The sequence below is a fragment of the Triticum aestivum genome, chromosome 3A (assembly GCF_018294505.1).
Source record: "Triticum aestivum cultivar Chinese Spring chromosome 3A, IWGSC CS RefSeq v2.1, whole genome shotgun sequence".
NCBI classification, from domain to species: domain Eukaryota; kingdom Viridiplantae; phylum Streptophyta; class Magnoliopsida; order Poales; family Poaceae; genus Triticum; species Triticum aestivum.
The window spans coordinates 552,868,877-552,940,408 of record NC_057800.1 but is presented as its reverse complement, the minus strand read 5'-3'; the positions used below and the strand labels follow the sequence as shown (position 1 = coordinate 552,940,408).

The following is a 71,532-nucleotide window of genomic DNA, read 5'->3' as shown; positions in this document are numbered from 1 at the left end:
GCGCTAGATTATGGATCTAGTTGGGATGATAACTTGCCCTACGCAAAGTTCTCATACAACAACAACTACCAAGCCAGTTTGAAGATGGCACCTTTCAAAGCATTGTATGGAAGAAGGTGCAGGACACCGTTAATGTGGGATGAAGTTGGAGACCGTTAGTTGTTTGGACTAGATTTGATCAAAGAGTCCGAAGAGAAGGTTAAGTTGATTCGAGATAGACTAAAGGTAGCTCAGTCCAGATAGAAGAGTTATGCAGACTCAAAACGAAAGGAGGTAGTCTATCTTCGAGTGTCACCTCTGCGAGGAGTTAAACGTTTTGGAGTTAAGGGAAAGTTAGCCCCGAGATTTGTAGGACCATACCGAGTTTTGGAACGTATGGGAGAAGTGGCCTACAAGTTGGAGTTACCCGAAGGACTGTCAGGAGTTCATGACGTGTTTCATGTTTCCCTGTTGAAGAAGTGCCATGCTGATATGGCCGATATACCTCTAAGAGATACAGTGCCACTGGAAGCAATTCGGTTGGAAAGTGATTTGACCTACGAGGAGAAACCAGTCAAGATTCTCGAGTTTACCAGCCGAGTCACCCGCAACAAGGTTATTAAGTTTTGCAAAGTTCAGTGGAGCCACCATACCGAGGATGAAGCCACCTCGGAACGAGAGGATGGTCTACGGAAAGACCACCCACACCTATTTTCTAGCCAAACCGAATCTCGAGGGCGAGATTCATCTTAAGGGGGGTAGGTTTGTAACATCCCAAATTTTCAATTTGGAATGTTATACATAGGTCATCATATGTATATCATATTTTATTTGCATTTTGGTTTTGGACCCTAAAAATCCTAAGCAACTCAAGGACCCACAGAGAGAGTTGGGCACTTTATTATTTTCATATTTGAATTTTCCTCAAATATTCAAAAGAGGATCATTTTGGTTTTAATTATTTTTCCCTCTGAAATATTTCAATATAAAATTGAATGAGAGGAGATAATATGACTTCTCCAAAATAAAAAACATTGGAGGAAAAACGTTAAAATCAAATAAATAATTTTATTTGGATTTTATTGCTATTTTATTTGAATTGGAAGAATATGCATTTTTTCACAAATTGCATTTTTAGGCCAAGAAAATGTTCACCATGTTCTAAGTATTTTATTTAGACGGTGAAAATTGTTTTTGGCATTTTTAGATTTTTTTATATTTCTTTAGGATTTTTCTTCAGCAGAATCTTTTTAAAAAAATCTTCACAGCGACTGGGCTGAAGCCTAGCCAGCCCAGCGCCGCTCGCCCCCGACCCGGAGCCGGTCTCCCAGTGCCGCACGTCGCCGCGCCGTCGCCACCTCAGACTCCCGCTGCCGCCTTGCCCCCTCCTCCAAGCCGCCCCCACCCCCTCATCCTTATAAGTCGCCGCCCCCGCCCCACTTCGCCGCCCCGAGCCGCCACAGCAAGCAGCAGCACCGCCCGCAGCCCCGCCGCCAAGCCGTCGCGTTGCTGTCTGCCCCCGCCGCTGCCCCACGCCGCCCTGCCTCGCCGGATTCTCGCCGCCACCATCGGATTCCGCCACTGCCAGTTTTTTTGGTTTTCAGGTAAAACCGTCGGCTTTTTTATAAAACCCTAGTTAGGTTTTTTATTTAGATCGGTTCGGTTTTTCTCGGTTTAATTCGTTTGCGACCGTTCGCTCATTCAATCGTTTTAGCGAACGAATTCGCCCGTCTATCTCTGTTAGCAGACGTTCGTCCGATAGATTTTTCTTTTTATTTTCTTTTCTGCCAGGGACCTAATCGCGATTACTTTTATCACAAATTAGCCCCTGATCTTCAAACCCTTGCAACTTTTTAACCGTTCGTCCAAATCCAGTGAAACCAACGCCAAAATCTTCATATCGAGCCCCTATTTCTGTTTAATCAACTTCAACAAGGTTTTGACAATTTAAAATTTGGTTTCAAGCATATTTGAATTCGAAGTTCTTCTGATCGTAGTTTCAGTTCCGTAGCTCCGATTCGATTGATTCTTTTTGCAAACCAAATCTCTTCAGTTGAACTTTTAGATTGGATCTTCTTATTTGAAGTTTTACCCTTGCATCTATGCTTCAGTGCTTATGTATGCTATTGTTTGTTTGCGATAGAATACCCAGAGTGCGCAGCGTGCTACTACAAGTCTCTAGGGTTTGCGGATCATCAGCAAGGAAAGTAACACATTGATCATGCCCCTGTATTACCCAGTTTTTATGCATTAGTTCAACCCTCAAACATTGCATGAGTAGGATTTGATAACATGTGGGTATTGGGAAGTAGTTGATGAGGTAGAACCTATTGCCCTTTTATTATCAAACCCTTGGGAGTTACTACGTTATGCTTATACTGCCATGCTATGCTCGTAGACGTGGATTGGGTTTGAGTGTATCCATGACAGATGTGAGATTGTTGATTAAGGGTTAACTTAAGGTGGCTACTTAAATACACATCTGGATGGATTGGTTGCGGGCACCTGGAGAATCCAGTGTTGTCCTAGGATATCCCGGAGTACCCGTGTGATCATCCTATGGTTCGCCACCCAGGCTCAAAGGGATCATAAGATTATTCATGCTAGAAACTTTTGTGTGCAGCCACAAGATATTATGGGCTCTAGCGTAGTTGGGTAAGTTGCATGACCTCTTCCAGTGGTAGGCTAGCAGATGTAGGGGCTGTAGGTTGGTACTGTCTACCCAGGGTTAGAGTTAATGCTTCTGAAATACTGTGTCTCGGTCATCCGTTTCTGAAACACGATGTAGTGCGAGAAATCCAATGGAGGAGATCGAGTCTTGTGGGGAAAAGTGCGCAAACACACCTCTGCAGAGTGTACAAACTAATCATGGTTAGCCGTGTCCCCGGTTATGGACATCTTGAGTATCTGGTTCTTGGATTATCATGTTGATTTCATCACTCTAAATTAATTTGTTGGGTTTAATACTGCTTAATTGGGATTGAGTTGGAGGAACCTTCTCAATGTTTAACAACTACCATGATATTTAAACAAAATATATTCCTTTGTTGTAGGGAAAATTGGCTTTTCGCAAAACAGTATAACCATAGAGCCTCCACCAGCCTCATGTGCATGTAGTGATAGTTTTTTACTGGTTCATTGCTCTATTGTGTTATCTTGCCAGCATATTCCATGTGCTGACCCGTTTCGGGCTCCAACCTATCATGTTGCAGACTTTTCAGATGAAGAGTAAGGTGCGCTAGGTCGTTGTCATGCACTCAGCTATGCCGTTGGAGTTGATGGACTCGCTTTATCTTCCAAGCCTTCTGTTGTTATCTTATTTAGATGGCCTTAAGCCATATTTAATGTAATAAGTTCTCTTTGAGACATTAGATGTAATAAGTGTGTGATTGCTACTCTGTTATAAATCCTTCGAGTATTGTGTGTGTCAGCATTACCGATCTAGGGATGACACTTATGCACAGAGATTTGACCGCCTGAGGTCGGATCACTATAGTAACGGTAAGTATTTCCCTCGGTTATGAAACCAAGGTTATCAATCTAGTAGGAGAACCAAGTGTTGGGAAACGTTGCATGGAAAACAAAAAAATTCTATGCACATGCAATGATCTATCCATGGAGATGCATAGCAATGAGGGGGGAGTGTGTCTATGTACCCTCATAGACCGAAAGCGGAAGCATTTGACAACGCGGTTGATGTAGTCGAACTTCTTCTAGCTCCGACCGATCAAGTACCAAACGTACGACACCTCCGAGTTCTGCACACGTTCAGCTGGTGACGTCCCTCGTCTTCTTGATCCGGCAAGACGTCGAGGAAGTAGATGAGTTCTGTCAGCACGACGACTTGGTGATGGTGTAGTGATTCTTGCAGGGCTTCGCCTAAGCACCGAGAAAATATGACCGGGGGTGTAAACTGTGGAGGGGGGCGCCGCACACGGCTAATAATTGATGTTGTGTGTTCTAGGCGCCTCCCTCCCCACATATATATAGGTGGGAGGGGAGGAGAGCCAGCTAGGAGCGCCCCAAGTAGGATCTGAATCCTACTTGTGTTTCCCCAAGTGGCGCCCCTCTTTCTTTTTTCCACCGGAAAAGACAGGAAGGGGAAGAAGAGAAGGAAGGGGGCGGACCCCTTCTTCTCCTTCTCCTATTCGGCTACCTGCCATAGGGGGTGTGCCACCCCTTTTGGGCTGGTGTGCTCCCCTCTCATGGCCCATATATCCCCCGGGGGTTTCGGTAACCCCCCCCCCCCCCCCCCCCGCTACTCCGATAAATACCCGATACATTCCGGAACACTTCCAGTGTCTGAATACTATCGTACTATATATCAATCTTTACCTCTCCGCCATTTCGAGACTCATCATCATGTCCGTGATCTCATCCGGGACTCCGAACAACATATGGTCACCAAATCACATAACTCATATAATATAATATCGTCATCAAATGTTAAGCGTGCGGACCCTACGGGTTCGAGAACTATGTAAACATGACTGAGACACCTCTCCGGTCAATAACCAATAGTGGAACCTGGATGCCCATATTGGCTCCTACATATTCTACGAACATCTTTATCAATCGAACTGTTATGACAACATACGTTATTCCCTTTGTCCATTGGTGTGTTACTTGCCCGAGATTTGATCATCGGTATCTCTATACCTAGTTCAATCTCGTTACTGGCAAGTCTCTTTACTCGTTCTGTAATACATTACCTCGTGACCAACTCCTTAATCGTTTGCTTGCAAGCTTATGATGTGTATTGCCGAGAGGGTCCAGAGATACCTCTCCGATACTCGGAGTGACAAATCCTAATCTCGATCTATGCCAACACAACAAACACCTTCGGAGATACCTGTTGTGACGCCCCTGATTTGACTGTACACTAATGATACACGCAAATGTGTACGATCAAGATCAAGAACTCACGGGAAGATATCACAACACAACTCTAGACACAAATTAAAATAATACAAGCTTTATATTACAAGCCAGGGGCTTCGAGGGCTCGAATACACAAGAGTCAGCGGAAGCAACAATATCTGAGTACAGACATAAGTTTAAACAAGTTTGCCTTAAGAAGGCTAGCACAAACTGGGATACAGATCGAAAGAGGCACATGCCTCCTGCCTGGGATCCTCCTAAACTACTCCTGGTTGTCGTCAGCAGCCTGCACGTAGTAGTAGGCACGTCCCGAGTAGTAGAAGTCGTCATCGATAGTGGCGTCTGGCTCCTGGACTCCAACGTCTGGTCGCAGCAATCGGGTATAGAAAGGGGGGAAAGGGGGAGCAAAGCAACCGTGAGTACTCATCCAAAGTACTCGCAAGCAAGGAGCTACACTACATATGTATGCACTAGTATCAAATGGAAAAGGGTAGCATATGTGGACTGAACTACAGAATGCCAGAATAAGAGGGGGATAGCTAGTCCTATCGAAGACTACGCTTCTGGTAACCCCCATCTTGCAGCATGTAGAAGAGAGTAGATGGTAAGTTCACCAAGTATCATTGCATAGCATAATCCTACCCGGTGATCCTCCCCTCGTCGCCCTGCGAGAGAGCGATCACCGGTTGTATGTGGCACTTGGAAGGGTGTGTTTTATTAAGTATCCGATTCTAGTTGTCATAAGGTCAAGGTACAACTCTGGGTCGTCCTTTTACCGAGGGACACGGCTATTCGAATAGATAAACTTCCCTGCAGAGGTGCACCACATTTCCCAACACGCTCGATCCCCTTTGGCCGGACACACTTTTCTGGGTCATGCCCGGCCTCGGAAGATCAACACGTCGCAGCCCCACCTATGCACAACAGAGAGGTCAGCACGCCGGTCTAAATCCTATGGCGCAGGGGTCTGGGCCCATCGCCCATTGCACACCTGCATGTTGTGAACGCGGCCGGCGAGCAGACCTAGCCTCCCTTATACAAGAGCAGGCGTTCTAGTCCAACCCGGCGCGCGCCGCTCAGTCGCTGACGTCAAGAAAGCTTCGGCTAATACCGTGACGTCGAGTGCCCATAATTGTTCCCGCGTAGTTGGTTAGTGCGTATAGGCCAATGGCCAGACTCAGATCAAATACCCAGATCTCGTTAAGTGTGTTATTTGGAAATAACCACAGACGCCGACCAGGGCCAGGCCCACCTCTCCTAGGTGGTCTCAACCTACCCTGTCGCTCCGCCACAAAGATCCACTCAGAGGGCCGTCGGGACAAACGTCCTTTTGGACCTAATCCGTGAATCACTTGCGGGTACTATACGAGCCGACCCGACTTCAATCACCACAGGTATCATATAATATGTATATAAGTATATAGTCGTGATCACCTCCCGAGTGATCACCACCCGATAGTATAGCATTCGCAGACGAACAAGAATGTAGGGCCACTGATGATAAACTAGCATCCTATACTAAGCATTTAGGATTGCAGGTAAGGTATCAATAACTGTAGCAACAATGATAGGCTATGCATCAGGATAGGATTAACGGAAAGCAGTAACATGCTACACTACTCTAATGCAAGCAGTAGAGAGAAGAATAGGCGATATCTGGTGATCAAGGGGGGGGCTTGCCTGGTTGCTCTAGCAAGTATGGGTCGTCAACAACGTAGTCGATCGGGGCACCAGCAGCGGCATCAGTCTTGTAGTCTACCGGAGATAAGAGGGAAGAAACAATGAATACAATGCAAACAGATGCATATCGATGCATGACATGACAAGTAAATGTGACATGTGTGCCCTAACGCAGTAAGAGGTGATACCGGCAAAGGGGGAAACATCCAGGAAAGTATCCCTGGTGTTTTCGCATTTTCGGACAGATAAATCGGAGGGGGAAAGTTGAGTGCTCGCTATGCTATGGATGTGTGGCGGACGAATGGGCTGCGTACTCGGATCCGTCTCGTCATTCTGAGCAACTTTCATGTACAAAGTTTTTTCATCCGAGTTATGGTTTATTTTATATTAATTTTTAAATTTTTAATTCATTGTCTAGAATTACTGAGATTCTGCTAAGTCCTCAGTTTTAAATATCATTTAGTTATTGTCTAGAGGCTATAACTAGTGTTCTATTCATCCTATGAATTGGTGCCTTATACCAATATTGATCACTTTCCCATGGTCTACAAGATGGTAACAATTGCATCATTGTTAGATCCATGTAACTTGTTTATTTTCTGCTCCAAAGTTGCTATGGCAGTATATCTGTTTTTAGTTCTGCCGGTTAACAGAACATAGACTTTTGTCATTTTCATAGGAATTAATCCAGGCAACTTTTGCATTTGGTCCAATGGAAAGAATTGAACCTTGTCAAGTGTACTACCCGCACATATTTATTTTATGTATGTTGAGCTTTGTTTAGACCCTGTTTCGAGGCTGTTTAGCGGGCTAACCAATGCAGTTTTAGAAAAGCTAGCTGCTGCTACAGTAACAGAATGTTACTGTAGCAGCGCTGCACTAGTAGCAGCAACATTACAGCAAGCAGCGGCGCTCGGGGCAGCGATGCAGCAGGAGCAGTGGGCTGTGGCTACGCATGCGGGCGAGCGAGGCGCCGACGCGAGGAGCGGGCGTGCGACCTGGGGCGCGGAGAGCACGCCCACGACGCAGCGACCGCGAGCTCGTGGGAGATCAGGCATGAGGTGATGGGGCGGTCTACGGTACAAGGTAAAAAGAAGGGGGAGGGGTTTGGTCGTGTTGCTCACAACGAGGCCGAAGAAGAACTCGAGGAGGTTGGGGCTGCCCCGTAGCGGCTAAATCGGGCAAGCGAAGCACGACGACTGTGGGTGAAGACGACGGGCGATGGTGAGAGTGCAGGGCCTTCTATGTCCAGTCCAGTCGGCGTAGGCGTCGGGCTCGGCGAGGTGGTGCTCCAAGACACACTAGAGCGGCGAGGGGCAACAAGGGCCATGGTTGTGCCGAGGAGGCGGTGATGGCGAAGCTCGGCAGTGTGCGAGGAAGGAGAAAGCGGCGCGAGAGGGAGGGGGTTATGAAGCTAGGGTTCGTCGGGCGTCGAGGGGGGCATCTTGTAGGCAGACAGGGGGCGGATCGCCGGCACGTGGCCACGGCCGGCCATGGTGCCGTGGATGCGGGGCCACGATCCCCTGTGAACAAGAAGAGCAAGAAAACAAGGGGGATTTGGGCTGGGCTGCCACTGTAAACTTACGAACCAAATAGCATAGTAGGTTTCAACTGTTTACCCCTTTTTTAATTTCTTTTATAATGCTTCAACTCTGTTTTCTATTTTTTTTTCTAGCATTGCTTAGTATGAAACTTTGCACATAAATTCTAGTCAACACTACAGGGTTTCACAAAAAGTTTGAGGTAAATTTGAGCTATTCAAATTTACTTTCGAATTTAAATATGTTTGTTTAATGTTGGCTATTGTTTTAAATAGGCTAAGGTTACTTCATTATTCCAAAAGATGTTGATTCCTACATGACAATTACCTAATGAATATTTGCAACTCATCGAATATTTTTGTTTTATTTGTTTGCAAAAATAAAATTTTGACATGCAATTTAATTATGAATTCGAACTGGGTTTTGATCAAGTGAGGTTTAGCCAAATAATTGTGATGACATGGCATCATTAGTGTGTGGTTACTATAGCTTAATCATCCGGGCATCACAATTCTCCTCCACTACAAGAAATCTCGTCCCGAGACTTAAGAGGTAGAGTTAAGCGGAAGGAATTGGTTATGAAATTCTAACGAGTCTTCTTAGTCTTGGTTGCTCTTCTCGAAAAGGTCAATCCATTATGTTGATGTCTTCATTTCTCTGCTTTAGGTCATCATGATGAAGTCGACATCCTTTCTTCGGGAACTCCATCGTACTTACGGAATAAGGCATGGTTATTCTGGGAGAAAGGACCTCTGCAAGGTTGACTATCGGGTAGCTAACATCGGGGAAGGTGGCAGAAAGTAACTCTCCAACTGAAACTTAAGAAAATATCAAGAGCAAAGTAAGAAGGTACCATGAGAAGTTTCAAGTGGGTAGGCAATAGTTCGTTGCCTGAAACAGAGTGTGAAAGAGGTTGAGAGCAATGGGAATAAGTATTGCGTCTGATACCAGAATTGATGATCTCTGGAAAGGTGGCTCGTGAATTACAAACAAGGCCATGTGCGAGGAAATAACTTTGAAACAGGGATGTACAAGAGAGTCAGGTTTCGATCCTGTGGAACTATGGGTTATGGGCCCACCATGTGGGTTAAAAGTAAGAGGGGCAGCGACATCTTGCATGGCCATGATAGCAAGACATATCAGAGGAAATTCTATCAACTACGTTGGCAACTACGTTGGTACCAAGGGCGAGGGACGAAGAGAACCATCTTCCTGCTCATTGAGACGAGGTGGACCAATAGGCAAAGTTCTCGTCCATCGGTGGTTACCGGGATGTCATCAACAATAGCAAGAGGGTCTTACTGACAGAGTTGTACAACCGAGGTGTTTACATAAGCAGTGAATTATTACTTCTTAGATCATATAGATCACAAGAAAGGTTAAACAAACCAATGGGAAGGAAAATGTGATCATCGGATTAAACAGAACAATGGAAAGAGAAAAAAATATGTTTAATCACATATTTCAGGGGTATATCCTTCCCAAGGACAAACAGAGCATGATGTCCATGACAGGATAAAATGTAGAAAACCCTTTAGATAAGGGGAGAGAATTTCATGGCATTACCCATACAACGGTGTTTGGATAATTGAGCAAGAAACAATTATCATTGGGCTGCGAGTGTTCTTGTTGAAAATCGGAGTACCACAGACATGCTTCGAGATAGCATTGACGTGATCTTCAAGAAAAGGTTGGACTTGGATACACAAAGGATTCATCAAGAACAACATATAGAATAAGTCTTTCAATTTCCTCATGGAAGAATGGTTCACCTTGCTAAAAAGGAAACTATAACAACAGGTCCTCCGGTCAGGTGTGCTAGGTATGACATCACCTTACCAGGTCAAATAAGGACCAATGTTATGACTCTTGGAAAATGTTCCAACCATCATATCTGACCGAGTTTCAGATCTGATTGGGGTCAGGATACCTCAGACTCAGGATCCATGAGAAGAAAATGTGCAACACAAATTGATGAGATGACATAGCAAGATTCTCAGAAAATAAAACTATTGAAGCGAGTTCCGAAACAAGAGTTCATCATTAAACCAAGGAGAGGATGAGGAGGTGGCTGATGGACTTGGCCACAACTCATCAAGATTCCCAAAAAGATGGATTTCCACAATTATGTGAACAAGGAGATAACATTTGTCAGATCAAATGATATAGTGATGTATGCTCGAGGAGAACATCCACAAGTAACATTGGTTGAAAGGTGCACCCGAAATATGGGCTTAGGTAGCATGATCAATGTTAGAATGGTGATTCGATAACCAATAGTCTAAGAATGAACGGTCCACCATTAACTTCAAGTAATAGGGTTGCTAGAAGTTTTGGAATTACACCGCACATTTCATTTGTTGGTATTCTGGTTAGCAACAATACAAGGACCAAGAATTGAACGGAGATTGCGAGAAGTATCACTTGAATCAAGAATTCTTAAGAGGTGGTGAAATTCTCACCACATTCTTGACATAAAAGATGGTAATACTCTAAGGTAAAGAAGAACAAATGCTGGATAGCAAGGAGCTCAAGGTACAACACAAAACAAAAACAAGTTTGTGTTGGAAAGAAGGCAAGAATGTTGTGAATGGTAACACAAATCATCGAGGGAAAGGATGGTCTTTCTCATCATGAATTCAATTGATATCTTGGAAGGGGTCAAAAATATTGATGATGATCATGACAAATTTTGTCGAGAGGCTCCATGAAGAAGCAATCGAACAGCGACTGCATCAAGCAAAAGGACTGATGTAGCAAAAGATTATTGGAACCAAAGATACAACACAAACTCGGAATCAAGTTTGTTGTTCAAGGCAATATGATATGACGAGGGAGATCGACGTAAGCTTAGCTCATCATCGAAATTTGTGCTCCGGAAAGAAGGACCAAGTAGCACAGTTAAAATTTAGCACGATAATGATATAGCCGATCAGGCTTGGAATGACTTGAAGGATTATTAAACTCATAAGTAACGAAAACTACTTAGAGTTATTGAATCGAAATGAGGAATCGATTCACGCATCGGTGTTCTCGAGTGACTAATAACTCAGAACCCGGGGAAATCTGAAATCTGTGAGAAGCAATACTAGATGTAGACTCATAGGAAGCAACACAGTTCTTTGATATTCTCCATATACCGAAGGGTAATACTCGAAGGTAGATCAAAGTAAAGGTTGGACTGGTGTATTGATCCACAGAAGACAAATGCTTAAACTTGTCCGAGAAATGGGATCAAAGAAGAACATATGGTCAGAACCATGATTGCAAAGGATCAATCCACCGATACCAAAGGATATTATATCAAGGAAATAGTTATTATTACAAGAAGCTTCATGATAGGATCCACATCGTGTCCATGGGAATGAACACAAAGGTTCAAGGTCGACTCCCATTTCTCCAATGCATGACCATTCATTTACTGCTCTGTTAAAAAATGATTTGAGTGTGAAAACCCCACCCGATGAATTACCAGAGGAGTATGACTCGTGAAAACTTTTCGGGTTCACACAGATTAAGGAAGGCATAGGTTCAACCCATTGGGGTATCTTTGAAACATATACCACACGCTTCAAGAGTAAATATCACCAGCTCGAAAGCAGAGCATGGTTGGCCAAATCAGAGAATAGGATTTACCAAATGGCATTATGTATCATGGAAAGAACTTCACAAGGTTTTTGAATACAAAGGACACTTTCAGATGATAATTCAACAAAGGATCTGACAGTCCATAATGGAGGTGACGTGAGCATCGTCACACAACGAGAGGAAGAAACAATGCAAAGGCAATGGATTATGGAAACAACTTACTAATTCAAAGCTCAAAGGCAAAGGAATTAATATTTCCAAATCAAGGAATCAGGAGCAAGGGCTTTGATTAAGGATGGATAGGTTGAGTAGGCTTAGGGGAATAATCGATGGCAATTTGATTGGTCGAGATCCAGCTCATGTTTAAAATGATGTCTGAGACGAAAGGATGAATTCTAGGATCTGATTGGGGATTGCGAGCATTCGCAACATATTGAATCAACGGACTCAAAATGATAATGACAAAGAATGTCAATTAGATTACCAGACTTATGGGATTAATCATATTGCAAGCAAGCAAGAATTTCGAGAGCAATAGGTTGCTCAAGATTTTCGGAAAACCAAATGGTATTTCGAAGACTTATGTGAAACACATGAACAACTAGGAATGAGCGGATACTCGATAAGTGCGAGGAATTATCCATAGGGGTATTCATGTGGCTAAGAATTGTAAGGCAGTAGGCACAAAGTATTCTCGGAACAATAGAGAGAATTTCAAGGTATCTTGTAATAACAAGATCAACGGGGAATGATTGTATGAATGGCAAGTGTACGTGGTTATCCATAGGGTTTATCAATGGAAGGGAATTGCAAGAGCAATGGCACAGAGTCTCGGGAGAACATCGGAGAGTATTGTCAGAATCTTCTGTTGAAGCAGTCGATCATCTGGAATGAAGGGGCTCTCTGGTAGGAAGTAGTTACGAGAACCTAGAGTCAGAGTTAGTAAATTCATTTTAACCTGAATAGAAGAGAGATCAGAGTCCCAGAGTATAGGTTGAGAAATAAAAGATTCTAATACCATCCAAATGGCGACGTGAGGCCGTAAGACACACAGCCATGTTAGTAAAAGTTTTGCAACATCTAGACTCGACTTCGACCAAAGAGTGTGGAAGGGGGATTCCTGCAGGCAGTTGGCTCTGATACCAACTTGTGACACCCCTGATTTGACCGTACACTAATCATACACGCAAATGTGTACGGTCAAGATCAAGGACTCACAGGAAGATATCATAACACAACTCTAGACACAAATTCAAATAATACAAGCTTTATATTACAAGACAGGGGCCTCGAGGGCTCGAATACACAAGAGTCAGCTGAAGCAACAATATCTGAGTACAGACATAAGTTTAAACAAGTTTGCATTAAGAAGGCTAGCACAAACTGGGATATAGATCGAAACAGGCACAGGCCTCCTGCCTGGGATCCTCCTAAACTACTCCTGGTCGTCGTCAGCGGCCTGCACGTAGTAGTAGGCACGTCCCGAGTAGTAGGAGTCGTCATCGACAGTGGCGTCTGGCTCCTGGACTCCAACGTCTGGTCGCAGCAATCAGGTATAGAAAGGGGGAAAAGGGGGAGCAAAGCAACCGTGAGTACTCATCCAAAGTACTCGCAAGCAAGGAGCTACACTACATATGTATGCATTGGTATCAAATGGAAAAGGGTAGCATATGTGGACTGAACTACAGAATGCCAGAATAAGAGGGGGATAGCTAGTCCTATCGAAGACTACGCTTCTGGCAACCTCCATCTTGCAGCATGTAGAAGAGAGTAGATGGTAAGTTCACCAAGTATCATCGCATAGCATAATCCTACCCGGTGATCCTCCCCTCGTCGCCCTGTGAGAGAGCGATCACCGGTTGTATGTGGCACTTGGAAGGGTGTGTTTTATTAAGTATCCGGTTCTAGTTGTCATAAGGTCAAGGTACAACTCTGGGTCGTCCTTTTACCGAGGGACACGGCTATTCAAATAGATAAACTTCCTTGCAGGGGTGCACCACATTTTCCAACACGCTCGATCCCCTTTGGCCGGACACACTTTTCTGGGTCATGCCCAACCTCGGAAGATCAACACGACGTAGCCCCACCTAGGCACAACAGAGAGGTCAACACGCCGGTCTAAATCCTATGGCGCAGGGGTCTGGGCCCATCGCCCATTGCACACCTGCATGTTGCGAACGCGGCCGGCGAGCAGACCTAGCCCACCTTATACAAAAGCAGGTGTTCCAGTCCAACCCGGCACGCGCCGCTCAGTCGCTGACGTCAAGAAGGCTTTGACTGATACCGCAACATCGAGTGCCCATAACTGTTCCCACGTAGTTGGTTAGTGCGTACAGGCCAATGGCCAGACTCAGATCAAATACCCAGATCTCATTAAGCGTGTTATTTTGAAATAACCGCGGACGCCAACCAGGGCCAGGCCCACCTCTCCTAGGTGGTCTCAACCTACCCTGTCGCTCCGCCACAAAGATCCACTCAGAGGGCCGTCGGGACAAACGTCCTTTCGGACCCAATTCGTGAATCACTCGCGGGTACTCTACGAGCCAACCTAACTTTAGCCACCACATGTATCATATAATATGTATATAAGTATATACCCATCATCACCTCCCGAGTGATCACGGCCCGATAGTATAGCATTGGCAGACGGACAAGAATGTAGGGCCACTGATGATAAACTAGCATCCTATACTAAGCATTTAGGATTGCAGGTAAGGTATCAATAACTATAGCAACAATGACAGGCTATGCATCAGGATAGGATTAACGGAAAGCAGTAACATGCTACACTACTCCAATGCAAGCAGTAGAGAGAAGAATAGGTGATATCTGGTGATCAAGGGGGGCGGCTTGCCTGGTTGCTCTAGCAAGTATGGGTCGTCAACAACGTAGTCGATCGGGGCACCAGCAGCGGCATCTGTCTCGTAGTCTACCGGAGAGAAGAGGGGGAAGAAACAATGAATACAATGCAAATATATGCATATCGATGCATGACATGACAAGTAAATGTGCCATGTGTACCTCTAACACAGTAAGAGGTGATACCGGCGAAGGGGGAAACATACGGGAAAGTATCCCCGTTGTTTTCGCGTTTTCGGACAGATAAACCGGAGAGGGAAAGTTGTGTGCTCGCTATGCTATGGATGTGTGGCGGACGAATGGGCTGCGTACTCGGATTCGTCTCGTCGTTTTGAGCAACTTTCATGTACAAAGTTTTTTCATTCGAGTTATGGTTTATTTTATATTAATTTTTAAAGTTTTAATTCATTTTCTAGAATTACTAAAATTCTGCTAAGTCCTCAGTTTTAAATATCATTTAGCTATTTTCCAGAGGCTATAACTAGTGTTCTATTCATCCTATGAATTGGTGCCTTATACCAATATTGATCACTTTCCCATGGTCTACAAGATGGTAACAATTGCATCATTGTTAGATCCATGTAACTTGTTTATTTTCTGCTCCAAAGTTGCTATGGCAGTATATCTGTTTTTAGTTCTGCCAGTTAACAGAACATAGACTTTTGTCATTTTCATAGGAATTAATCCAGGCAAATTTTGGATTTGGTCCAATGGAAAGAATTGAACCTTGTCAAGTGTAATACCCGCACATATTTATTTTATCTATGTTGAGCTTTGTTTAGACCCTGTTTTGAGGCTGTTTAGCGGGCTAACCAATGCAGTTTTAGAAAAGCTAGCTGCTGGTACAGTAACTGAATGTTACTGTAGCAGCAACATTACAGCAAGCAGCGGCGCTCGGGGCAGCGATGCAGCAGGAGAGGTGGGCTGCGGCTACGCACGCGGGCGAGCGAGGCGCCGGCGCGAGGAGCGGGCGCGCGCCTGGGCGTGACCCGGGAGCGGCGTGCTCGGTCGCGGAAGTGGCCTGGGGCGCGGAGAGCACGCCCACGACGCAGCGACCGCGAGCTCGTGGGAGATCGGGCGCGAGGTGATGGGGTGGCCTACGGTACAAGGTAAAAAGAAGGGGGGAGGGGTTTGGTCGTGTTGCTCACAGCGAGGCTGAAGAAGAACTCGAGGAGGTTGGGTCTGCCCCGTAGCGGCTGAATCGGGCAAGCGAAGCACGACGACTGTGGGTGAAGACGACGGTCGATGGCGAGCGTGCAGTGCCTTCTATGTCCAGTCCAGTCGGCATAGGCGTCGGGCTCGGCGAGGTGGTGCTCCAAGACACACTGGAGCGGCGAGGGGCAACAAGGGCCACGACTGTGCCGAGGAGGCGGCAATGGCGAAGCTCGGCAGTGTGCGAGGAAGGAGAAAGCGGCGCGAGAGGGAGGGGATTATGAAGCTAGGGTTCGTCGGGCGTCGAGGGGGGGCGTCTTGTAGGCGGACAGGGGGCGGATCGCCGGCATGTGGCCACGGCCGGCCATGGTGCCGTGGATGCGGGGCCACGATCCCCTGTGAACAGGAAGAGGAAGAAAACAAGGGGGATTTGGGCTGGGCTGCCACTGTAAACTTACGACCCAAATAGCATAGTAGGATTCAACTGTTTACCCCTTTTTTAATTTCTTTTATAATGCTTCAACTCTGTTTTCTATTTCTTTTTTCTAGCCTTGCTTCGTATGAAACTTTGCACATAAATTCTAGTCAACACTACAGGGTTTCACAAAAAGTTTGAGGTAAATTGGAGCTGTTCAAATTTACTTTCGAATTTAAATATGTTTATTTAATGTTGGCTATTGTTTTAAATAGGCTGAGGTTATTTCATTATTCCAAAAGATGTTGATTCCTACATGACAATTACCTAATGAATATTTGTAACTCATCGAACATTTTTGTTTTATTGTTTGCAAAAATAAAATTTTGACATGCAATTTAATTACGAATTCGAACTGGGTTTTGATCAAGTGAGGTTTAGCCAAATAATTGTGATGACATGGCATCATTAGTGTGTGGTTACTATAGCTTAATCATTCGGGCGTCACACCTATAGAGCATATTTATGATCACCCAGTTATGTTGTGACGTTTGATAGAACACAAGGTATTCCTCCGGTATCCGGGAGTTGCATAATCTCATAGTCGAAAGAATATGTATTTGACATGAAGAAAGCAATAGCAATAAAACTGAATGATCAATATGCTAAACTAACGGATGAGTCTTGTCCATCACACCATTCTCCTAATGATGTGATCCCGTTATCAAATGATGACTCATGTCTATGACAGGAAACCGTAACCATCTTTGATCAACGAGCTAGTCAAGTAGAGGCTTACTAGGGACACTATGTTTGTTTATGTATTCACACATGTATTTACGTTTCCGGTCAATACAATTCTAGCATGAATAATAAAAATTTATCATGAATAAGGAAATATAAAATAACAACTTTATTATTGCCTCTATGGCATATTTCCTTCACCAAGCAACACTATGTAAATGGTACCAACGCGTAAGAAGGGTTGTCAATCCCTCTTCGGTATTGAGATATATTAAATTGTATGAGATTGGATAAATATATCTAGCGAAATCACAAAATAAAATAAATAAAGAAAAACTGCAGCAAGGTATTTTTGGGTTTTTGGAAAAATGGATATGAAAAAAATATGATAGAAAATAGATCGGGGGCGTAGATTTCAGTAGTGGCTTCTCTCGAGAAAATAGCATACTGTGGGTAAAAAATTACTGTTGGGCAATTGATAGAAGAGCAAATAATTATGACGATATCCAAGGCAATGATCGTGTATATAGGCATCACCTCCAAGATTAGTAGGCCGAGTCCTTCCTGCATCTACTACTATTACTCCACACATCGACCATTATCCAGCATGCATCTAGTGTGTTAAGTTCATGGAGAAACAGAATAATGCAATAAGAATGATGGCATGTGTAGACAAGATCTATTCATGTAGGAATAGACCCGATATTTTTTATCCTTAATAGTAACGATACATGCGTGCCTCGCTACCCCTTATGTCACTAGGTGAGGACACCGCAATATCGAACCCATCACAAAGCACCTCTTCCGATTGCAAGAGAAATCAATCTAGTTAGCCAAACCAGACCAAAGTTTCGGTGAAGAAATATGAGGCTATAATAATCATGCATATAAGAGATCAAAGAAGACTCGAATAATATTCATGGATAGATCTGATCATAAACTCACAATTCATCGGATCCCAACAAACACACCGTAAAAAGTCATTACATCAAATAGATCTCCAAGAACATCGAGGAGAACATTGTATTAAGAATCAAAAAGAGAGAAACCATCTAGCTACTGCCTATGGACCCGTAGGTCTGTGGTAAAGTACTCATGCATCATTGGAGGAGTGATACGTCCATTTTGCATCATGTTTTCTTACTGTTATTTATAATGTTTTTATCCATAATAATGCTTTTTGGAGTAATTCTAATGTCTTTTCTCTCATAATATGCAAGGTATACACAAAGAGGGAGAATTCCGACAGCTGGAAATCTGGACCTGGAAAAGCTACGCCAGGCTACCTATTCTGCACAACTCCAAATGAGATAAAACTTCACGAAGAATTTTTATGGAATATTTGAGAAATATTGTAGCAAATAACTACCAGAGGGGCCCTACCAGGTGGGCACAACCCACCTGGGCGCGCCCTGGTGGGTTGTGCTCACCCAGGCCCACCTCCGGTGCCCATCTTCTGGTATATAAGTCATTTTGACCTAGAAAAAATAAGGAGGGGACTTTTGGGACGGAGCGCCGTCGTCTCGAGACGGAACTTGGGCAGGAGCACTTTTGCCCTCCGGCAGAGCGATTCCGCTGGGGGAACTTCCCTCCCGGAGGGGGAAATCATCGTCATCATCATCACCAACAACTCTCCCATCTTGGGGAGGGAAATCTCCATCAACATCTTCAACAACACCATCTCCTCTCAAACCCTAGTTCATCTCTTGTGTTCAATCTTGTTATCGGAACTATAGATTGATGCTTGTGGGTGACTAGTAGTGTTGATTACATCTTGTAGTTGATTACTATATGGTTTATTTGGTGGAAGATTATATGTTCAGATCCAATATGCTATTTAATACCCCTCCGATCTTGAGCATGATTATCGTTTGTGAGTAGTTACTTTTGTTCTTGAGGTCACGGGAGAAATCATGTTGCAAGTAATCATGTGAACTTGATATGTGTTCGATATTTTGATGGTATGTATGTTGCGATTCCCTTAGTGGTGTCATGTGAACATCGACTACATGACACTTCACCATATTTGGGCCTAAGGGAATGCATTGTGGATTAGCAATTAGATGGTGGGTTGCGAGAGTGACAGAAGCTTAAACCCCTGTTTATGTGCTATTCCGTAAGGGACCGATTGGATCCAAAAGTTTAATATTATGGTTAGAATTTATTCTTAATACTTTTCTCGTAGTTGTGGATGCTTGTGGGAGGGTTAATCATAAGTAGGATGTTTGTTCAAGTAAGAACAACACCTAAGCACCGGTCCACCCACATATCAAATTATCAAAGTATCGAACACAAATTAAGCCAACATGATGAAAGTGACTAGATGAAATTCCCGTGTACCCTCAAGAACGCTTTGCTTATCATAAGAGACCGTTTTGGCCTGTCCTTTGCCTCAAAAGGATTGGTCTACCTTGCTGCACTTTTGTTACTACTATCGGTACTTGCTCGTTACAAATTACCTTGCTATCAAACTACTCTGCTATTTACAATTTCAGCACTTGCAGATATTGCCTTACGGAAAAGCACTTGTCATTTCCTTCTGCTCCTTGTTGGGTTAGACACTCTTACTTATTGAAAAGAGCTACAATTGATCCTCTATACTTGTGGGTCATCAAGGAGCACCAATGAGGAGGATGAACCCCTCCGTGATCATGTTCCCCTCCAGCAAGGTGTCAGAATAGAGGTCTGGATTGGATCTCATTGTTCTGGAACTTGCGGCAGCTGGAATTGTGTTCACTCTCCTAGGCTCTCTGGAATATTTGGGTATTTATAGAGCTGAGAGGCGGTGGAAAGGACCTCTGTGCGCCCCAACACCCATCAGGGCGCGCTAGGGGCCTCTAGCGCGCCCAGGTGGGTGATACGTCCATTTTGCATCATGTTTTCCTACTATTATTTATAATATTTTTATGCATAATAATGCTTTATGGAGTATTTCTATTGCCTTTTCTCTCCTAGTATGCAAGGTTTGCACAAAGAGGGAGAATGCTGGCAGCTGGAATTCTGGACCTGAAAAGGCTATGTCAGAGTTACCTATTCTGCACAACTCCAAATGAGCTAAAAATTTATGAAGAATTATTTTGAAATATATAAAAAATACTGGAGCAAATAACTACCGGAGGGGGGCCACCTGGTGACCACAATACACCAGGGCACGCCAGGCCCCCCAGGCACGCCCTGGTGGGTTGTGGCCAGCCCGGCCCACCTCCGGTGCCTATCTTCTGGTATATAGGTCATTTTGACCTAGAAAAAAATAAGAGGAGGACTTTTGGGACGGAGCGCCGTCGTCTTGAGGTGGAACTTGGGCAGGAGCACTTTTTCTCTCCGGCAGAGCGATTCCGCTGAGGGATCTTCCCTCCCGGAGAGGGAAATCGAAGCCATCATCATCACCAGAAACCCTCTCATCTTTGGGAGGCCAATCTCCATCAACATCTTCAACAGCACCATCTCCTCTCAAACTCTAGTTCATCTCATGTGTTCAATCTTTGTACCGGAACCTCAGATTGGTACATGTGGATGACTGGTAGTGTTGATTACATTTTGTAGTTGAGTACTATATGGTTTATTTGGTGAAAGATTATATGTTCAGATCCATTATGCTATTTAATACCCCTCTTATCTTGAGAATGGTTATCATTTGTGAGTAGTTACTTTTGTTCTTGAGGTCATGGGAGAAATCTTGTTGCAAGTAATCATGTGAACTTGATATGTGTTTGATATTTTGATGATATGTATGTTGTGATTCCTTTAGTGGTGTCATGTGAACGTCAACTACATGGCACTTCACCATCTTTGGGCCTAATGGAATGCATTGTGGAGTAGTTATTAGATGATGGGTTGCTAGAGTGACAGAAGGTTAAACCCTAGTTTATGTGCTACTTCATAAGGGACCGATTTGGATCCAAATGTTTAATGCTATGGTTAGATTTTATCTTAATACTTTTCTCTTAGTTGTGGATCCTTGCGAGGGGGTTAATCATAAGTGGGAGGCTTGTTCAAGTAAGAACAGCACCCAAGCACCGGTACACCCACATATCAAATTATCAAAGTAGCGAACGTGAATCAAACCAACATGATGAAAGTGACTAGATGAAATTCCCGTGTACCCTCAAGAATGCTTTGCTTATTATAAGAGACCTTTTGGCATGTCCTTTGCCACAAAAGGATTGGGCTACCTTGCTGCACTTTATTTATCGTTATCATTACTTGTCTGTTAGAAAATATCTTGCTATCAAACTACTCGTTACCGACTATTTCAGTGCTTGCAGAAAATACCTTTCTGAAAACCACTTGTCATTTCCTTCTGCTCCTCGTTGGGTTCGATACTCTTACTTATCGAAAGGACTACGATTGATCCCCTATACTTGTGGGTCATCAGTGCATGGTGGGCCCCACGGGCCTTCCCTCATGCACTTCCTTGACTCCCAAGTTGTCTTCTGGGCAGAAAAAATCTCCCAAAAATTTCGCTGCATTTGGACTTACTTTGGTACTGATATTCTGCGAAGCAAAAAACAGCAATTGGCATTGGGCACTATGTCAATAGGTTAATCCCAAAAATGATATAAAGTTGCTATAAAATGAATGTAAAACATCCAAGAATGATAATATAATAGGATGGAACGATCAAAAATTATAGATTAGATACGTTGGAGACGTATCAATCACGAACATAGTTCTCAGCCATCAAGCCATACTTTGTAATCATGTATCACATTCGGCATATATTGTAAGAAATATTATCAACCAATCAATCAATCTTCATGATGTGTTCTTCAATGAGTTCTTCATGTGATCCGATCTCCATGTGTGAGTAGTTCAGTAAGGTCATGGGTTCAGGAAAGGCCTTGCAACCTGATGTATTTATTGGATGAATTGAAGGAAGTACTTTAATTAATGTCTCGTATGTGTAGCATAAAATTTCTTTGTAGTTGTCTCTTGTCTCATCCGCATTCTTCATCCCTGCAGGTACCCAGGATCTTGGAGAGAGAACCACAGAGAGGCTAAGAGCAGGGAAACCGTGATGTCTTATTCTGAACACTGGTGACAGAAAGGTTTAGTACGATAACATGGATACTATCTTTGGGGATTCAAGAGGTGTAATCATTAGATACCCGATGCTTTTGTCTAATTACTGCTATCTTAATTATCAAGGGAACCCAGTGCGGCAGATAGGGCCTTCGGTTAGACAATTGTCTCTTGATGCAAGACGTGTGTCGGTCAAGACATAATTTGGACACATCCCCCACTTCGATACATAGCAAGCACATCTCGATGGATAACTTCCAGGGCACAAATTAATATCATGATGATCCCGACACAGATATATGGTTGTAATCATAAGTCCTCAACCCATGCATGTTTTTATTATAATTGTTTCTAGTGTCAACTTGATTCCGATTCGGTCAAAATCTGGAATTTAATTCTCTTGCAAAAGCTTGTTAGAAACCCTTGCTTAAAGGGCACCATCCTCTCGTGGGTTCGATAACTCAGGGTCACCTCTCGGGAAAAGGTAAGAATCATTTTTGCTCCTTTACCAGATCACTAAAGGGACTAATCTCGTGGCTAATCCTCATGTCGGTTGGGGATCTATAGCCACAAGAAAGCTTTTATGCGAAAAAAATCTCCTTGAAATTTCAGCCTGATCAGAGTTACGGATCTCTGGCAATAAAAGAAATGCTCGGGCTCAGAAAAGTAGTGAAAGCAGAGAGAAACAGAGGGAGATTAGATTCAATCTTGGAGGGGCTCTCACCCTCCGGGGGCCATGGAGGCCAAGGACCAGAGGGGAAAACTCCCACCATCTAGGGGAGAGGTTAATGAAGAAGAATAAGAGGGGGTCTCTCTCCCCCTCTCTCCCGATGGCGCCAGAGTGCCGCCAAGGGAACCATCATGCATCATCGCGATCATCTTCATCAACTTCGTCGTCTACATCAACTCACCTTCCTCCCTCTCTATTCAGTGATCCACTCTCCCGCAACCAGCTGTAATCCCCTACATGGACATGTTTTTTAATGCTATGCATTATTATCATATGATTTGTGTCATCGCTATTATGTCTGAGTAAATTATTTTTGTCATATGGGTTAATTGGTGAATTGCTATGATTGTTTTGATTTGCATGTGGTTATGTTATTGTCCTATGGTGGCCATCATATGATTGCACACGTGGATCACACCTTAGGGTTAGTAGTAGGTTGATAGGGCTATGCATAGGCCGGCCGGAGTGGCAGCTATTACCGAGGCCGAGTCTAGAAATTGATGCATATGGGATTGAAGGGAGAAAAGTATACCTTAATGCTACAATTGAGTTTACCTTAATGAATGTGTTACCATTCGCGGATGCTTGCTAATAGTTCCAACCAAAAGTACATATGTTTCCAGTATGGATAATATGATAGCAGTGGTCCCTCCCTCATATAAAACTACAATGATAATAATCGGTCTAGTAACTAAGCTAATTGCCTAGGGCCAATTCCGCACATCCTACCACCGCTTTTCCCACTCGCTATCTTTATTTTATTGCATTTTTATTTAAACAGCACCTAACTTTTATTTATAAGTTCTTTATTATCTTGCAAACCTATCTTTTCATACCTGCAAAGTACTTCTAGTTTTATTTAATAGTAAAGCAAAGGTTTGGCGTACGTAAGTTGTATCAGCGGCAGATAGGACCTGAGATAATACCAATCCTATCTTTAGCTCCTTGTGGGTTTGACACTCCATACTTATCACCTCCATCATTGGAAAGAGCTACGACAGTTCCTTGCACTTGGGGATTACCAGCCATCAAGGCATAGAGGATATTCGGCATGTTATCTGTCAATGTACTCATGCTCAGGAATTATGGAACCGCCTAGGTATTTCAGGCCTCATTGATTCGGCGATCCCGGTATGTAGGTCCGATTCGGTAATTTTTGAACATATTCTTCATTTGATGATGAACAACTGAGTTTATAACCACGTCTGAATGTCAAGCAAGTTCTATCTGTTAAGAGTTGATATCTATGTTGGATTCCATGCCAAGTTACACACAATGACCCCCCCCCCCTATTGGCTATGGCCAATTTCAATGTTTTCTATTGCGAGCAACTTCCAAAAGACACTTTCCCAGGTCTCTTGAGCATAATTTGAAATGGTGTAAGCCTGATCCAAGGTTCATTGAACTGAATGTGGATGTTGCATTCTTTCTAGATGAAGGAGTGGGCGTAACTGCTACTATCTTACAAGATGATAGAGGTAATTTCTTGGATACTCAACGCAAGTTTATGCCATATGATGCTGACATAATTACCACAAAAGCAATTAATGGCTATGAGCGATGGTCTGGAACTTGCTCCCTTGGCTTCAACCGGATAGAGGCGAAATCTGACTCTCTTCAAGTGATTAATTTTTGCACTGTGCAAACAAGATGGTGGGATGCGGCAATGGCAATTTTCACAGAGTGTGTGGATGCAACTACAATGATTGGGAAGATCATATTTAACCACTGTTTTCGTACAACTAATGAAGTGGCTCATGTGCTAGCAAACTATAGTTTCTTTTTCTGAAAGTTGCTAGGAAACTATAGTTATTGTAAGAAATCTTTTTTTACTTAGTTGGATGAGCCTCCTGACTTTGTTGTCAGCAGACTCACAGACGGTGTAATATTATATTGATATTAATAAAGCTAGCCATGAAGACATTCCGTAAAAATATAGACACTCCCTTCATTCCAATGAATAAGGCGTGCACGTTTCCTAAAATTCAACTTTGACCATAAATTACGTCAATAATATGTATTTTTGTGACTTAAAAATATACTATTGAAAACTTTGTTTCAATACGAATTAAATGGTATACTTTTTACTACATATAACCCACATTTGATTGGTCAATTTATGATCAAAGTTGAATTTCGGGATGGGTTTGCATCTTATTCATTGGAATGGAGGTAGTAGAAGATAGATAGTACTCCTAGTAGATAGATGTTTAAATGAACGTAATAGGTTAAAGCGAACGTCCTCAAGCAAAACTAGCATGCTTGCCCAATAAATGGCGTCAAGACTGCACCCTGTATGCACACAAGAATAAATGTTGTTGGTGGCCGGCCCGTGACAGGTTGAAAGACCTTTTTTTTTAAATGCAGGTTGAAAGGCCTTGACCGCGCGCGGAATGCCAGTAACCATCCGTACAGTTCACCACAAACACCAGCTAACCGCATATAGATATGAGAGAGACGTGCACGTAGCTAGTAGCTGAATTCAGAGTCTTGCAAGCTGAGCACTAGTTTGAGAGAATCAAAGAGTATTTAATACTACCTCCTACCCAAAATAAGTGTCTCAAATTTGTATTAAACTTAATGTAAAGTTATACACTAAACTTGAAACATTTATTTTAGGATGGAGGGAGTATTTTAACAAAGCGATCAAATTTGACCAAGCTACTAGCTAGTGCCAAAGTCAGTGTCATCTTCCCTATCCCTTTCCAGTGTACAATCGACGTTAATACCATATCTTTCATGGTGTAAACATGCAGGTACCATGGCATAACGATCGTCAACAGATCATCAACGATCCAGCACAGTCTCTCCTCTGGGCCGGATTAGCGCGCATTAACACTTTTAGTTGGCAGTTAGCAGAAGAGACGTGAAGCACAGACAAGGATGTGGTTCTTCTTCAAATTAAAATCGGAGCTGACTATTATAGCACACTCGGCGCACCCCTGGAGTGACTGGACAAACAAATTAAGCAGCAAAAATGGAGGCCACCACCCTGCGGAAGCGGCCGCTCTCGATCAAGACGGCCGCCGGACGCGAAGGGCGGACGGCGGCGGAAGCAGAGCTGGGGGAGCCGGTCAGCCCCTCCGCGAGGCTCGTGGAGGACTTCTACATCATCGTCCTCATGGGCGCCTCCACGCCCCTCAACCTCCCCGCCCTCCGCGCCGGCATCGAGGCCCAGCTCGCACGCTACCCGCACTTCCGCAGCATCCAGGTACGTAGCCTTCCATCGCAGCATCGCCATGCATGCATATGCATGCCTCTCCAATCTCCATCCACGTACGCCAGGACACAAGTTTCTTTTTTTCTAAGTGATTCGATATGGTCGCCGGTGCAGGTAACGGACAAGGACGGCGAGCTGCGGTGGGCGCCGACGACGGTGAACGTGGAAAACCACCTGATCCGCCCGACGCTGGACCCGGCCGCCGTGCCGGCCAACCCGGACAAGGCCGTGGAGGACTACGTGGCGTCCCTGTCGACGCTGCCCATGGACCGGTCCCAGCCGCTGTGGGAGTTCCACCTCTTCGACTTCCCGACCTCCGAGGCGACCTCCACCGCCGCGATCCGCGTGCACCACTCCCTCGGGGACGGCATGTCTCTGCTCACGCTCCTCATGGCCTGCACGCGCAGCGCCGCCGACCCGACCAGGCTGCCGGCCATGCCGCCGCTGCCATCGCGTACGGGCGCCATCTACCAGCGACCGCGCCCTTCGGCGGGCGTCCTGGCGTACCTCCTTTGGGTCTGGTCCTTCGTCGTGCTCGCCTGGCACACCGTGGTGGACGTCGTCGGCTTCTTCGCGACCATACTGTTCTTGAAGGATCCGCACACGCTGTTCAAGCGGGTGAACCACGCGGAGACGCAGCGCAAGCGCATCGTGCACCAGAGGCTTAGCCTCAACGACGTCAAGTTCGTCAAGAACGCCATGAAATGCGTAAGAGCCTTTGTTTTCTCATTTTCCTTGAGATGCTCTATGCAATATTCTGAGTGGCATGTTGAAATGTTCAGTATTCTTTAACATGCATGGCCTTAGACCTCACGACTGTTAGCTAAAACTATTTTGTAAAAATATGGTATGAATTTTGCGTACTCTCTTGAAAAATAAAGGCAATTTCCAATGAATAGTAGCACCAGCATTTTAAGATACATCAACCCCTGGATTTAAGAACTAAACTACACCGTGCGTATGTTCTTCATTTGTTGTAGCTAAACTTCTTTCATCTCCTATATCCAAATAGTTAGCCTCATTACTAGATTTTTCTACATATGTGAGCTTTCACGTCACCTCAATTATTCATAGATGTCCGGTCCAAATTGTCTCCATGCGTGCTTCATTTCCATGTGGTCATAAGTTACTTCTTTTGCATTAAACTATCGATGAACCATGTCACCATCCAAATCATGCATGTATTCTTTTTAAGCCATGTATGTATTCATTTACATTTTTGCATTAATCTATAAATTCAAACCATGACACCTCGTCAAGTCAATCACGTCTTCTTTTCGGGATAAGTTTTCCTTTTATATATATATATATATCATGTTGTCACATACTACTTAGGTTTTGTTGTTTCTAAAATGCAAAATAAGTAGACCTTTAATTTCTTTTCATTAGTTTTAGTTGGCTTTAAAGAACCTATTTATGCATTTGTTTAACACGGTTCCCACGGCAACACGCCGCACTATATGAAAATATACATAGAAACTTGTGTTTGACATCGCTTCTTTAGAGCAAGTATAACATGGATGTAGTAGATGGGTTATAAGAGATATCACATCGGATTTTATTTTCTTTTAGTTAAAGGAGAGAGAAAAGAAGTGGGTTGTAGATTTTTAGTCAGTTGTAGCACGGGCTCCAACACCGTTTAAAAGAATAAAGTGTGCCACATATGAATGACATAGCATGCCAGCATGGCTCACTCTTGTATGAGTGAGCCATTAGATTAGCTATAAGTGACTTGGGAACCATATATAGCCGGTTGTTACATGTACTATTAACCTTATGAAGAAATCCAACCCATCTCTATCTGGTTAGTTGTCAAGCCGCATCAATGTTTGCGTATGCGCATGGCTTAGCACCAGTACAATGAGAAATCGTGTGCTCTAGGATCAAGCACCTTTTAGGAATACTTAACCTTCTATTGGTCCATTATATATTTGGCCCTTGAACTCCAATACAAGGCAATACTTAACCTTCAAATTTTAATACCCAGCAAAGTTGGTCCCTAATATTAGTCGAAACGGTGGGACCAATGATGGTGGTAGTCTCGCACGCGTTTAGTACAATTAGAATGATCGTGCGCAAGATATTTCATATTGAACTTTTTGGAGCAAATTTTAGAAATGGTCAATAGTTGAAAGATCACAAATAAGCATTTTGCTTTCCACTACTTGTTTAGGGCATGTACAATGGTGCTATCTTAGGAGTGCCATGTAGAATAAATGATGAGGTGGAGGAGAGAGAACCCATAAAAAAGGCTTGTCTTCTTTTATTTAAGATAAGACAAGAGATGATATCTTAGCACAATATGTGTCACCATATTTTTAGGAATAACTAGTTATGAAGATAAGGCTAAAAAATGACCCATTGTATACAGCTTTTTTTGTCATCTCTTAATTAGATGCAAGACCTAAGATAAGACTATCTTATCAACCATTGTACATGCCCTTAGTTCAGTTTGAAGCGAAACAAAACAACATTGCTTTGTTTTTTCTTCCTGTTATTTTATCTCATTTTTTGCGAATGTGTTATTTATCTATTCAATGCGTGGTTGACCTGTTGCTTGCAAGGAGCAGAACTAACATAAAAAGGAGTACTACATTTTTGTCCTTGTTTGGTGCAGACAGTTAACGATGTGTTGATTGGAGTCACATACGCTGCCCTGTCGCGCTATCACTTCCGAAAGTCAGGTGGTACAAGCTGATTTATTGCTGGTTCCTGCCAGAATAGCTACGGCCCAGCTAACTGTGGCGTTGCTTGTCCCATCCTTTTTATCAGGTGAAACCGACACTCGCAAAGAGATACGCGTGCGCTCAATGCTTCTCGTCAACTTAAGGCCGACCACAAGCCTACACGTAAGACAACAATCTGTCGGTGCATGCTTTTTGAGCATTAACCATGGTCAACATTTCGTTCAACAATTACACAGTTAATGCAGTTTGAAAGTGCTTTCATATACCAATTCGGTGGAGTAGCAAAACTTAATGTAAATGGCATCAATTTTCCATCATGGAGTTTATTTTTCTGACGAACATTTGGTGAAAATGTATCTTGAAAGTTAAAGGCACTGGGGTCGTAAGGATCGCCAAAGATCGAATACACATGAAATCTGTATTTCTTTTTTTGGGGACAAAATGAATTCGGTACTTCCGTAATAAAGCTGAAGGATAGTATGGTTTCTTGCTACCCGTGAGCAGGCATGTGTTGATATGATAAAGTCGGGCAAAGAAAGCCACGTGAAATGGGGAAATGAACTTGGGTTCATCATCCTTCCGTTCTTCATCGGCATGCACAGCGACCCGCTCGACTACGTTCGCAAGGGGAAGAAGGTTGTGGACAGGAAGAAGAGCTCACTGGAGGTGGTATTCACACATGTCGCCGCAGAAGTGATCTTCAAAGTGTTTGGACTGAAGGTAACATTTTGGTCCTTTGTATCACAGTGCTAAGTGCTAAACATTTAGCTATCCAAGAGAAATGCTGGGCGGCTAATTCTCAGAGTACAAGACCAGTGCCTCTTAACTATCCTGTTTTCTAAAGGGGCCGCTGGCCGCTGCACTCATATTTTGAGCCATTTTGAGTTCTTGTTTCTAACGGCGTTGCCACATCTGTCGCGAACAGGCAGCTTCGGCTATCTTCCATCGTATGATCTCCCATACCACCATATCGTTCGCCAACATGACTGGCCCGGTTGAACAGGTGGAGTTTTGTGGGCATCCAATCGTCTTCATCGCCCCTAGCGGCTATGGACCGCCAGAAGTAAGTCCTCCAAAAATATGACTCTGCACTACAGCTAAATAAATCAATGGACATGTTAGTGCCCTGTGTGCACCAGGGTTAAATAAATTAGTTAACATGTCAGTGCCCTACATCATCATATCTCGTCAAGTATTTCCTTGATTAGATGAGCATCGCTGTCACAAGTTGATTACTAAAACAACGTAAATTTTCTACACCAAAAAAAACATACCATGAACTCCCGAATAAAAGGTAACTATGCCCAAGTACAGGTAGGGGTGTTCAAACGCAGGTTTGGTAATCCGTTGAAAACCAGTACAGGCAAGCAGCGAGGCCATGAGGGTGTTGGGGTCCATACCTCAAAACAGTTACAAGCGAGCGGTTAGGGCCATACATAATGGTTTTACACGGTTGGCCAACCCGCACTTGAACAACCCTGGATATAGAACTTCTATACCCAGGTATTTATAAGTGTGTGCTGAATTAGTGATGAATAATCAATTTAGCAGGTCGAAGTGTTTTATGGTATAGAGTTTGTGTTAATTCGTAATTAATTGTTTGGTTTGCTTGTGTAGGCCCTAACCGTGAATTATCAAAGCTATGTCAACACCATCATGATAAATCTAGCACTGGATGAGGGACACTTTCCTGACTATGATGAACTTTTGGATGACTTTGTTGAATCCCTTGAGGATATTAAGGATGCAGCTTCACGCCTTGGAATGCATCATGGGAAGGCCTAAAGCTATTTGCATCAGTGCAACATATTCATGATTTCGCTACTGTGCCATTCAATATTACTGATGGACTATACTCCCTTGGTCCAGAACTGTAAGGTGCATAATTAATTAATTATGCTTGCAGTCAACGTTTTAGAACATTGACCACCAGTACATGTAAAAGTACATGGAATGAGTATGCACGAATAATATCATTGTATTTGTCTTGCGAAATTCATTTCTGCTACATATCTTTTCACATTTTAACACACATATTACTATAAAAAATTATAGTCAAAACTGTGCATTCGAGACTCTGAAAAGTCACCTGTCTTGCATTTCCAACGAAGGGAGTATGTTTGTGGCAACTAAACCTAGAAACTCAACCAGCACACATCGAGTGAGTATGGCTCAGGATTTCCAAGAGTGAACACTATAGTTAATTTTATCAAATTCTAAGAAAGTTGAATAAAAAAAGGTAGGTTGACTATGGACTCACCTTGTGTCATGCGCACAACAGAGACTAAACACCCACAATATTACTCATCTTCTTCAAAGTCCATAAGGAAATCAGTAAGGTTCTCGGACTCATTAATAGCGTCTTTAAGTGACATCTGATCTTTCTTTAACTTTTCCTGGAAAGACAAAAAGAAGCATTATCTGGAATAGAAGTTGCCACAGTTGTGTACGGCGTACTCTGAACACGTATCACCATATAATGATATAAATAGTAAAAAGACTCAAAATTTCCATTAATTTACACACAAAAAGAAACTAAAACACACAATTAGGTAAGACATCCAATATGACCAACAAGAATTTCATTGCCTCAGTGTTACTACGTGCCAAAAGACATAATCAATAATAAAAATGTACCTTTGGTTTTTCGTCCTGCCCAGTAGTCTTTAGAACACTCCAGTTTTGACTCACTTTCCCTTCAACTTCCACAGCCTCATCCCCGCCATCTTCCTCATCCTATAGATAAAGTAGAGATTTCAAGAAATTATCAACTTTGAATAGGAGAAGTATTGATACGACATCTCATCCCACTTATTCGGTGCCCCAGTATTACAAAAAAACTCAACATCCAGCTCCCCACAAGCATATAGCAAACTGGCTATTTTTCTATTGTTGGGGTTGCACATAATAAAAGAACCCATCCAATATTACAACTACAACTGCACAGTATCTATGTTCCAACCAGTAAAATAGTTCAGTAATATACCTCTAGTGACTCGGGCAGTGTGACAGCTTTGTCAACCTCCTCCTCATCATCACTATCTTCATTGAACTTTCGAAAAGTAGAGAATATCATTGTCAAATGATAAACATTTGATAAACATTTTTAATGTATAAGATATTTAACATATTAGCATAGTTCACATAATTATTTTGTTTTCCTGTAAGATATGCACCGAGGCATTTTTATGGAAAGAAAACAAGCACTTCGAATGGACACTCACAGAATGCTCTCCAATATCAACAGCAGTAGCCATGGGATCTTTGACTTCAGGAATGTACTGTCAGCATGGCATAACATGGATAAGTTAAAGAGAAATTAAAAGACCTATGATATGCAATTAGTTGTAGCCGAATCAGTGGTGCAGTTTAAGGTGTACCGTGATGTCTTGATTGATGTCTTCTTCCTCTTCCATCAAACGTGCATCCAGTTCTTCTTTCGTGATCATTATCCCATGCTGAAAGGAGAAAGTGCAATACATAAACTTATGATACAATTACTCCTATTAGCGACACATGTCACACGATTAACATTTTTAGTGTTGTGTTATATAGTACTAAAGACCCTTAGAAAGTTCATTCATATTTATGGTGTTATGGATCTCCAAAACAGCTAAAAACCATGAATCTAGTAAACCTTAGCTGGCACAGTGTAAAATGCTTTATGTGGGACTGCTGCCCCGTACCTCCATCAAATAAGGTACAACTTCAGGGGTAGGCTCATGAAATTCCGGACTCCTGTAGTCAATCACTTCATCAGGATCCTGAACATAGTTCACAGTCGGGTAAACAGGATCACCACCCCAAACTGCATATTTGAATGTCACGGGATTAAGTCCAAGTTGTTATATACCCAAATATAGTTGCATAAGTTTAAACAAGTCAGACAATTACTTTATTTTATTCTAAGAGTAACATGGTAGCTTCCCTTATTGGATTACACATTATGCAGAGCATATACTGATAATTCAGATGTAACAAAATAAAAATGGTTCAAAAATATTTAAATGCAGAAGTGGCATGTGAATGATGAAACTGAAGAGAAATAATAAGTCACATTGTGTTCAACTCCAACGAGTCCTTTTCCTAGATCAACCCGGTAAGTAGGCAGGAGATAACAATGGTTTCTGCCTTTTGCATTAAGTTCCAGAAATGCATGTTTGAAGCAGTGAATAGAACTATATAAAATTACCAAGCAGCTTCTTCATTGAATACATTCTAAGGCACATGGCACCAGCTCTTGAAACTTAGCTCAAACTAAGTTATGTAGGAAAAAAAATGTAGATCACCCCTAAGGTTTGGGGCCAAGTCAGCACAACTCCCTGAGCTTTAAAACCGTCTAAGCAACCCCTCAGTGTAGTAAATGCTGTTTAAATACACCCCCCCCCCCCCTCCCCCGATGCTTTTGAACAATATTGGGTACTTTAAAGCTCGGGGGGTTGTGTTGACTTGGCCCCGAACCTCTAGACTTTGCAAGATTATTAGAAAAGCTAATGTAAGATGAACTGCACATAACTATTCAGCAAAAGCAGCTTCTGGATGTCAGCAAGATGAATCAATCAAAATTTGGGCAAAAAAAAAACAATACTCTGTTTAATCTGGTCTTCACGCATCCTCATTGCCAAAGGATCTCGTTGTATACGAACATCAGTGCCCATCATGATACGATATTCCCCAGCAGTTTGGTGTTGAAACATTGTTATAAGTTGAGTATTTGCATCTTCACCAGTCTCCTCAAAGTGCTTCTGAATGGCTTCCCATGATGTGTCCTTTTGCTTATATGCTTCTACCCATTCTGAATAGTATGCTATTGGTCCTATTTCTTCTAGTCTCCTCTGTTCTGCTTCTAACCTGTGTTTATTGCATACAAATATAAGAGCCACTGCTAAACAAGATAGTAATTTAGTCCTTACAAGTTACAAGCATACACTGACAATGCCATGCTGAAAAAACAGTTGTCGAGAAGTATTTTTGTAATGCACACCATAGATAGATTTATAACTAGAACAGTACAAGCTTTGGTCAAACAGAAAAATTATGCCAGTGACGCATAAACCCGTGGGTATTGGACCTATATAATGTTCCACCACATATTTGTTATGATGCAACGCAAACAGATTGAAAATGGAAGATGTGTTTAAATTAATGTTTCAGAATATGGCGGAAAAATGTGCTATACAATGCTAATGGTATTTCAAGTATTGAGAACAAAAATAAAGATTCAACATAAACAGAAAGGTGTGCACAACTGCACGTGTGCAATGGAAGGGTCCAATAAAGCTGCAGCATATACTTATGAGCAAAAACCATTGTGGTATTTAGTCAACCTTTCCTCTTTGTGTAAATATCTTCTTGTCTTGGCAAGAGCAGCTTCTGTTCTTGTAGGGTGATCTCCAAATATTTTAATCTGCCCAGTTTCGGCCATTGCCTTTGCAAAGACCTAAAAACAACAAAACAAGCATTACAATGTGGATCAAAATTGAAGCATATCATGGAGCTGGATGTGTCATAAAAACTAATTTGAACTAGGGCAAAAATAAAAATAAAAAACTGAATCAGGCACATAACACTAACTCGTAAACTGTACAACGAGATAATGCTTGCATGCCACAGTGCAAGCAATGCACGCACATTATCAGTAGCGGAGTTATAAGGGATGTGAGGGTCTCAGGGTCATTTGATATTTTAACACTCCTACCCATACGCAAAATGTTGGCTTTGTCATTGTCTACACCACTCTGTTCACATTTACATTACACTCTAGAAGATGCATTGGAAAAGCATGACAAGCTAGCTTGAACCTGACAATGATTCACACATACAGAATGGCAGAAGGACACAGAGGCATCGTTGTGCCCTAGTACAACTAGTGCCTGTGCTACCTGGACTAGGCACAAAAAAACTAGGATAGTAAACCGACATAATTGCGGTGCGGTAGAAAATGTGAATCTCTGCTGTGTAATTATATTCTACTAATTGGCCATGTTGACAAAAGGTAGACAGCCACAATAAAAACTATCACAAGCCATCATTATAAGTGCGGGCAATTGAGAACTAACCGTGTCAACATCTGGGCGCCTCCTCTGCCACCTTGACCACATTTCTGCCTCGGACTTCCTCCTCCAATTCCACCAGAGCTCCTCGCTCGATTTCGGTTCCTCTGCCAACATCGCCTTTGCTGGGTCAACAAATGGGTGTGGCCGCCCCATCATCTTGTCCATCTCATACTCGCTCAAACTCTCCTCCTTGGGCGCCTCGTAAATGACATATTCATTCAGCGAATCATTTGTTTCCTCCAATGTATCATCTAGTGGAACCTCAGTGGCCACAATGAACTCGCCGTCATCTCCACTGGTCTCTGCACCGCCCGCCGCTGATGCAGACGCTACCTGCCCCTTGTACCCTTTCCTCCTACTCCCGGGTTTCTTGCCAAGAGACGGAGTCCCGGCCGACTCCCCGACCGGTGCAGGTGCACGGGCAGCACGGACGCGGGCTGCAGTGCCCTCCGGCCAGTACTCCTGCCCAGGTATGCTTGCCCGGGCACCTGACGCTGGCTCGAGCTGACCAGATGTGGAGTCGAAATAACTGGAGTACGGTGGCGCTTCGATCTTCGACGGGTCAAAATGGATAGACTCGTCCTTGACGCACCTGATCGTGCATCTCCGCGTTCTGGTCGGCGCGACTGACCCTGCCTTTCTCCGCTGACGCAAACTAGCAAACACCTTCTGCGCAAGCACCGAGAACCTAAATTTTAGCACAGACAGCAACTGCACGCAGTCAATTTTCGACAATTTGGAGCTTCAAAGGCAGGTAATTACCGAGGACTTGCAGAAGCTCGGAACCGGCACGGCGGTGGAGGCAGCCGGCGGCGGCGACATGCCTGCAGAGTGCTCGACGGAAAGCGGGGGTTAGCGGGGAGGTCAAATTCTCTGGTCCGCGCGCGGAGCAGGACGGGGGTTTGAAGCTTGAAATGAGGAACATGACGATACCTGGGAAGAGCCAAGGGTGGGAGCAAGACGCCATGGTTCTTCGCCCGACGCTGCGGTCGGTGGTGACCGCGGGGCTCGAAGTCGAGGAGGATGATGAAGAAGCTGGAGGAGGGGGGGTCGAGAAGCGGCGAGGGGGGTAGAGTTATCTGGATTTTAGGTGCTGGGAAGCTGGGACTGGGAGTGGGTAGAGCTAGCCGTGTGTTCCATGGTTGGGCTGGCTCCGTACCAAGGTTTTTCGTTCAGGATAACGAACAAGAAGAAAGGGGTAGAGGTAAATACACCACGAGTCATGAAACTAGTACGCGACGGTCAGTTTAATACATAAACTTGTAAAATATGGGTTTTTGATCATCTAACTTGTCCCTCCGTTCATATACGGTGTTTTCTACCGTATTCAGCCGTATCATGTGCATACATGGCGTGCCAATGTGGCAGTGACCCACTGTCAGTAATGGGTAATCCGTGTGTATGTTTTTTCTTCAAAAAGCACCCTTGCATTTTATTTATTTATGCAAAAAAATCCTCATATCAAATGAAAAATGCCGAACAGACAATGGGGTTCGAACAGAAGACCTGCTACAAATCGCGTACCACTTGATTGACATATTGTTCATGTTCATAAAGCACAATTAGCTTTATATAAGACAGACTGTACAAGTTAAAATATAAAACCAAAACGAGAAAAGGGGAACCTATGACCACATAAGCTCGCCGAGTGTGCGAGCACCAACCATCCGGCCACAATGAGTTAAAAAAAAGTCAGCCACAATGACATTTAAATAGATAAACACAATTTATCTTATGTATTCTTCTTTCTTATTTCTATTTAAGAAAATTACTTATATTCTAGATAAACATTTTGGACAAATCAACTAGATTTTAGTTTGAATTCATGTAATTTTAAATTAAAAAATCTAGAGAAAACCAAATATAGTGCAGAATGAGTGTCCGTAATTTTTATAGACAAACCAACTAAAATTTTGTATGAATTCGAGTAATTTTAAATTAAAATTTTAGACAAAAAATATAGTGCAGAATGTATGTACATAAATTCTTTTGCACAAATCAACGAAAATTTTGTTTGAATTCGAAAATTTAGATAAAAGAAACTATAGGTGAGAATGAATGCACGCAATTATTGTTGGACAACTGAACTAATTTTCTGATTGAATTTGAATAATCTAGATAAAAGAAAATATAGTTCATAATGAATATGCGTCAATTTCTTTCGGACAAATCAACAGAATTTATTGTAAATTCAAAAATCTAGATAAAAAATTATATGTAAAATGTAATGTACATAAACTTTTCAGAGAAATCAACTAAATATTTGTTTGAATTCAAATAATTTAAAATTTAAAAATATGGATAAATGTTAATATAGTGCACAATGAATGTACACATTTTCTTGGGACAAATCAACAAAATTTTGTTCGAATTCGAATAATTTAAAGTCTGAAAATCTAGAGAAAAGGAAATATGGGTCAGAATGAATGTAAGTAATTTTTTCAGACAAATCATCTAATTTTTGCTTGAATTTGAATAATCTATATAAAGGAAATATAGTTCATAATGAATGTATGTAAATTTCTTTCGAACAAATCAATGAAAATTATGTTTGATTTTGAAAAAAATTAGATCAGAAAATCTAGATAAAAGAAAATATAAATCCGAATGAATTTACATAGTTTTTAATGGAAAAATCAAATAAATTTTTGTTTCAATTCGGATAATTTAAAATTAAAAATCTAGATAAAAGAAGATGTCGTGCTGAGGAATGTACATGTTTTTGTTTCGAACAAATCAGCGGAATTTTTCTTTTTTTTCGCGAATACGCAAAAGTGCGTATCATTTCATTGATAGGAAGGAGAGTACAAGGAGGGGGGGGATTGCAGCTCGATCCTTGTACGCTAGAGGCAAGGCATGGAGCCGCAGAGCACTGGTGACGGGGTGCTCGACCCGTTACACGAGAGGGCCTATGTTATCAAAGCGCCAAGACCACGCGCGCCTGCCCGAGCCCAGGCGCGGGCTTCTTCCTGGATTGATGAGAAGAGTCGTGAGGGGGAGGGGTTCTTGCCGTTGAAGACGCAGCTGTTGCGGTAGCGCCAAATAGACCATGCCGTGAGCACCGCCAGCGTGGCTAGGCCCTTGCGGTGGCCGGTAGGGGATCTCCTGATTGTGGCCGAGCACCATGGAAGAAAGGCTTCATTGCCAGAAGGGGGGGGGGGGGGGGGGAAGCAAGAACGTCGTGCCAAATTTGTCGGGAGAAGGGGCAGCCAATGTTCAGAATGTGTACTTTTATCCAAGAGGTGATACACCTTAGTAGTCCAAATGAAACAGCAAGCACGATCAGTTGCGGTGGTTAGGCCACTAGCGCCATTACAACAGTTTGATTTTTCAATCCGTCCAATTTTTCCCAGCCCAATATATTTACAGCAAATACTGACAGGTGGGGCCCAGTGGGCAACTATTGTCGGACTGCTTTTGTATAAAGTAAAAAACATCACGTGTACTAGCCACTGACAATGGGCCCTGGCCACATTGGCATGCCACGTAGGCAGCAAATACATCCACGTACGGGAATGTGACCATATTTGCACGCCCGCACAAGTTTGATGACCAGAAACACGCATTTTGCAAGTTTGTGCATCAAACTGACCGTCTTGCGCAAGTTGTAGGACTTCTAATGTATTTACCTCAAAGGGGTATCATCTTCGAAACCAGGGTTTTTTCGGGGATTTTTTAGGTGCTACAAAATGCCCGCTCTCTCTTTTTTTCTCTTTTTAGGAGAAATGCCCTGCTTTGTCTTTACCACCAGAGCTGCTCATTCGGTTAAGTCGATAAATAAGATCTTATTTTTTTAAAGGCGAAGGTCATGTCGAAATTTAAAATTGCACAGGTCACCCACCAAAACACCATCAGAGTCGGGGAAACATTGTTGACGCGGCGGTCAGAAGTCGTCGATCAAAGCTAGAAGACTCTGGCGACCATGATCTGAAACACATCGTCGTCCCAAAGAAAAGAAGACGGCCACCCAAAATCCAAGGGACGTAACCTCTGAAACTCACCGATGGCGTTAAAGCGGCCGAGCATTCTTGTTGGAGGAGTTAGGGACCAAAACACGAAGTTATGACTCCGGTTCGGTCTCGGTAAACAACAAACTTCGATACGGTTTCAATAAATATCTAGTCCTTCTGACTTCAAAAGGAAGGACTATAAATATTATATCAAATCAAATGGTGCAATATTTAACCAACGTTGTAAGGAAAATTGTCCACCTACAATATTAGATATGAAAATATATTCAATTGTGTATGTAACGATATCAATTTGGTATCGTAGTTTTTTATATTTTTCCTAAAAATGTAGTCAAACTTTGCACCATTTGATTTCAAAGAAAATTTATAAGCGTTCTTTTCAGAGCCGGAGGGAGTACTAACCAAATTTGACGCAATTTTGTGGTCATAGGGTTTTGTAAACGCATGGAAAACCTCTTTAGTATTGTTGCATGCATAGCAATGTCACAATTTCTATATACAAAACATGCAAAACTTTAAATTTCTTACCAGACCGCTATTGCTACCTACACACAGTGAGAACTATACCATTGACATATCCAACAAAGTGAAAAATCAAGATGTGTCAATTTTTAATCCAGTTTATTAATTAGCATGCAAAGGTAAGAACAAGCAACAGCTAATTACCGGGCACTCTCTCATATCTTAAAAACAAGGCCCTAAACTGTGTCCCTCTTTTCTCACAAAGCAAGCTTCATGGTCAATTGGACCAATCACAAGCCAAGCTGAGTGGCTGAACATCTATATGATTGGTAGGTTTGGAAATGCGTGAAGCAACATGCAAGCCCTTTTTTGAGAGGTGAAGGGAGTACAAAAGGAACAAACACAAAGAAAGAAGTAAGCAACTAGAAAGTAAATAGCAAGTGTTTGAAGGCACAATGATTTATTTCGCAAAGTTCTAGTTGTTGGCGGGCTTTACGTCTTCATAGGAGAGGGTGAGCACTCAGCGCCGCGTTGAGCTAAGTTCACTATTCACCCAATTAATAATAGTGGATTTTGAGGTGATCCCGGACCTACACAAACTTAGCGTATCCACAAGATGGAAGCTCTCAGATGACGACTAACTGTTTAGAAGATGTCGATTCTCCAAGAGTATGAGTAGCATCTGTAGGCTCAAAGATGCTCTTGCTTGATGCTCAACCAAATCTCAACAACTCCCCCCCCCCCCCCCCTCAGTTTCCCTCTAAGATGTGTGCTCAAGAACTTGAGGAAGTGGGAACACGGAATATAAGAGTGCACAGTGCACGAGAATGTCATAGGCTCATTTTACATCCGTATTTAGGTAACAATATCAAATGTATATGTGTCTAGACTAGCAGATTTTCGATGATGCATATGGTTATACTGAATCACCAAAAAATACAAATTATTGTTTTAATATCAAGATGAACATCGTGTTTACTCTGAAGAAGAAGAAAACATAACACTCAAAGAAGATAAAGATGAAAGAGCATATGAGTTGCACAAACAACCCATTTTCACTTTTGGATTACTTGTTGTTCCATGATTAATAGCCACGTTTTTTGGAACCTGAGGTTTGAAAGTTAGTAAAATACATTTTAAAGTGTTTTCTCTTTGAGCATGGTTTAAAACATAGTAGAATATGTTTCTTAAGTTCTGTAAATTATGGAAAAGATCAAGAAATGTAGGCATTGAGTGGAAACTTACCTTTGTTAATGTTAATAATAAATTACGTCTATTTGTGGCCTGTACTTAAATGAATAACTACATTAGCTAAATAACTTTTGTCGGAGAAATTCATTTTTGGGAGTTTACGTAAAGTTGATTGGCCATATTATTTTCTTGGCAATTTTGTAAAACTAACGTGATTTTTGCTAAGTTAGAAATAATGAGATCAAATGTTCCCGTGTAACAAAAATACCAAAGCATTGCCGTACTAGATATAAAGAAATACAAGTGAACAAAACAAAAAACCTTGATGGCCAAAAAAAATACCAAAGCTCAGTATAACTCTCATCATCTAAGAGATGACTACTGTGACGACCCAAGTTGTCACCAGAGCGTTTTCATCATCACTCTGGATTTTTGTGGGGTGAGAGAGGCTCGAACTCTCGACCTCAGGATCACTCGCTTTCAGCTATGAGACCTACGCGCTAGCCAACTGCGCCACCACCCCTTCGGTGACAACTTCTCAAATACTGCATTGAAGTAGACACATATATATCCGCCGACTCAACCTGACAAAGCTCAGGAACACAATAGGAAGTCATCAGCCAAAAAAACAACTACAGCATACAGTGCAGGTAGCAACTGATAAAAGACCTCTGCAAAAAGGATTTCTCATTCATCGAAAGACGGGCGTTCTGATACACATTCTCTTTACAGTTATTGTTCACCTAGCCACGCATCTACTTACATGGACGACATGCTTCAAAATGTACACCAAACAAAACAACTAGGGTAAATCCTGGTCATTCTACCTCCAAAGCAGTCAGGTCACCGCTGCGTATACAACCTTGATGGCTTGATCAGTCAGGACACCGTTTCAGTGTCAGCTTTTCAGTTATCAGGAACTCTACACAGCCTTGGACATGACCGTGAACGGAATGACCACCCGGTGACCTTTGTCCCCGTAGAACTCGACGTCCCCGAAGCTCACCGAAGAGTTGGTCATGGTGGCGTTCACGACAAAGGTCACGAGCTGCTTCTGCCCGCTGGGGATGAAGAACTGAGCCGGTGTCGCAGACGCCGCCACCCCGTAGGGGGCGTTGCAACTGACCGTGTAGTTCTCGTCGCTCGCCACGTTGGTGACCGTTCGTGTTACTGTTCTCGACTGGTTGAGCACAGCTATGGTGATCGACGGCAGGTTTAGGTCTGCTCCGGTCATGGTGGAGGCCCCGCAGCTATTGCCGGTGTAGTTCGCCACTACTGGAGCAGAACCATTTATACCACACAGAAAGGAGAGGTAGTCATCATAGCCTGTAGTTTACAAGAAAAACAAAACAATTTGAAAGGAGTTAGTCACACAGTCATGTTTGTCAAGCGCGAAACTACAATCAGAACCTAGAGGGTTATTTGCACTATATATGCACCCCTTGGCATAGCCATGCTAACAATCTGATAAACTGTTGGTTCGACATACATTGGCCTAACACCTGATGTCAATCAAAACCCAGCTGCTAGTCTCAAGCAATACACCACAGTTCGCACTAGTTGTGGCAAGCCCAAGCTAATCTTAGCAGTAACATAAACAAGAGATGATTTTTTTTTTGAGCAAATAAACAAGAGATGAATGGCCATTGAACTTACTGCAATCAAATATGAGCCCAGGGTCCAAAGCAGCAGTGGCATTGGCAAACCCATTCCCCATGTCAAAAGGTGTAGCTGGAGTTTGAGTGGAGTCTGGGTTGCTGTATGTTCGCTGTGACATGATTGGATTCCCCTGCTTGTCACTGAGAGTTGTAGTGGTAGACAGCGCGGAACCTATAGCTGCTGGGTTAAAAGAAGGAAACTTCTGCTTGATTAGCGCCGCAAGGCCAGCAATGTGTGGTGCAGCCATACTTGTACCAGAGAGCATCGCAAAACTTTCACCTGAAGAGGAAAATCAGACAACCATCATGACTTGTTCATGGCAATGGAGAATCTGATATTAGGTCAGATTCTAATGCTAAGCTAGTTGTTAGCGGCGTAAATACCCGAACAGAAAAATACAAATGTAAGGCTGTACTTTTTGTTTATGGCAGTTTTGCTGGCAATGGAAGGAGCAAAGAATCCAATAATTGCATATTAATTTACAAAAGTACCATTCTCAGTCCTCATATGCTTCACTCACAGTTCATAGCATGGCAACCATTAGTTTTTTATCTACCAAATACATATTTGAAGAACGTAATACAATGAGGGAAAACATATTTTTTTGGAAATACACTTCCATTCTATTGGAATGCAATTTGTATGTTTAATGCTCTTGAGTACTAATACTTAAGTATTAACTGGAATAGAAGGTAAATTGTCAAACTACCGGTAAATTCAGCAGAATCCAATCCACGCGAACTCCAAGCACCCCAAATGGAACTGCCAGGTGCTACCACATTTGGTTTCAAGATATCGGCATTGGCCAATGTATTATCCTCAGGGTCAGGTCCCCTAGCAGAATAAAACATCACTTTTGGTGCCGAACTACCATAATTTGGCTTCAGACCTCCTAGTATTTTCGCAACTGCACCGAAGTTGACAACTTTGTCTGACGTCCCATCTCGTACAAGCGAATCGTTGTAATAACTTAGGAATATCTGGCAATATCGAGTCACATATGTTAGCACCTTAGTTTTTCTTAAGAAATAGAATAATTTTCCCACATGAGTAATTCAGTTGATCTACCATCAACTGTTACTATACTGCACTCAACAACTAAACTTGAAGCCAAAAAAAGATAGACTAAAACCATGAGAACAGGAAAAAAAACTATGGAGAAGAGAGACCGATTAATCAACACGCACATAACAGCCAGAGCAAATTAAGCTTAGCAACACCAGCAGCCGAAAGAAGCTTGGATTAAAATGAACAGAAGTTCGGGAAACAGGATAAGTCTACTAAAATGTTGCAAGAGCTGAATAGGCACTTAAACCTTTTAACTTCCTGATGCATTTACCATGCCCAATAATTATGAAGTATCACACTTCATACATTAAGGCTCAGTTTGTGCCTTTGTGGTTACTGAAATGTGCCGTGCTAAAGTTATTTATAATCCGCTTTCGGAAAATAACCATCGAAGCAGCAAAAGGTTTGGTTAAACAAGTGATAGAATAGGCAAAAGCTGATTAACAAACGTGATTATCATAATCAACTGCAATGCCAAATGCCAGATTCATACAGCAAATCCAGAACTATTGAATACCATAACATAAGCTGTTAAACAGGACAAGAAAAAAGACTGATCAAGGTCTAAGAAATAAAAGGATATAAAGAGTAAGAATAATAAGGCTGAAGCATTGGCTGACATACCTTAGAGTCATCAGATGATGGTATTATAAGTCCAGGTATATCCATTGGAGTTGGGTTCAGCTGGAAACCAAGGACAAAAGGATCCAAGTAAAATATAATTCCTGCAGCACTGACATTCTTTGCTGTATCCAAAGCTTGCTTCACAGAAGAGAGGCCAAGCACAAATCTTATGGAATAGCTGCAGACCAGTATCTTCCCCCTTATCAGATCTTTATCTAGATGGCTTGGATCTTGGCACTCTCCTAGGGACATTTCAATTGGAGTAGTTGTATAATTTTGCAGTGCATGAGGTGCAGCAATCAGATTGTACATGGAATCACCATCTGTTCCAGCTGTGTTTGCAGTTTAACAAAAGTTAAAAAGGTCGCCATGTGCAGTCGTGCACAGAGCACATAATGAAATAACTTAATAGGAACTTACGAGCAAGGCCAACTCCTGAAATGGTCAAATTGTTGCCAAGTACAACATAATTGTTGTACTCCCTGTCATGGGCAGAAGCGCCTACAGTAAAAATCCATGGACTGTATGAAGACATGCTCTTAGGGGAAGGACCAGTATTTCCTGCAGCTTGCACAACAAATATGCCATCTTTCACAGCTGACATTAGTGCCATATCAATTGGATTAAAGAATGTAGCCAATCCAGGAGGCCTCCTATTAGGGGTAATGGATAAACTGATTATGTCAACGTTATCTTCAGCTGCCTGCAAATGTGATGCAAGGAGTTGTTGTCAACAGCGCTGCAATAGAGCATTCTTCATTATTTAAAATGCTTCTAATGAGTTGGCAGATCTTTGCCAAGAATATCACACCAAAATTTTTAATAATGCCACGGAAACTTGCAACATAAATATATGTCGAACACTTACTAAAATTTTAGTCAACACATTAGTACAACTGGTCATCACAGAATTCGAACTTCCAGATGCAGATCTATTCAGTAAATTTGAACAGCTTATAATCTTTTCTTGTAGTGTGCTCGTCTTGATTAGCTAGTATATGCTACAATAATTGATCTCTTGGAATATCAAGCCCATTAGATTATTATTATTTTCGTTCAAAAAGGAGGTAGAAATCATGCCTTTTCTTCATGCAGGGATCACATTCTAAAGTGGGTCATTAGTTTTGTGCTTACACGAACAGAAAATAAGCAGCATGCAGAAAGATCGTTACCTGATCTATTGCAGCCACTACATCAGCAGCAAAACCTCCAAAACCTTTGTACAGCGCTTTATAGACAGCAATGCTGAAAAATAAGTTATTATTATATATTTGGAAATAAAGTGGATCATATCTATCTCCCTAAACCAAAAACAAGTAGACTTACTGTGCACGAGGAGCCATTCCACTTGCATTCCCAAAGTGATGCCCAGCCACAATAACAGGTATTCCATGATTACCAGCCGCGATTGATGCTGTGTGGCTGTATGCACAAATCTTAACTTCAGAAATAATAATCTCTGAAAGTGGCCTCTCAAAATAATTTCCTTGCAGTAGTTTGTTATTCTTGTTAAGCAACGTCAGTTAGAAGTCAGATAAGGCCTACACCCAAAGGTAGTTCAACTAGTCCATATGGAAAGCAATGCTTGAGTTCAAGTTGAAAGAAACAAACCATGGAAGCAAAACAGTAGTAAATAACAGTTTATCCCAGTATTTCTGCATAAATCATTTCTTTCATCTTAATTGGATCTATCTATTACTAGCATGATATCAAGTTAAAACAAACAAAACAACAGTAAATAACCATATCTCCCGGTATTTCTGCATAAATCATTTCTTACAACATAACTTTATCCATTTATTACTAGCATGACTTATACCTGAGCATTTACATAACAGAACCAGGCCAGGTTCATCGTCAACTGGAGTAGAGAAGTAAAAAAGAAGACTAGGCTAGGTTCATGAAGTGTTTTAGTATTTGAATGAAACTTTTGAATACAATTAGAAAATTTGGGTAGTCAAACAACATAGAATTACTGAGGGTTACTGGAGGAAACAAGAAACAACTGTGGAACAAAAGAGCTGCATGTGTGCCTACACAGCCTGACGCAGTAGTAGGGACTGGGGAGCATTCATTTTCTTCGTTTACTAGTAATTGTGATAACCTGATAGGTAAATCAGAAATACTTACGTCCCATGACCATCACTATCAGATGGTGAAGCAAGATCTTGAGAGGCATTGAAGACTCCTCGGGTTATTGCAGATGCAGCAAAATGTCGAGCTCCAACAAGCTTTCTGTTGCAGGACCCAGATGGAAAATCACTTGTAACCTCACAATTACCAGAGTAGTGAGCAGGAACTGGATAATTATCGGTTGTCAAGTCATCTGCAAAGCTAGGGTGATTTGGGTCGATTCCTGTATCAATGAGGCCCACAACAACACCCTGGCCAGCACATTGTGGACCACCATCTTGCACCCAAGCACCTTCTGGCAGGCCAAGGAATTCAGGGGTATAAGTTGTTGCCGTCCTAACAGAGAAATCCAACATTATGTTTGCCACTTCTTTTCTCCTATTTAGCTTCTCTGCCTTTTAATGCAAGCAGAAAACAAGTTAAAACGTGTATAAGAAATAAGTCGATCTGAACAATCTCCTACAGGTTCCAGAAAACAGATAGGAAAAAAGAAATAAGGATAACAACTAACAAGGTGAAAGAAACAAATCGCAGGAGGTCAACAAAAAAGGAATATTCAGTGATTATCAATGCTTCATAATTACATGAATTTCCTTATTTAACCATATAAAGTTTGCAAAACATTTCATGCGCTTTTCTTTGACAAGCGATAGACAGACACTACAAGCTAATTTTATGATAGTACAGAAATAGCGAAAGGAACAAACATAAACAATTGGATACCTGCTGAGGAGTGAGGACAACAGCAAAACCATTAATCAAGTAGTGGTAACTGTACAACTTTGTATAGTGCTCTCCTCTTAGTGTCTTCTTCAGGAGAGAATTTTGAAGGCGCACTAGGAGTGAGCCATAATTCATAGATTTGGGTGAAGCATGCCTGCATTAGCATGGTTAATATTAATACGAGAAACAAAGCTAACACATTCATGTTTTTTCCATGAAAATAACTGCTGGACCTTCTCAGATAAAAGGCTAAATCAATATAATAACTTTAGCTGACCCTTCATAGTAGCATACACCAAGTAGACAAAAGTAGATACTGGCTGTTTCCCAATTAATTCTGGCGTGGAAAATTTTATGTAGTAGCTCTCGTTTGTGTTTGACATAAGTCCCTCCCTACAACACTTGAATTAACAATTCTTACAATAACAGGGTCTACTCGATGTGAATTAGGCGTAAATGAAACTTAAGCAAAAATCTCATAAAACAAATGGAAAATTCAATTCATATAATATCAAATCATTAAAGATAACCGAGAGCATGATATAGACAACAAAGGCATTCAAAAATTAAATCTCTAAACAAGTAATGTTGCATTTTATGGATACTTTAAGTTGTCGTTAATACATGTACTGGTAATAATTAAGTACACACAGTATGGATGTTAAGATGACTGCACTGGCCAATTGTCAACAAATAATAATGGGAGTGATAAAAATTTCAACAACTAATTACAGTGTAACCAGAGTAGTCGGCTGGAGTGACCTTCCAATCATCGGAATGATAGCACAATCAAATTTGCCCAAAACTGGCCCAAAATATAAGTGTTATTTGTACCACCTCGAGAAGTGCTAAAACCTCAAACTGGGGAACACTTTTTTTTATAGGGGTATAAAGTGCGGAATCTAAGTGGCGCAAATTGCAAGGGTGGGGATTAACACTCTATGGAGGAAGCATAACAATCGGTGAAATTTATGCTATATAAGAGCGCCGCCCACCTCGGCTTCCTGAGGATGCTGGTGGCCGGGTTATCCCCTCCGCCGCCGCCGGCGGCGGCAACCCTGCTGCTCCCAAACCTCTCCAGGTCGAGGCGCTTGTGGGACACCGGCGCCTGCTTCATGGTCACAATGTACACCGCGGCGCCGTCCTCGAAGCCGCGGACGACGCTGCCGCCCAGCAGCGCGACCGCAAGAAGCGCCGCCCACAGGAGGGGAACAGCCCACCGCTCCCTCCGAGCCACCCCCATTGCCTCGCCGCCCCGAGGCTCCAAAGGGAAGGGGGACAAGAATCCCCGAGGAAGGCTAGCTGCGCCCTTGGTCCATGGCCGGGAGCACAGGACGACTGAGCCTGCAGTTGGGCGAGGTGGAGCAGCTGCTGGCCTTGCACGCGGCGGAATAATGGCGAGGGCGAGGGAGGCGTGCGCTTTTAAGCCGTGCCCGAGTCAAGCGTGGGAAGAGAGGAGGGGAGCAGGCAATAAAGAAGTGACCACTGCAGCAGGAGCAGGAGGCGGAGGGAGCGGCAAAGCCCTCGCCTCGCCTGCTGCCGCTTTGGCGTGGGCGCCTCCACCTCGTTGGCCTTTTGTTGCTGCGCGCCTGTGCCTCCTGGTCCTGGGTGGTGTATTCTATGCCTCTGTGTGAACGGGGTGAGGTGGTGGCCACAGTGAAGGAAAATATCAGATGATACCAATCCTTACATGCTAGTACTATGATACCAACCTTCAAAATTCATCTAAATATGTTTAAAAAGTTGAAAAAGAATCATGGATGTTCACGACACATGTGTTGACAATCCATTAAAAAATCTGATCAAAATTCGACATAGGCATGTGGAAAAAGAAAGGAAAATCTGTCATGGAGAAACAAAGCCGGCTACAGTGCTACACACGGGCACACGGCTCAGCTCAGCGTTCCAGGAAGAAGACTTGGGGCACTGGAGTGAGTGATTTCCAGCTGTTCGCCCGCCGGCTTTGTACATTTTCACCACAGAGGCAGAGGAAAAGAACTCGCAGAAAAAAGACGGTGAAAAGAGGCTGCCTTCCGGTGGTACTCAAAGAAAAGAAAGAAAGTGCAGCTTGAGCGCTGTCTTGACGGTGCTATATGAAACGTCCGTGTCAGTACAAACATTATGTTGGTCCTGGTTGCTGGACCGAGCGCCGCAAATCCACCTCTCATCCACTCCCGTTTGGTACAGTTTTACTAAAGGCTAACACGAGCTTTGCTGCACAGTTAATTTTATGAATGTGCTTTAGCAAAACTGTAATTTTATTACCTTTAGTACGTACCATGAAAGTGGTCGCCCAAAACCCTCATGGGCACAATTAGGTCGGTCATGTAAAACGATCCTTCTGGTTTTGGGAAGGTTCATTCAGGTTTTCTCTTTTCCTTCTTCTCTACGGGTCTTTTTTTTTCCTTCTTTTCCTTTTTGTTTTTATAATTTTTCGATTTCTTTTTAAAATTTGTGAATATGTTTCAATTTATAATATTTTTTAAAATTCAGGAATATACTTTACATGTTTGAACATTTTTTTAACATGTGAACATTTAAAATTTTGTGAACAGTTTTTAAATGGGCAGCGCTACTCGTTGGCCGGCGGATCTTTTTCACTAAATTCAACGCGGGATAGCCCTCATATTTAGCTCCTAGCTTTGCAACAAGGATGATGTTGCGCTTCGGATGTTCGCAACAGAGTTTGAGTTGCGGAACTTTTGCAACAAACGGCTTGTTGTAGTTTTTTTGCAACAAAGCTAATGTTGCAATTATTTTTTTGGCAGTGCTATGCGTTCGTCGGCTGATTTTTTTGTAAGATCGTCTGCATCATCAAGTGCCCGGGCGGCGCTCTCCACCTTTGTAACAAAGCTTAAGTTCCATAAACTTTTGCGAGGAGATCATGTTGCGAAAAACTTTATACTAGGAGTTATGTTTTAGAAAACTTTTGCAGCAGTAGTTATGTTTCAGAAGCTTTTGCAACAGAGGTCATATTGCAGAAAAATCACCGCACTCGCATCGGTGCACTGTCGTGTTTTTCTGTGTAACATTCCCCATGTTTCAGAAACATGGACGATGTTGCAATCCAAGACTTCATCGATCGGCTCTTTTGCAACAGCAGAGCTCGTAGCATCAGTGGTGGACGGCAGCCACCGTTGTAGCAGGTGTTGGCAGTCGTGGCTTGCTTGCCAGCATGGTTTCAATCTTGAGGCAACATGTGGTTTCTGGCTGGAGGAGCAGTCGTATTGCTATGGCTGGGAGCTTGAGATGGATAGCACATGCTAGGAGAAAGGATGAGCATTTGGCGCTTGTGAGGATAAGGATGCATTGTTACTTGCTGATGTTTCCACAAAGAGAGAGAGGACATGTGACCAAGAGAGAGCGCCAGGCAGCCATGATATTGAATCTGATCCGACGACAACTCATCTGGCGGATGTCTACCACGGGATCAGCCAGCTGACAGTAAGAGTTTACCTTTTTTTAATTCATAATATTGTTTAAAATCATGAACATTTTTTAACCATTTAAAAACATGAACTGTTTAGAAACTCAGGAACACTTTTAAAACTCTTGAACGTTTTTCAAAATTCTTGAATATTTGTTTCTTGCTTGTGAATAGTTTTAAAATTTGCGGCATTTCTTGATATTTGCAAATACACACATGGCGCTACATGGGTTGCAGACCTACGTGTTTGCTCGCAGTCCTGTTGTGTTATTAAAAATTTGAAAATCTTACGGCTCATTTGTTGCCTACTCAAAGAATCCATGGCATTTTTTCGTTGAATCACGCATAACCATGTGTATCATAACATATTCATAAGGAGGGGTGGAACAGCACCCATCCACGAGTACATTGAAAGGACATGGCTAATCTCACGGTCGCCCGAAGAAAATCGTCATTTTTTAGAGAAGGAGTATGACCTGCGGTCATTTTATTGATTATTCTCGAGGACCTTACAAAGTATTACAATAATATGCCTGAATCCGCCATCTTGGTAACATATGGCATTACTCCTATCCATATGATGAAGGGATGCTAGCTGGGCCAAATACCCAGACCACTCATCTAAACCTATAATCAAAAGCCGGAAGCCCCAGCCGAGCCACATACTGGGTCTGGGGCACAAATCGGTCTGACGCACTCACATGTGTCGTCGCCGCCATCTTCCACAGGCCCGTCTTGAGAGCAGATATTGAGGCTTCTACCTTGTCAGGCCACTCTGCCATCGACGCACCATGACGCCAGACAACCACCTCCTCCTGCGCGAGTCCATCTACACGCATCGGGCGCCGAGTCTCCGCTGCGCCACGCCGCCGAGATCCGATGTCTTCGATGCGGAGGAGGAAACACCGCTCCACCTCTGGGCGCATCGCTGGCCACCTGTCGCGATGTCGTGCAAGTCCAGTTCTGGGAAAGCACGTAGGGAATCACGATCTTCAAGACGACGCCCTCAGGAGGGGAAGCGGCGTCACGCCATCGTCTGGTCCTGCACCGCAGGATCTGGGCTTTCACCAGCGGAGGAGGTCGGAGAACTCCACAACGGCCCCCGTGAGGAGAGCGACATCCGCAGACACCGCGCCGTCGGCTTTCGTCCGAAGCAACCCGACCTCCGCACCCTCATGCTGCCGGACGAGGATGGGGGAACCCCAGCGCCGCCAGCATGCGAACCCACTGGCCCAAGCACCTCTTGCGCGGCGGCGGCGGCGCCATCACCATGCACGACCACCAACCTCACTGCCGGCCGAAGCCAACGGGCCAGATCCGCCGAGCCCGTCACGGCCAGATCTGAAACCTCGGGACGCCGTCGCATCGAGGCAACCACGAGCAGCCGGTAACCCATCACCTGCGAGAGGACGAGGACGCCGCGCCGGGCAGCCGCCACGTCGGCCGGAGACGCCAAGGACGAGACTCCCACCACCACGGGCTCATGCCGGCAACCTAGGCCGCCGAGCGCGCGGAGATCCCCGCCGCCGCCGTCCTCTAGCGCGGGCTTCGCCCGACGGACTCATCCGGCGACGGCGGGAGGGGGGTGTGCTGTAGAGGGGAGCGGCGGCGGCGTTCTAGGGTTCCCCCGAGCCGCCCTGGGGACGACGTGGGGGTCGGGCGTGGCTCGTAAGGGATATGAAAGAAAATCATGTCCTGTCTAAACTTGCCTGTGGCCTGCCACTCCCGGGCTTCTTAAAGAATTTTGCCACGCGGGGGTGGGAGGTGGAAGAGCGTTTTAACCTCTAACCGAACCGAACACAAAATATTCCTTAATCCTTGTGTCGCGGGGGGCTTATTCCATCTTCAGAGAGCCGCTGCCGTCTCGTCTTCCTGAGCAGAACACAAATCCTAACAAGACTCGAAGAAACATCTAAAAACGGAGTCTTTCCGTCGGCAAGGACCGAGATCTAGCGTGCCCCTATGGCCCTAAGGCCACCAGAGGCGAGACGGACCGGCGGCAGCGCCGACGGAAGGCGGAGGAACCCTAGGCTTTTTTTAAGCTAAGGCGGTTGCAGCTGCCAATGACACACGACCCTTGCTTCGGAGTGGTCTGCTGAACAACTCGACTTATGGTTATCGCATTAATGAATTTCGTCACCTGAAAGAACTACGCGAGTTTATTTGATCAAATCGTAAAAAAAATAGGGTCGCAAACTGTTTAACAAACTACCCCCTCTGTCCACGAATAAGTGTACATCTAAATTTCGTTCTAAGTCAAAATTTTAAAACTTTGACCAACTTCATAAAGAAAAGTGATAACATTTATGACACTAAATTAGTATCAATAGGTAGATCTGTTTTAAAATGTACTTCCATAATATACCAATTTTATGTCATATATATTTGTTACTATTCTTTTCTATATAGTTGGTCCAAATTTTAAAATTTTGACTTAAGGCAAAAATTAGATATACAAATACACAGATGGCGCTACATGGGTTGCAGACCCGCGCGTTTGCTCGCAATCCTGTTTTATCCAGCATAAGTCGAGTTGATCAGCTGTTTGTTTTTGTGAAATTCCCCGTGCATTACTCGGCTATGCTGGATGATTGCAAACCTGCTACATGATCAACAGCCCGCTCATTCACCGTACAAGGAAGTGTGGCGTAGGACACTACGATCATGTAGGAGTATATTTTTGTAATCACAAAGGGACCATAGTTTTCCATCCACAAAAGATCTCGAACGCATGTGGGACGTGGTCATGCGGCATCGGCCCCAAGCTGAAATACAGTATCCAAAAACTATGCGCAGCACAAGGTCAGGCACTCTACCGAGTACTGTAGCATAAAATTGTGTGCTTCAGTCGTGGCATGCAGCTCATGAGTTGATCTATCCTCAGTGCGCATCAAAATAATCACTGCCAACAGCTTTCACGGGCTCGAACCCTAGGATCAAGGTCCACCTGCCAAGCCACTTTTGCAATGGTCAAATGCCACCTTTGCCTCTCATCACAAATAAAAAATCTACATGTGTTTTCACCTTGTTGGAAAGGAAAAGAAAAGAGACACTTGTTCATTGTCTTTTTCTTTTGCGGGGTAAACACTTGTTCATTGCTATTGAGAAGCAGGGATAACCGATGGTGACATGACACGAGACACACACGGCACAAACACAAGCATACATACTCGGCTCGCTGGGGGCCTGGCCTCCTGGTCGGTCCGGCCAGCATTGTTGTGCGGTCAGGAAACGCATGCGATGCGATGCGAGCAACACGCACTGTCGGCCTCCCGGTGTGGCGTGGCCCCGAGTGAAAATTACACCACTCCATGGTCTTCCTTTGGATTGGCTTGGAGGGAGTTGATCATGGCAGGTGTTTTTGCTTTTCTGCCTTTTTATCTGCTGTGACTCCTCCGCCTTTTGCTCGCCCCGGCCACCGCTCACCGGAGCAGCTAGGTACTGGAGCGCCGGTGGATGGAGCCCTTCCATCGGCACGGCGACTTGCTGCCTGTTTGTCTGTGAGGACGACGAGCAGACAGAAAGGAAACGAGAGGGATCAAAAGGGTGGAATCATTGCCTCTTTGCCCGGCCCAACCAATCGGCAATCACGTCCGGAAATCGATCGTTCACGGCGTGAATTACTCGAAGGTTGTTTCTACTCCTCCCACTCGTGGCCCCGGCATTTGTTTTACTACTCAAAGCCATGTCGCGTACGCTCCTCGCCATGAGTGCCCCATCGCCAAAGATTCCTCCCGACGTCCTGTAGCACCTGCACGCAGTCGCCGCATGCAGCGAGCTTTTCCTTGTTTTCTCTTCCACGGGCTGTTCGGTGGGTCCTTCTCTTTCATGCTCGGCTCAGCTGAAGCGAAGCGGTAGCATGATTTGATCAGATCGTCAAGGTCACGGAAGAATGTCCTACATTATGCTAATGCAAGTTTTTGTTTATTTTATAACAATGGGGAACCGTGCCCGCATGCCTTTGCCGGTACGTGCGTGGGACATTAGGCTGGTCATAGTGGGGAGTAACTTAGACTAGTGTCATATGCATAACACTAGTCTAAGTTACTACCTCCATAGTGCAAAATATCTTAATAGTAGTGTTATAGTTTGTTTCATTTATTGCTTTATAGACTCATTTTACCTCGGTAAGCGCTATGTTACAGTAACATATTATGTTACTCCAAGCACCTCTCTCCTCATTAAATACTTGCCACATAAGCAAAATCGTCTTGGGATGTGTTAAGTTACTATCTAAGTTACCCCCACTATGGCTAGCCTTACAGGTAACCGTTGGCACCTGCCTCTAGATCAAGGCCAATTTCGACAGACTAGCAGCAGTGACTTCCCGAAGAAGAGGGAGATTCGCCCCTTGTCTGCTCTGGAACACGGGAAAATAACAGTAAGGATCGCCATCTTGCCGGCGTAAACAAATTTCGCTAGACACCGCCACACCGATGCGCTCGGGCCCGGCAATGCCTACGCTATAAGACCATCTTCACCCTCAGAGCGTCGAAAAAAGGCACTTGAGACGAGGCAGCGCTAGATTGAAGCGTGGGGGCGACATTGTTCCCGGTCGTCGGCCTACAGGTCGCCCCGAGTTCGGCGATATTCCGTACAAATATATGCAAACTCAACGATTTTGACACGAACTCGGCGAAAATTCATTGAAATTTGGAAAAAAAACATGAAAACATGCAAATTACGCCAAACTACGCGCCTAGCCACCGTCGTTGCCGCCGACGTCTACATGTCGAGAAGCCTGTAGAAGCCGGTGTAGTCACTAGACACCGCCACACCGATGCGCTCGGGCCCGGCAATGCCTACGCTATAAAACCATCTCCAGCCGTTCGGCCTCCCAGTACGCTGAAAAAGAACCGTCTGAGAGCGAGCCGACGCTAGATTGGGGCGTGGGGGCGACATTGTTCCCAGTCGTCAGCCCACAGGTCGCTCCGGGTTTGGCGATATTCCACACAAATATATGCAAACTCGGCGATTTTGACACGAATTCGGCGAAACTTCATTGAAATTTTTATAAAAAAACATGAAAGCGTGCAAACTACGCCTAAACCACGCCAAACTACGCGCCTAGCCGTCGCCACCGACGTCTAAATGCCGAGAAGCCTGTAGAAGCCGATGTAGTCGCCGTCGTCGCCATCGTCGTCGTCGTCGCGTGCCTGGCCTATGCCGCCGCAGTCCCTGCTGCAACCCTGGCCGGGGTCGCCGACGCGCGGTGGGGCGCTGGACGGCCCGGCCTCGTCCTCCTCGTCGCTGTCGAGGACGATGACGCCGCCCTCCTCGCTCCCGCGGCGCCGGGCCTGGAGCTCCTCGTACGCCCGGCGCTGGCGCCGTACCTGCTCCCGGACGTAGTCCTCCTTCGCCCACTTGAGGGCGGACTCGTCGTCGGGGGCCGCCATCTCGACGTGCTCCAGCTTCACCGGGAGCAGCCCCGGTTCGGGCTTTGGCCGGACCAGGCGGAGGAAGCCGCACGGGGAGGGCCGGGCACCCTCGTTGATGACGAGGGCACCGCTGCCGGTGCGGCGCCCGAGCAGTCTCTCCTCCGGCTCGGGCTTGACGGGGCGGAGCGCCGGGGAGCCGGAGCCCGACGACGAGGACGACCCCGGCTCCATCCGCCGCGGCGTCTAGGAGCTCCCACGACAGCGAGAGAAGGACGACCGCGACGGGTACTCGAGGCGCGGCACGTTGCCGGTCTCGATGTGGTCGTGGACGGCCTCGAGGGTGCGGCCTGGCACGCCCCACCACTCGCGTGGGGGATGAGGCCGTTGGTGGAGGTGATCCGCTCCTCGCGACGGCGTTGGAAGTACATGGTCCAGAGGGTGTGGCTGATACGTCTCCAACGTATCTATAATTTTTGATTATTCCATGCTATTATATTATCAACCTTGGATGTTTTATATGCATTTATATGCTATTTTATATGATTTTTCGGACTAACCTATTAACCTAGAGCCTAGTTTCAGTTTCTGTTTTTTCCTTGTTTTAGAGTATCGCAGAAAAGGAAAATCAAATGGAGTCCAATTGACCTGAAACTTCACGGAACTTATTATTGGAACAGAAGCAATCCAAGAGACTTGGAGTAGACAGCACGGAAGCTTTGAGGGAGGCACGAGGCAGGGAGGCGCGCCCTACCCCCTGGGCGCACCCCCACCCTCGTGGGCCCCTCGTGGCTCCCCTGACCGACTTATTTCGCCTATATATGTCCATATACCCTAAAAACATTAGAGAACAGAATAGATCGGGAGTTCCGCCGCCAGAAGCCTCCGTAGCCACCGAAAACCAATCTAGACCCATTCCGGCACCCTGCCGGAGGGGGGAATCCCTCTTTCGTGGCCATCTTCATCATCCCGGTGCTCTCCATGACGAGGAGGGAGTAGTTCTCCCTCGGGGCTAAGGGTATGTACTAGTAGCTATGTGTTTGATCTCTCTCTCTCTCTCGTGTTCTTGAGGTGATACGATCTTGATGTATTGCGAGCTTTGCTATTATAGTTGGATCTTATGATGTTTCTCCCCCTCTACTCTCTTGTAATGGATTGAGTTTTCCCTTTGAAGTTATCTTATCGGATTGTGTTGGATATGACTACCAGGTATGACCCGCCCAGGAGGGGCCGGGTCAATCACAATGGAGGGTTACTTAAAGGAAGCCCGAAGAGTATACGAGATGACGATTTATGATAAGGCTTGTAGTAGGCCCAAGCCCAGAGGCGGCTTAAGGCCCGTAAGTGTAAACCGCCATGTATGACTAAGACTTGTAAAGTAAGGCATGAAAAAGATGTCACCGAGCCGGACACGTTGTATGAGCCGGCCGGGACTCTGTAGGCCGCAGGGTGTCAACCCGTGTATATAAGGGGACGACCCGGCGGCGGATTAGGGCAGGAAACAACCGATCGAGAGCCAGGCTAGCGTATTTCACCCCTTGGTCATCGGAACCTAGCAATACCACATCAACTGGACTAGGCTTTACCTTCACCGCAAGGGGATGAACCAGTATAAACCTCTCGTGTCCTTTGTCCCGATTAACCCCTTTAAGCTTCCTAGTTGCGATGGATCCACAACTAAGTCCTTTCACTAGGACATCTACCGTGACAATTCCACGATAGTTGGCGCCCACCGTGGGGCCAGCACACGGTGGATTTGAGTTCTTGAAGGGCAACTTTGAAGGGCTCAAGGGATACATTGTGGACCGGATGACTAAGAGTCGTCGCGGCAAGATCTACATCGACGATGAAGGCTGGGGCCCCGACGCCGACTCAATTGAGTACGGGTACCGGGTCCCCTTCGACGGAATCCACGTCTTCATCGGCCGGATCAGCGAGCCGGGCCCTGAGCCGGACATCTGCACCGACCTCATCGAGACGGCTCAGCGTGCGAGACCCGCCCGGACTCGGCCCACCGTGAGGCGTGCCTTCGTGGGTTGCATCCATGGAGGGGAGTTCTCTGAAGGATTTATGGATGGCGGTGAGACGGCCATCTATTCTAACGGTGAGTCGTCCACAGGCGAGACGGATTCATTGTATCAACTACAAGATGGCGGGCTAGGGGGCTGTTCCGATGGCAGCAGTATTCCGGACCCCTTTGAGCCGCCGAACAGAGCGAGGATCTTCATGACTGGTACGCAGCCCTCTCAAAACTCTACGGCTGCGGCAGCAATAACCACCGGGACGACAGCGGCCAGGTCAGGAGACCCCGCGCGCCCGCCGGCTTAGGTGCTGATGGATCTCATGGATAGGATGACAGCCCTGTTGACTGCCATGGTTAAACCGGCGGATAAGGCTCAGCATGATGCAGAGGTGGCACGGTTACGTGGGGAGGTAGCTCAAGCCAAGGAAAACTTGGCAGCGGAGGACGTCGGGATGGCTGCAGAGCGGGCGGCTTTGGATGCTCGGGCTTAGCAACTTCAATCAGAGGCTTTTCAACTCTCGATGAATCTGAACGCATCAAACGAGGTCATGAGGAGAAGGCACCAAAAGACTCAATCACGTCTGCCCCTGACTTACGATCCTAGGAACCTCTTCCACACACTCGGAGCCGGTCCCAGTAACCCACCGGAGGCAAACCGGATTACAACACCCGGGGCTGCGGCGCCGGGTCAGCCGTGGGCTATGGAACCCCCTCGTGTTAACACTGCTCCGCCTCGTTATACACAGACGCCATCGGGTCATTTTCCTAGCCCTCTGGAGAATCTGATCACTGCATCAGCACGTTTGGCGGCTCTCCCCATGGAAGGCGAATCTCCAACGGCGATCGAAACGCGAAGGGTCAGAGAACTTCTTCAGACGGCTCTAGCACGGCAGGAGTCGTATTCTTATAGTCGAGACAGAATTCATTCAACCCCTCGCCCAAGTCGGAGCCCAAGCTATAGCAGGCATATGGATTCAGCGGCCGTGTCAAGCAACACCCAGCGCCGTAACCAGCCGCGCATGCATGACCTGGCACGTGGTGGAGCTCTTAACTTGGCTAACCAGGAGAGGATTCGCCAAGAGGCTGAGCGGGCAGTTCAACAGGCAGCTGAGCAGGCGGTTCACCAAGCTTTTCCAGTTTATCCAACGACCTCTGTTGAAGCAGGTGTGACCACGAGGACTGGAGGTGTCCCTTGCTTGGTGCCGGCTCTGCGTAATGAGCGCTTGCCAAAGGATTTTAAGGGGCCTCGTAAGGTGCCTAATTACACAGCTGACTTACAACCCGGGGCATGGATTGAAAGTTACGAGATGGCCATGGAGTTATTGGAGGTCAGTGACGCAGCGATGGCCAAGTACTTCACCATGATGTTGGATGGAACAGCTCGCACTTGGTTGAAGGGGTTGCCACCCAATTCCATCGGCTCATGGGCAGAGTTAAAAGCCCGGTTTATTCAGAACTTCAAAGATAAATGCAAGCAACCCATGTCGATTGTGGACTTGACTAATTGCAAGCAAGAGGAAGGTGAATCCACGACCCATTGGGTGCGTCGGGTGAAGGAAATAATACATTGTTGGGTTGGCGTATCTCGAGATTAGGATTTGTCACTCCGATTGTCGGAGAGATATCTCTGGGCCCTCTCGGTAATGCACATCACCTAAAGCCTTGCAAGCATTGCAACTAATGAGTTAGTTGCGAGATGATGTATCACGGAACGAGTAAAGAGACTTGCCGGTAATGAGATTGAACTAGGTATTGAGATACCGACGATCGAATCTCGGGCAAGTAACATACCGATGACAAAGGGAACAACGTATGTTGTTATGCGGTTTGACCGATAAAGATCTTCGTAGAATATGTGGGAGCCAATATGAGCATCCAGGTTCCGCTATTGGTTATTGACCGGAGACGTGTTTCGGTCATGTCTACATTGTTCTCAAACCTGTAGGGTCCGCACGCTTAAGGTTTCAATGACAGTTATATTATGAATTTATGAGTTTTGATGTACCGAAGGAGTTCGGAGTCCCGGATGAGATCGGGGACATGACGAGGAGTCTCGAAATGGTTGAGACGTAAAGATCGATATATTGGACGACTATATTCGGACATCGGAAAGGTTCTGAGTGATTCGGTATTTTTCGGAGTACCGGAGAGTTACGGGAATTCACCGGGGAGTATATAGGCCTTATTGGGCCATACGGGAATAGAGGAGAGAGGCTAAAAGGAAGGAGGCGCGCGCCCCCCCTCTGGTCCGAATTGGACAAGGGGTGCAGCCCCCTTTTCCTTGTTCCTCTCCCCCTCTTTCCTTCTCTCCTACTCCAACAAGGGAAGGAGGAGTCCTACTCCCGGTGGGAGTAGGACTCCCCCCTTGGCGCGCCCTCCTCCTAGGCCGGCCGCCTCCCCCTTGCTCCTTTATATACGGGGGCAGGGGGGCACCCCATAGACACAACAATTGATCATTGATCTCTTAGCCGTGTGCGGTGCCCCCTTGCACCATAATCCTCGATAATATTGTAGCGGCGCTTAGGCGAAGCCCTGCGGCGGTAGAACATCAAGATCGTCACCACACCGTCGTGCTGACGGAACTCTTCCCCGACATTCTGCTGGATCGGAGTCCGGGGATCGTCATCGAGCTGAACGTGTGCTAGAACTCGGAGGTGCCGTAGTTTCGGTGCTTGATCGGTCGGGCCGTGAAGACGTACGACTACATCAACCGCGTTGTGCTAACGCTTCCGCTTTTGGTCTACGAGGGTACGTAGACAACACTCTCCTCTCTCGTTGCTATGCATCACCATGATCTTGTTTGTGCATAGGAATTTTTTTGAAATTACTACGTTCCCCAACAGTGGCATCTGAGCCTAGGTTTTATGCGTTGATGTTATGCACGAGTAGAACACAAGTGAGTTGTGGGCGATATAAGTCATACTGCTTACCAGCATGTCATACTTTGGTTCGGCGGTATTGTTGGATGAAGCGGCCCGGACCGACATTACGCGTACGCTTACGCGAGACTGGTTCTACCGACGTGCTTTGCACACAGGTGGCTGGCGGGTGTCAGTTTCTCCAATTTTAGTTGAACCAAGTGTGGCTACGCCCGGTCCTTGCAAAGGTTAAAACAACACCAACTTGACAAACTATCGTTGTGGTTTTTATGCGTAGGTAAGAACGGTTCTTACTAAGCCCGTAGCAGCCACGTAAAACTTGCAACAACAAAGTAGAGGATGTCTAACTTGTTTTTGCAGGGCATGTTGTGATGTGATATGGTCAAGACATGATGCTAAATTTTATTGTATGAGATGATCATGTTTTGTAACCGAGTTATCGACAACTGACAGGAGACATATGGTTGTCGCTTTATTGTATGCAATGCAATCACGCCGTAATGCTTTACTTTATCACTAAGCGGTAGCGATAGTCGTGGAAGCATAAGATTGGCGAGACGACAATGATGCTACGATGGAGATCAAGGTGTCGCGCCGGTGACGATGGTGATCATGACGGTACTTCGGAGATGGAGATCACAAGTACAAGATGATGATGGCCATATCATATCACTTATATTGATTGCATGTGATGTTTATCTTTTATGCATCTTATCTTGCTTTGATTGACGGTAGCATTATAAGATGATCCCTCACTAAATTATCAAAGTATAAGTGTTCTCCCTGAGTATGCACCATTGCGAAAGTTCTTCGTGCTGAGACACCACGTGATGATCGGGTGTGATAGGCTCTATGTTCAAATACAACGGGTGCAAAACAGTTGCACACGCGGAATACTCAGGTTAAACTTGAGGAGCCTAGCATATAACAGATATGGCCTCGGAACACGGAGACCGAAAGGTCGAGCGTGAATCATATAGCAGATATGATCAACATAGTGATGTTCACCATTGAAACTACTCCATCTCACATGATGATCGGACATGGTTTAGTTGATTTGGATCACGTGATCACTTAGAGGATTAGAGGGATGTCTATCTAAGTGGGAGTTCTTAAGTAATATGATTAATTGAACTTTAATTTATCATGAACTTAGTCCTGGTAGTATTAGCATATCTATGTTGTAGATCAATAGCTCGCGTTTAGCTCCCCTATTTTATTTTTGATATGTTCCTAGAGAAAACTAAGTTGAAATATGTTAGTAGCAATGATGCGGATTGGATCCGTGATCTGAGGTTTATCCTCATTGCTGCACAAAAAAATTATGTCTTTGATGCACAGCTAGGTGACAAACCTATTGCAGGAGCAGATGTAGATGTTATAAACATTTGACTAGCTCAATATGATGACTACTTGATAGTTTAGTGCACCATGCTTAAACGGCCTAGAATCGGGACTTCAAAGACGTTTTGAACGTCATGGACCATATGAGATGTTCCAGGAGTTGAAGTTAATATTTCAAGCAAATACCCGAGTTGAGAGATATGAAGTCTCCAACAAGTTCTATAGCTAAAAGATGGAGGAGAATAGCTCAAGCAGTGAGCATGTGCTCAGATTGCCTGGGTACTACAATCGCTTGAATCAAGTGGGAGTTAATCTTCAAGATAAAATAGTGATTGACAGAATTCTCTAGTCACCATCACCAAGTTAGTAGAACTTCATGATGAACTATGATATGCAAGGGATAACGGAAATGATTCCCAAGCTCTTCGTAATGCTGAAATCGACGAAGGTAGAAATCAAGAAAAATATCAAGTGTTGATGGTAGACAAGACCACTAGTTTCAAGAAAAGGGCAAAGGGAAGAAGGGGAACTTCAAGAAGAACGACAAGCAAGTTGCTGCTCAAGTGAAGAAGCCCAAGTCTGGTCCTAAGCCTGAGACTAAGTGCTTCTACTGCAAAGGGACTGGTCATTGGAAGCGGAACTGCCCCAAGTATTTGGCGGATAAGAAGGATGGCAAAGTGAACAAAGGTATATTTGATATACAGATTATTGATGTGTATTTTACTAGTGTTCGTAGCAACCCCTCGATATTTGATACTGGTTCAGTTGCTAAGAGTACTAACTCGAAACGGGAGTTGCAGAATGAACATAGACTAGTTAAGGGTGAAGTGACGATGTGTGTTAGAAGTGGTTCCAAGATTGATATGATCATCATCGCACACTCCCTATACTTTTGGGATTAGTGTTGAATCTAAATAAGTGTTATTTGGTGTTTGCGTTGAGCATGAATATGATTTGATCATGTTTATTGCAATACGGTTATTCATTTAAGTAAGAGAATAAATTGTTGTTCTGTTTACATGAATAAAACCTTATATGGTTACACACCCAATGAAAATGGTTCATTGGATCTCGATCGTAGTGATACACATATTTATAATATTGAAACCAAAAGATGCAAAGTTAATAATGATGGTGCAACTTATTTGTGGCACTGCCGTTTAGGTCATATTGGTGTAAAGCGCATCACTACTAGGAAAAGGGCTATAGATGGAAATGACACTAATGGCGCACCAGACAAGTGGTGCACCATTAGTATATACTAATGGCGCACCACCTTCTGATGCGCCATTAGTGTTGAAACTACTAATGGCGCACCCTGACCACGGTGCGCCATTAGTACCAAAATTATTTTTTGAACTAGTGCGCCTGTCCAAACATACTAATGGTGCATCCCCTGGTGGTGCGCCATTACTAGTTGTAACTAGTAATGGCGCACCAGCCAGAAGGTGCGCCACTAATGTTATTTTTTTATTATTGCTTTTATTCCTTTTTTTGCAAAAGTTCTAATGGCGCACCACCAGGGGGTGCGCCATTAGTAACCTGGATTACTAATGGCGCATTTGTTGCTGGTGCGCCATTAGTAAGTGGGCAGCAACAAGATATTTTGGACAGCCTCTCCTCCCACACTCACTTTCTCCCCACTTCATTCTCTCCACCGCCTCCTCCTTGTCTCGGGTGCCTCCTCTTTTTCACCTCATTTCCACCATAGATTCATTCAAATTAAGTGGTTAAGTTACCTTGTTTTGCTAGGTAAGTAAGGGGGGAAGCTATATTTATGTTGTTCTCCCTACAACAATGTGCACATGCACTTTTTATGGCCTAGCTAGATCTATGTATGTTCGTGGTGTTGCATATGTTTGTGGTGTTGCATATGTGTTTGTGTTTGGAGGTGTACCGGTATTTGAAATGCGATAGTTGCCAATATTTTGCCGGAATGTTGATTCATTTCCGTTTCGGCGAGAATTTTGGCATTAAGCATTCTTTTTGGTCCTATTTTTAGGGAAAGTCATGCCAAATTTTTTCTTGGTTCTAAAATATCGTTTTGCTCTACCCCGCAGGCGACCATGGTCCGCACGATGACCGAAGGCATCGTGAATAGGTTTTTGAGGTCCGCGAAGGCCGAGATGCTTCAAAAGAACGAGACGGAGATAAGATGTCCGTGTCGAAGATGCAAGCTGAATAGCCTTATTGCGGACCCGGATTCCGGGCAGGTGCGGGACCACCTGCTCTTGCGTGGTTTCATGGATGGCTATCGGTGGCAAGGTGATGAAGATGACTACGAAGTCGTCCATGGGGGCCGGGCAAGAAATGAGGAAGGGCAGCAAGACAACCACCGCGGCTCGGGGGGGGGGCGAGAAGACGAAGAATCCCCAGGAGATGATCACGACGGTGATGCTGTACACAGTCATCATGTAGAAGATGCAGGACATGATGATGATGCCGGCGGAGCAGACGACGCTGGACCATCGATGGGCTGGGTGCAGGACCCTCATATTCAAGAGCTGCTTCTCAAGCAGACGGATAACGCAAGAGCTGCCGCCCGAGAGAAAGCCAAGATGGATCAACTTGAGTTAGACGCGGTTACTCCATTGTATGAAGGATGCAGGCCCGAGGATACCCGCCTGAAAGTAACGCTCATGGCTCTGGAGATGAAGGTAAAACACAAAATGACCGACGCATGCTTCGACGAGAACATGTCATTCTGGCACGAACGTCTTCCCAAGGGGAACAAGTGCCCGACCAGTTTGGAGGAGGCGAAGAAAATCGTGTGTCCTCTGGATTTACCGCACGTGAAATACCATGTGTGCATGAACAATTGCATCATTTATCGGGACGAGCACGCGGAGTCTACCATATGTCCGGTGTGCGGTGTCACTCGATACAAGAAGAGGAAGAAAGCTCCTCGAAAAGTGGTGTGGTACTTTCCGATCACTCCTCGTCTGCAGCGGTATTTCGCGGATCCTAAGGTAGCAAAGCTCCTGCGTTGGCACGCGGATAGGGAGGAGAAGAAGCGAGAAGATGACGCAAATGATCCGGAGATAGATAAAAAAGACAAGATGCTGAGTCACCCTAAGGATGCGAGCCAGTGGCAAGCGTTGAACTTCGAATACCCAGAATTTGGGAACGATCCAAGGAACATCGTGCTGGGCGCGAGCACCGATGGAGTCAATCCGTTTGGCAGCCAGAGAAGCACACATAGCACCTGGCCTGTGTTTGTGTGGATGTACAACCTTCCCCCCTGGTTGTGCATGAAGAGGAAGTACATTCACATGAGTATGCTAATTGAAGGGCCGAAACAACCAGGGAACGACATCAATCTGTATCTGGGGCTGCTGAAAGAGGAGCTTGACACGCTGTGGAAAACGCCAGCCAATACGTGGGACGCCGCAGAGAAAGAATATTTCCCTATGAGAGCCGCACTGCTCACGACGGTGCACGACTATCTCGGTTACGGATATCTTGCGGGGCAGGTAGTCCACGGATTTTCTGGATGCGTAAGGTGCATGGATGACACAACGTATCGCCAGCTAGATAGAGATCCCGGGTCTTCGAAAACCGTGTTCATGGGACATCGAAGGTGGCTTCGCGACGATGACCCGTGGAGGAAACGCAAGGATCTGTTCGATGGTGAAACCGAACCCCGAAAACGCCCGTGTACGAGGAGCGGCGAGGAAATAGACAAGCTGTTGAAAAATTGGAAAGACTGCCCACTGCCGGGAAAGAAGCAAAAGGCGCCAGAGCCGGGAAAGAAGCGAAAGGCGCCAGAGCCGCTGCTGAAGGTATGGAAAACGAGGTCTGTTTTCTGGGACTTGCCGTACTGGAAGATCCACCGTGTGCCTCACAGCCTTGATGTCATGCATATCACGAAGAACGTGTGCGAGAGTCTGCTTGGTACCCTGCTCAACATGCCAGAGAGGACCAAAGATGGGCCGAAAGCAAGGGCAGACTTGAAATCAATGGGCATCAGGCAGGAGCTTCACGCTATATATGATGATGATGATGATGATGATGATGATGATGATGATGATGAGGCGAAGCAGGACACAGAAAGTCGTCGCAAAGGCAAAAAGGCCAAGAAGACCGGAAATGACTACCCTCCCGCGTGCTTCACTCTAAGTCAGGAGGAGATCGAGCAGTTTTTCACCTGCCTCCTAGGAGTAAAACTTCCTTACGGTTACGCGGGGAAGATAAGCAGATACCTAGACCCAGCGAAGCAGAAGTTCAGCGGGATGAAGTCTCACGACTGTCACGTGCTGATGACGCAGATACTTCCAGTTGCAATCCGTGGGATCATGGACGCGCACGTCCGTGAAACGCTATTTGGCCTATGCAACTTCTTCGACGTCATCTCTCGGAAGTCGATTGGCGTGAGGCAACTCAGAAGGCTACAGGAAGAGATCGTGGTGATACTATGCGAGCTTGAGATGTACTTCCCGCCCGCATTCTTCGACGTTATGGTGCATCTGCTGGTCCATATAGTGGAGGATATCATCCAACTCGGGCCGACGTTCCTGCACAGCATGATGCCGTTCGAAAGGATGAATGGTGTCATCAAAGGATACGTTCGCAACATGTCACGTCCAGAAGGAAGCATAGCCAGGGGCTTTCTGACCGAAGAGTGCATCTCCTACTGCACGAATTATCTAGGCATCGAGAACCCCGTTGGTCTGCCCGTCAACAGGCACCTCGGCAGGCTCGCTGGATGGGGTCACCGTGAGGGTCGCCGCGAAATGCATGTCGACTTCGAGGGTCGACTCGCCGACTTTGAAAGAGCAAACCTAGTCGCGCTACAACACATAGACGTGGTCGATCCTTGGGTGGTAGAGCACAAAACCTTTATTAAGAAGACGTACAATGACCGAGGCCAACAGAGGACGGACGGAGATATACTCAAAGAGCACAACTCATGTTTCACGCGTTGGTTCAAGCAGAAGCTTCTGTCGTACCCTTTACATGAGGATTCTTCCGCGGAAGAACAACTCATATTCGCCTTGTCACAGGGCGCCGAGCACAACCTGATGACCTATGAGGCGTACGATATCAACGGCTACACATTCTACACCGAGGCCAAGGACATGAAGAGCGATGGTTATCAGAACTCCGGGGTAACGATGGAATCCTACACCGGTAACGACAAGGACAGATACTACGGAAGGATCGAGGAGATCTGGGAGCTGAGCTACGCTGGAGAGAAGGTCCCGATGTTCCGTGTTAGATGGGCCAAGAACGTCATAAAAGAAGACCGGTATTTCACCACCATGGTTATACCCGAAGCCAAATCCAAGACCGCGGGCGCAAACGTCACCGCGAAAAATGAGCCATGGGTACTGGCTTCCCAAGTGGACCAATGCTTCTTCATTACCGACCCGCCAAAGCCCAGTCGTGTTGTCGTGAGGAGAGGCAAAAGGAAGATCATCGGAATGGATGGAGTAGCCAATGAGCAAGACTTCGACAAGTACGGCGACCCGAGGATCGAACATGACGACGATGATGAAGTAGCAGCATACACCACAAGAAGAAGCAGGACCACCCTACCTAAAGGACGTCCGTTCCACAGAAGAACTCCATTTGCGAAAAAGAAGGGCAAGAAGATTGTGAACAGATAGCTAGCTAAGATCGATTGTATTTAAATCGTAGCCTTCATTTCTCGATTGTATTTCATGGGTACTTTTTGAACTATCATGAATATTTTTAAATTTCATGGACACTCGATCTCGATCCCGGCCCCCTCCATCTCGATCGCTATCCCACCTCGCCAGATCCGGTCCCCCTCGCCGCCGAGCACCCCCCCAGTCCACCGGCCGCCGCCGCCGACCCCCCGCACCCTCGATTCCCCTACTCAACCGCCGCCGCCGACCCCCCGCACCCCGCGCACCGTCTTATAAAAAAATAAGTATCAAACAGCTTTTTAAATGCTACTGTCTTATAAAAAAATATTACTGTTATTATTTAAACAAGTTTGAACATATTTAAACACAAATAAGTATCAAACAGCTTTTTAAATGCTAAAAAAAATTTGTGGAGCCCACCTCGACCCCCCTCCATCTCGATCGCTATCCCACCTCGCCAGATCCGGTCCCCCTCGCCGCCGAGCACCCCCCCAGTCCACCGGCCGCCGCCGCCGACCCCCCGCACCCTCGATTCCCCTACTCAACCGCCGCCGCCGACCCCCCGCACCCCGCGCACCGTCTTATAAAAAAATAAGTATCAAACAGCTTTTTAAATGCTACTGTCTTATAAAAAAATATTACTGTTATTATTTAAACAAGTTTGAACATATTTAAACACAAATAAGTATCAAACAGCTTTTTAAATGCTAAAAAAAATTTGTGGAGCCTGGGAGTCGAACCCAGGACCTCCTGGTGTGAGAACTAGCTGCTGACCAGTCGAGCTAGTAGAGGGGACTTGATGTGGATCAGTTCTGGTGGTACATAACCTGTTGGCTCGAGTTGAAATAAAAAAACTACTAATGGCGCACCACGGTGAGGTGCGCCATTAGTATGGATATTCTAATGGCGCACCACGGTGAGGTGCGCCATTAGTATTGTGCCTTCGCCCGATCCCCCCTTCCCTCTCCCCTTCGCCCGGTCCCCCTTCCCTCTCCCCTCGCCAGTTCCCTCTCCCTCTCGATCCACCGCCGCCGCCGCTGCCCGCCCGCTGCCCCTCGCCCACTGCTCGCCCTCGCCCTCGCCCTCTCCCTCCCTCGCCCTCTCCTCGCCTTCCCTCTCCCTCGCCCTCTCCCTCGCCCTAGATCCCCTTCCCCTCTCCTCTCCCGACGCCGCTGCCCCGCCGCCTCGACGCTGCCCCGCCGCCCCGACGCCGCCTCGACGCCGCCCCGCCGCCCCGACGCCGCCCCGACGCCGCCTCGACCCCGCCCCGACGCCGCTGCCCCGCCACCTCGACGCTGCCCCGCCGCCTCGACGCGACCCCGCCGCCCGGACGCCGCCCCGTCCACACCACCGTCGCCGGAGCACCACCACCACCACCCGTCGCCGGAGCATCCTTATCCTCTCCGACCGCCTCCTCCACCCCGGCCCGCTCCTCCAAGGTAAGCTACCGCCCCGACCCCTATCCCCTTCCCTCCTCCCATCCCATCTCCATATGTTCATAGTGTGAGATTGATCCAGATTGCAATTATGTGTTGTTGGTGAAGTGTTTTCTGTGTGAACTAGGAACGTTAGAAGGATATGATGTGGTTGTATCAGTTTCAGCATGATGATTCTCATCAACTTGCACCTGGTCATAGTCCAGTAAATGCATGGCAGTGTTTTGTTCAATTATATTATATAAGAGTGACTCGTGTAGTATAAGGCCCCGTTTGGATGCAAAGTATTTTCAAAGTATTACTAGAATACCACAGTTTTTTGAAAAACTGTAGTTTAGAATACTTAGAGGTGTTTGGCTATACCAAAAACTGTAGCTTCATAAACAGAGGTATTATTGATACTGTGGTTTTTTTGGAGTATTAAAAAAAGAGGTCCGGACCTCTTTTTTCTCAAACTGAGGAAAACTCGTTCGTGTCATCCACTCGTTGACTACCGTACATCTTGGTCTGTAACCATAACTAGCCATACTGCAGTATGGTTTCGTAGTATTGATTCATTCCTCTCCAAGGCATGCACCACCAGGATACTGATTCATATTCTTTGTAATTAGCTACGGCCGATCAAGTCTCCAACTTCCTAGAAAAGATCATACAACGTTGCATGCAGCCGGGTGGTCATTAGTGATCTGGTCGTGTAGCTCGGTAGGTGTATGAAGCTAGATTAAAGTTGTGTAACTATTGGTCAAAACTACAGTAAAACAACACCAACCAAACATATCGGTAGTTTTTCTAAAGCTGAGAAAATTGCAGCTTTTTAAAAACTGTAGTATTCATTGCACATGCATTGCAATATCGATGTTTTGAAATACTACAGTATTTTAAAAACTGCGCTGCCAAACTAGGCCTAAATTGTAATGGTCAAGTAGCTGCATACAGCTGCATGCCATTATCTCATAAGAGTGACTCGTGTAGTATGAATTGACAGTGTGATCTAAGTACCATGTGTGTAATTGGGTATGCTTATATGATTTCTGGCACATTTCCTGTACCTACAATACAAATTTGTGAGCATAGCTTCTGTTGTCAATGCAAAAAACTGTTCCTTGTAATGTACATACTCATACTGCATCTTTTGGATTGTTCATTTCTGTTTATCTTGTGCCGATGCTACTTAGTATGTACTCACATCTTCATGCTGGAAGGATAATACTGTAGGTAGACCATTTACTATTTTTTCATTTTTGAATATGGCTAACTCTGCTTCCCCGCCCAATCTGCATATCCTCTGTTCTGAGCATAATTTTTTTGCCATATCCTTTTCACACCTGGCATCTGCCATTGTAACTTCATACTGATGTAACATGTGAATCTGTTGGTCCTGCTTATTGTCTTTAAAGAAGTCAATGTACCTACCTATTTTTGTGCTATGTTATTATATTTGATCAGTATCAGTTGTGTCTCTCTTAAGAGACTCCTACCTTTTCTGACTCGAGTTGTTAACAACATTTCCATACTTCTGTTAGCTACAACATTTTTTTATTTGAATTTGGTACTCCATGAGTTTTTACTACTGCTAACATAGAGTATTTGCTACTAGTAAAACAAGGATTTTGTATAGTTTTTACTACTGCTAACACACAGAGTATTTGCTACTAGTAAAACAGGGATTTTGTATGCACTGCTACCTGATGAGTGCTTTCTTTGTACTATTTCACCTTGGCATGCATATGTTTATTTCACCTTAGACGGAAATGAGTGTTATCAAGGAAATGGTTTTAGGTAAACCAGCACATCTCATCAGTCTTTCTTACTCAATGTTATCATCTGCTTGGTTTTAGGTGATGGACTCATTTCCGGTGGTTGTTCTGCTTTAGTTTTCCTGATGTTGTTTCGCGTTGGGTTCTGATTCGCTTTTCTGCTATTGTTTCTGTGGTGATGCAGACTTGTGGTGAAGAAGAGCAAGGCCAAGAAAGACTCCAACAAGCCCAAGCGTCGTCTTACTCCTCATGTGAGCCCCAGATTTGATTTGTTGTTGTGGTTCGATTCACTCAAAAGGGAGTGATAATTTTTCCTATGTTCATAGTGTGAGATTGATCCAGATTGAATGTTATGCATATCTTAAACATAGGAGTGTTAGACATAAAGCATGTCCAGCAGAACCTTTAGTGCATCTTTGCTCTTGTTCATTTAGTTTCAGTAAACAAATATTGCGAAGCATGACATGGCCTTTGTGAGCTCCTTTGTATAAAATGAAATGCAAGGTTGCTGATAATGTAACCCAGATCACACAGATCAATTTTTTTTCAATTTATGCAACTGTAAGAGTACCAACCAGATTACACAAATCATTTTTTCTTCAGAAGTGTGTCATAATTTCCCTGTCCTAATTGTTGTTTTGATTCAGAAATGATGATTTGCTACAACCAGTGCATGCATGCCTTTTTTCTTCTTCATTTTTAGTAAAGTGCTCTGTTCTGGGTCATGGACTTTGTGCCATGGACCAGTGCATGCATGCTGCTGCTGCTGCTGTACTACTTGTCAAGTGATGCTGCTGCTGCTATCTGCGAGCTGCTGCTAGTTGTGATTTTGTCAAGTGATGCTGCTGCTACTTGTGATCTTCTAAAATGACCCCTTTCTCCTGAAACGTTGATTAATTTCCGTTTCGGTTGAGAAATGGGGCACTCCAAGGTCAAGAAAATTAGCAAAGGTCATGCCCAATTTTCTTGACCTAGAAGGTGCCCGATTCTCAACCGAAATAAAAATTAATTTGCTTTAGTGGTTGGATTAGTTTAGTATTTTTTTCACACACTCAGACACCCTTGCTTGCCATGTGTGTGAGAGAGATAGTGAGAGGAGACAAGAAGAAGGGGGTTAGGAAGATGTTGCCTGCTCATCAAAGCTAACCATCTCCCCCTTTTCACCCCTTTTCCTTTGTCTTTTGTGGGTTGCAAGGAAGCTACTGTCTTAGCTAGCTTAGCTTGTGCACAAATCCCAGTGTTACAATCTAGAAAATTAGCCTGCAAAGATGAGGTCCCATGCTGGCTGTACCAC

At 44.7% G+C, this 71,532-nt stretch overlaps 3 protein-coding genes and 1 non-coding gene across 10 annotated transcripts; 1 reads left to right on the top strand and 3 right to left on the bottom strand.

Moving 5' to 3' along the window:
- The first annotated feature begins 25,505 nt into the window (after positions 1 to 25,505).
- LOC123062185 (wax ester synthase/diacylglycerol acyltransferase 11) lies at positions 25,506 to 30,493 on the top strand. 2 transcript variants are annotated; one of them, XM_044485567.1, is made up of 7 exons: positions 25,506 to 25,802; positions 25,926 to 26,519; positions 28,429 to 28,498; positions 28,584 to 28,660; positions 29,003 to 29,218; positions 29,424 to 29,561; positions 30,116 to 30,493. In XM_044485567.1, exons 1-7 carry the CDS (start codon positions 25,569 to 25,571, stop codon positions 30,281 to 30,283), a joined length of 1,497 nt encoding a protein of 498 aa, XP_044341502.1. In that variant the 5' UTR covers positions 25,506 to 25,568; the 3' UTR covers positions 30,284 to 30,493. The 2 variants fall into 2 exon arrangements, with proteins under 2 accessions (XP_044341502.1, XP_044341503.1); XM_044485568.1 differs by having other exon boundaries at positions 25,507 to 25,802; positions 28,429 to 28,495.
- Positions 29,193 to 35,774, bottom strand: LOC123062184 (protein PLASTID TRANSCRIPTIONALLY ACTIVE 12, chloroplastic). Of its 6 annotated transcripts, none has more exons than XR_006429574.1 (13): positions 35,488 to 35,774; positions 35,317 to 35,378; positions 34,558 to 35,223; positions 33,826 to 33,938; positions 33,087 to 33,349; positions 32,185 to 32,306; positions 31,879 to 31,956; positions 31,723 to 31,779; positions 31,485 to 31,550; positions 31,136 to 31,234; positions 30,759 to 30,894; positions 30,588 to 30,633; positions 29,193 to 29,595 (listed from the first exon to the last, which is right to left on the bottom strand). XR_006429574.1 is itself a non-coding variant. In XM_044485563.1 (12 exons), exons 1-11 carry the CDS (start codon positions 35,519 to 35,521, stop codon positions 30,799 to 30,801), a joined length of 1,656 nt encoding a protein of 551 aa, XP_044341498.1. In that variant the 5' UTR covers positions 35,522 to 35,774; the 3' UTR covers positions 29,193 to 29,595; positions 30,759 to 30,798. The 6 variants fall into 6 exon arrangements, 3 of the variants coding, with proteins under 3 accessions (XP_044341498.1, XP_044341500.1, XP_044341499.1); XR_006429576.1 differs by having other exon boundaries at positions 29,193 to 29,589; XR_006429575.1 differs by having other exon boundaries at positions 29,193 to 29,584.
- A 4,839-nt stretch (positions 35,775 to 40,613) lies between these two features.
- Positions 40,614 to 40,701, bottom strand: TRNAM-CAU (transfer RNA methionine (anticodon CAU)). Its single transcript is given in 2 exon segments — positions 40,614 to 40,649; positions 40,664 to 40,701. It is a non-coding gene; the product is annotated as a tRNA-Met (tRNA).
- Positions 40,702 to 40,848: 147 nt separating this feature from the next.
- Positions 40,849 to 47,921, bottom strand: LOC123062183 (subtilisin-like protease SBT2.3). The gene is made up of 10 exons (XM_044485562.1): positions 47,381 to 47,921; positions 46,386 to 46,539; positions 45,660 to 46,057; positions 44,856 to 44,951; positions 44,702 to 44,774; positions 43,950 to 44,232; positions 43,530 to 43,861; positions 42,547 to 42,817; positions 41,835 to 42,116; positions 40,849 to 41,504 (listed from the first exon to the last, which is right to left on the bottom strand). Exons 1-10 carry the CDS (start codon positions 47,626 to 47,628, stop codon positions 41,101 to 41,103), a joined length of 2,541 nt encoding a protein of 846 aa, XP_044341497.1. The 5' UTR covers positions 47,629 to 47,921; the 3' UTR covers positions 40,849 to 41,100.
- Between the last annotated feature and the right edge of the window lie 23,611 nt (positions 47,922 to 71,532).

Coding starts and splice junctions, on each gene's coding strand:
- LOC123062184 (XM_044485563.1), bottom strand. CDS start 35,521: ATGGCGTCTTGCTCCCACCCTTGGCTCTTCCCAG. Junction 35,224..35,316: donor CGAGCTTCTGCAAGTCCTCG/GTAATTACCTGC, acceptor GTGCTTGCGCAG/AAGGTGTTTGCTAGTTTGCG. Junction 31,780..31,878: donor ACATCAATCAAGACATCACG/GTACACCTTAAA, acceptor CCATGCTGACAG/TACATTCCTGAAGTCAAAGA.
- LOC123062183 (XM_044485562.1), bottom strand. CDS start 47,628: ATGGGGGTGGCTCGGAGGGAGCGGTGGGCTGTTCCCCTCCTGTGGGCG. Junction 46,058..46,385: donor TTGTCCTCACTCCTCAGCAG/GTATCCAATTGT, acceptor TTGCATTAAAAG/GCAGAGAAGCTAAATAGGAG. Junction 44,775..44,855: donor GGAATGGCTCCTCGTGCACA/GTAAGTCTACTT, acceptor CTTATTTTTCAG/CATTGCTGTCTATAAAGCGC.
- LOC123062185 (XM_044485567.1), top strand. CDS start 25,569: ATGGAGGCCACCACCCTGCGGAAGCGGCCGCTCTCGATCAAGACGGCC. Junction 26,520..28,428: donor TCAAGAACGCCATGAAATGC/GTAAGAGCCTTT, acceptor TGTTTGGTGCAG/ACAGTTAACGATGTGTTGAT. Junction 29,562..30,115: donor GCGGCTATGGACCGCCAGAA/GTAAGTCCTCCA, acceptor TTGCTTGTGTAG/GCCCTAACCGTGAATTATCA.